Source organism: Salvelinus alpinus, chromosome 11 (assembly GCF_045679555.1).
Source record: "Salvelinus alpinus chromosome 11, SLU_Salpinus.1, whole genome shotgun sequence".
Lineage (NCBI taxonomy): Eukaryota > Metazoa > Chordata > Actinopteri > Salmoniformes > Salmonidae > Salvelinus > Salvelinus alpinus.
The window spans coordinates 67,892,806-67,959,854 of record NC_092096.1 but is presented as its reverse complement, the minus strand read 5'-3'; the positions used below and the strand labels follow the sequence as shown (position 1 = coordinate 67,959,854).

At 41.8% G+C, this 67,049-nt stretch overlaps 4 protein-coding genes across 7 annotated transcripts; 2 read left to right on the top strand and 2 right to left on the bottom strand.

The window, feature by feature from the left end:
* The first annotated feature begins 17,021 nt into the window (after positions 1-17,021).
* Positions 17,022-18,532, top strand: LOC139534689 (bolA-like protein 2). Its single transcript, XM_071334067.1, has 3 exons — positions 17,022-17,416; positions 18,053-18,150; positions 18,274-18,532. Exons 1-3 carry the CDS (start codon positions 17,354-17,356, stop codon positions 18,371-18,373), a joined length of 261 nt encoding a protein of 86 aa, XP_071190168.1. The 5' UTR covers positions 17,022-17,353; the 3' UTR covers positions 18,374-18,532.
* Positions 18,533-25,244: 6,712 nt separating this feature from the next.
* Positions 25,245-28,841, bottom strand: LOC139534688 (protein C-ets-1-like). The gene is made up of 8 exons (XM_071334066.1): positions 28,700-28,841; positions 28,366-28,485; positions 27,978-28,181; positions 27,794-27,868; positions 27,539-27,691; positions 26,838-27,062; positions 26,173-26,291; positions 25,245-26,030 (listed from the first exon to the last, which is right to left on the bottom strand). Exons 1-8 carry the CDS (start codon positions 28,716-28,718, stop codon positions 25,812-25,814), a joined length of 1,134 nt encoding a protein of 377 aa, XP_071190167.1. The 5' UTR covers positions 28,719-28,841; the 3' UTR covers positions 25,245-25,811.
* Positions 28,842-28,849: 8 nt separating this feature from the next.
* LOC139534687 (zinc finger and SCAN domain-containing protein 5B-like) lies at positions 28,850-32,241 on the bottom strand. 2 transcript variants are annotated; one of them, XM_071334064.1, is made up of 3 exons: positions 31,395-32,241; positions 30,913-31,248; positions 28,850-30,672 (listed from the first exon to the last, which is right to left on the bottom strand). In XM_071334064.1, exons 1-3 carry the CDS (start codon positions 31,984-31,986, stop codon positions 30,110-30,112), a joined length of 1,491 nt encoding a protein of 496 aa, XP_071190165.1. In that variant the 5' UTR covers positions 31,987-32,241; the 3' UTR covers positions 28,850-30,109. The 2 variants fall into 2 exon arrangements, with proteins under 2 accessions (XP_071190165.1, XP_071190166.1); XM_071334065.1 differs by having other exon boundaries at positions 29,474-30,672; positions 30,913-31,245; positions 31,395-32,211.
* Positions 32,242-32,941: 700 nt separating this feature from the next.
* On the top strand, positions 32,942-48,325 carry LOC139534686 (caspase activity and apoptosis inhibitor 1). 3 transcript variants are annotated; one of them, XM_071334061.1, is made up of 6 exons: positions 32,942-33,186; positions 40,142-40,333; positions 41,055-41,139; positions 41,395-41,452; positions 41,891-41,955; positions 45,553-46,197. In XM_071334061.1, exons 1-6 carry the CDS (start codon positions 33,082-33,084, stop codon positions 46,050-46,052), a joined length of 1,005 nt encoding a protein of 334 aa, XP_071190162.1. In that variant the 5' UTR covers positions 32,942-33,081; the 3' UTR covers positions 46,053-46,197. The 3 variants fall into 3 exon arrangements, with proteins under 3 accessions (XP_071190162.1, XP_071190164.1, XP_071190163.1); XM_071334062.1 differs by lacking the exon at positions 32,942-33,186 and adding an exon at positions 34,653-34,798; XM_071334063.1 differs by lacking the exon at positions 40,142-40,333 and having other exon boundaries at positions 32,945-33,186; positions 45,553-48,325.
* The last annotated feature ends 18,724 nt before the right edge of the window (positions 48,326-67,049 follow it).

The window sequence follows — 67,049 nt, the reverse complement described above, 5'->3', positions numbered from 1 at the left end:
ACTGTAGGCTATTACACCACTATTACTCATTACCGCATGTCAGAGGCATGAACAAATCGTCCGGTACAGCCTACGCTCCAAAATGCGCTGTGGTTCAACGAGAACATAGCCATTTTGTCAAGATGTGTAGCCCGAGACGAGCAGGGACACCAGTGGATGCATATATTCTGGCATAATGACAATCGACAAATTAGACTTTTGTTTTAACGGATGTCTCTTTCCATTCACCACTGTTTGGAGGCTGGAAACGGGTTGTGAGTGGATGAACGTGTGCGGGTAGCCTAGGAAAGGAGCCCTTTGAAGCGATTGTTTGACAAGCACTTGCACACATAGGTCCCGTACCGGGAATAAATCAATTCTACTTTCCCCCCTGCACGGAACTTCTGGGTTGCTAGATGTCCGAGTTAATAAGTAGTTTGTGAAGTTGCTAATTTGGTAAAATGCTAAAGTTGTCAGTGATGAGATTCGTGTCATACGGCCCAGCCATCCAACCCAACCAACCACCCTCCTTTCATTTTGACGTTAAGTAACCTATTGTCTTATGTAACCATCCTAAACGTAACATATCGTACTAATTTGAGTGTCCCAGATATACATTTACTATGTTATGTCTAGTAATGTTACCTTATGTAAAGTAACACATCATACTAAATGGAGTGGTGTGGATTTGCGGTCAAATATAATACGTTTTGCTCTGAGACCATGCTGTGCAAACGGGTCTTTAGGTATTTCCATGACTAGCGAATCAATCCAGTTGTTTGCAGAAAGATCAGAAGTTGGTCTATTGTATGTTTAGCATTTCTTCATAGAAAATATTTTGTTGGTCAAGGGTTTCTCTTAAGGTAACATAGTCCTCCTCAGATCAATGCTGGGCGACGACATAGTGATGATAGGAATGGAATACACGTTATCTCACTTATGTCGCAATCAAACATACACATAGTAGCCTACCTTTATATACTATCTGGAGAAAAAAGCAACACGGTAGTAAATACTGCGGTAAAGTCTGCAAAATCACAACAGTTTTTTAAGTATAGTAAATACCACAGAATTCAATTTGTATACTTTTTTGTATTTATTTAACCTTTATTTAACTAGTCGGTTAAGAACAAATTCTTATTTACAATGACGGCCTACCCCGGATGACCCTGGACCAATTGTGTGCCGCCCTACGGGACTCCCAATCACGGCTGGATGTGATACAGCCTGGATTCAAACCAGGGACTGTAGTGACGCCGCTTACACTGAGATGCAGTGCCTTAGACCGCTGCGCCACTCGGGAGTATATACCCTGACCATTCCCCTCCCCATATTACAGTAAATACCCTGACCATTCCCCTCCCCATATTACAGTAAATACCCTGACCATTCCCCTCCCCATATTACAGTAAATACCCTGACCATTCCTCTCCCCATATTACAGTAAATACCCTGACCATACCCCTCCCCATATTACAGTAAATACCCTGACCATACCCCTCCCCCATATTACAGTAAATATCCTGACCATTCCCCTCCCCATATTACAGTAAATAGCCTGACTATTCTCCTCCCCCATATTACAGTAAATACCCTGACCATTCCCCTCCCCCTCCCCCATATTACAGTAAATACCCTGACCATTCCCCTCCCCATATTACAGTAAATACCCTGACCATTCCCCTCCCCCATATTACAGTAAATACCCTTACCATTCCCCTCCCCATATTACAGTATATACCCTGACTATTCCCCTCCCCATATTACAGTAAATACCCTTACCATTCCCCTCCCCATATTACAGTATACACCCTGACCATTCCCCTCCCCATATTACAGTAAATACCCTGACCATTCCCCTCCCCATATTACAGTAAATACCCTGACCATTCCCCTCCCCATATTACAGTAAATACCCTGACCATTCCCCTCCCCCATATTACAGTATACACCCTGACCATTCCCCTCCCCATATTACAGTAAATACCCTTACCATCCCCTCCCCATATTACAGTAAATACCCTGACCATTCCCCTCCGATATATTACAGTAAATACCCTGACCATTCCCCTCCCCATATTACAGTAAATACCCTGACCATTCCCCTCCCCATATTACAGTAAATACCCTGACCATTCCCCTCCCCCATATTACAGTAAATACCCTGACCATTCCCCTTCCCCATATTACAGTAAATACCCTGACCATTCCCCTCCCCATATTACAGTAAACTTACTAGTTGATGACTAACTATACCCCCCACACATCAACTAACTATACCCCCCACACATCAACTAACTAACTATACCCCCCACACATCAACTAACTAACTATACCCCCCACACATCAACTAACTAACTATACCCCTCACACCTCAACTAACTAACTATACCCTTCACACCTCAACTAACTAACTGTACCCCTCACACATCAACAAACGAACTATACCCCTCACACCTCAACTAACTAACTATACCCCTCACACATCAACTAACTAACTATACCCTTCACACCTCAACTAACTAACTGTACCCCTCACACCTCAACTAACTAACTATACCCCTCACACATCAACTAACTAACTATACCCCTCACACATCAACAAACTAACTATACCCCTCACACCTCAACTAACTAACTGTACCCCCCACACCTCAACTAACTAACTATACCCCCCACACCTCAACTAACTAACTATACCCCTCACACCTCAACTAACTAACTATACCCCTCACACCTCAACTAACTAACTATACCCCTCACACCTCAACTAACTAACTATACCCCTCACACCTCAACTAACTAACTGTACCCCTCACACCTCAACTAACTAACTATACCCCTCACACATCAACTAACTAACTAACTATACCCCTCACACATCAACTAACTAACTATACCCCTCACACATCAACTAACTAACTGTACACCTCACACCTCAACTAACTAACTGTACCCCCCACACATCAACTAACTAACTATACCCCTCACACCTCAACTAACTAACTGTACCCCTCACACCTCAACTAACTAACTATACCCCTCACACATCAACTAACTAACTATACCCCTCACACCTCAACTAACTAACTATACCCCTCACACATCAACTAACTAACTATACCCCTCACACCTCAACTAACTAACTATACCCCTCACACCTCAACTAACTAACTGTACCCCTCACACCTCAACTAACTAACTATATCCCTCACACATCAACTAACTAACTAACTATACCCCCCACACCTCAACTAACTAACTATACCCCTCACACCTCAACTAACTAACTATACCCCTCACACCTCAACTAACTAACTATACCCCTCACACCTCAACTAACTAACTATACCCCTCACACCTCAACTAACTAACTGTACCCCTCACACCTCAACTAACTAACTATACCCCTCACACATCAACTAACTAACTAACTATACCCCTCACACATCAACTAACTAACTATACCCCTCACACCTCAACTAACTAACTATACCCCTCACACCTCAACTAACTAACTATACCCCCCACACATCAACTAACTAACTGTACCCCTCACACATCAACTAACTAACTAACTATACCCCTCACACATCAACTAACTAACTATACCCCTCACACATCAACTAACTAACTATACCCCTCACACCTCAACTAACTAACTATACCCCTCACACCTCAACTAACTAACTGTACCCCCCACACCTCAACTAACTAACTATACCCCCCACACCTCAACTAACTAACTATACCCCTCACACCTCAACTAACTAACTATACCCCTCACACCTCAACTAACTAACTATACCCCTCACACCTCAACTAACTAACTGTACCCCTCACACCTAAACTAACTAACTGTACCCCTCACACCTAAACTAACTAACTATACCCCTCACACATCAACTAACTAACTATACCCCTCACACATCAACAAACTAAGTATACCCCTCACACCTCAACTAACTAACTATACCCCTCACACCTCAACTAACTAACTGTACCCCTCACACCTCAACTAATTAACTATACCCCTCACACCTCAACTAACTAACTGTACCCCTCACATATCAACTAACTAACTATACCCCTCACACCTCAACTAACTATACCCCTCACACCTCAACTAACTAACTATACCCCTCACACATCAACTAACTAACTGTACCCCTCACACATCAACTAACTAACTATACCCCTCACACCTCAACTAACTAACTATACCCCTCACAAATCAACTAACTAACTGTACCCCTCACACATCAACTAACTAACTATACCCCTCACAAATCAACTAACTAACTATACCCCTCACACCTCAACTAACTAACTGTACCCCTCACACATCAACTAACTAACTATACCCCTCACACCTCAACTAACTAACTATACCCCTCACACATCAACTAACTAACTGTACCCCTCACAAATCAACTAACTAACTATACCCCTCACACCTCAACTAACTAACTGTACCCCTCACACATCAACTAACTAACTATACCCCTCACACCTCAACTAACTAACTATACCCCTCACAAATCAACTAACTACTATACCCTCACACATCAACTAACTAACTATACCCCTCACACCTCAACTAACTAACTGTACCCCTCACACCTCAACTAACTAACTATACCCCTCACACATCAACTAACTAACTGTACCCCTCACAAATCAACTAACTAACTATACCCCTCACACCTCAACTAACTAACTATACCCCCCACACATCAACTAACTAACTGTACCCCTCACACATCAACTAACTAACTAACTATACCCCTCACACATCAACTAACTAACTATACCCCTCACACATCAACTAACTAACTATACCCCTCACACCTCAACTAACTAACTATACCCCTCACACCTCAACTAACTAACTGTACCCCCCACACCTCAACTAACTAACTATACCCCCCACACCTCAACTAACTAACTATACCCCTCACACCTCAACTAACTAACTATACCCCTCACACCTCAACTAACTAACTATACCCCTCACACCTCAACTAACTAACTGTACCCCTCACACCTAAACTAACTAACTGTACCCCTCACACCTAAACTAACTAACTATACCCCTCACACATCAACTAACTAACTATACCCCTCACACATCAACAAACTAAGTATACCCCTCACACCTCAACTAACTAACTATACCCCTCACACCTCAACTAACTAACTGTACCCCTCACACCTCAACTAACTAACTATACCCCTCACACCTCAACTAACTAACTGTACCCCTCACATATCAACTAACTAACTATACCCCTCACACCTCAACTAACTAACTATACCCCTCACACCTCAACTAACTAACTATACCCCTCACACATCAACTAACTAACTGTACCCCTCACACATCAACTAACTAACTATACCCCTCACACCTCAACTAACTAACTATACCCCTCACAAATCAACTAACTAACTGTACCCCTCACACATCAACTAACTAACTATACCCCTCACACATCAACTAACTAACTATACCCCTCACACCTCAACTAACTAACTATACCCCTCACAAATCAACTAACTACTATACCCTCACACATCAACTAACTAACTATACCCCTCACACCTCAACTAACTAACTGTACCCTTCACAGACGATTGACATCTGGAACGCACTGTCTGTGCAGTAGGCCAATGTAATGTAACCATAAGATAAAGTAACATATCATACCAAATGGAGTGTTCTGGATTTGTTGTAAAAAATATAATACGTTTTTCGCTGGGACCAGGTTGCCCTATGATATTGATCTATGTGTTGTGTCATAGGCTACAAGCTGGGATGGGCAACAACAAATCTGAACTCATCATGAGGGGACGCAGTTGATAACAAGTTTAGATAGCTGGCCGCTAAACTAACTTTGCAAATCGGAAAAATGTTAGCTGACATGGGCTAATTGACTGACTATCAGTGACTGACATCGCAAGAGAGAAACTGCTGATGCAAAACTGAATTTCGAAATTGCGTTTTGTGTATTCTACTATTCAAACTCGAAACAATAGGTTGAGACCCTTGCTGAGTTCGTTAAAAAAAAGGGTGGAAATTGATCCGAGGGCCTTCAAAAGGGGGGTAGTGGTCCATCCCTGATCTACATTATGGGAGAATACGATGAACATCAATAACTATATCAGTGTTTATACAATAAGACATTCCCACAATTAATGTATTCCAAATAACTTGTATGCCTGAATTAAAAACTCCTATATCTTTAGTGTTTTGCCAGATTCAATACTCCAAATAAACTCCAAAACCACATTTACAAAGTAAATTAACTTTATTTGGGATGTTTTCATTTGTCAACCTTCAAGATGATACATGGCCCATAACATGTAAACAAATCAAAATAAATGTTTCCTAAATTAAACTTAAAGAATAGTAATATAGGCCATAATCAACATTAGGAACCTGTAACTGTGGCAACATAGAACAGTAACGTTACCTTATGTTCAGATGAGTCAGAACTTGTTCAATGTGCTTTCTGATCCCAAATGTAATCCCTTATAATGCAATTTGCCCAAGAGTCAAATATTTGTATTCTCTTTTTCCTCCTTATGATTGGCAGGTGTAGGTCCTCTGTTTCTACACTACCGTTAAAAAATTTGGGGTCACTTAGAAATGTCCTTGTTTTTGAAAGAAAAGCACATTTGTAGTCCATCTCCATATTTTGGGCCATCTTCGAGATTAATGTCTTTATGTGTGGTTTCCATGACAATTCATCATCAATCAAAACACCAAGAAAGCGGGTCATCCATGTATATCATCAATATGGACCCCTGGCTATATAGTCTGTATTTTATGTACTTTGGACCAAGTAATTAAACATTTTTTTTGTTTTTTGATTCAGTGACAATTTGTTTGATTTTAAACCACTTTGAGAAATGACACAGTTCATCATTAACAACATTAATAAGGTAAATGAGATCTCTGTGTGAGTACAACACACTTGTATCATCAGCAAACCATATCTGCTAGAGTTTGTTTCTGTATGTTTTGAATCTCTCATGGTTATATGGAATGGGTTTTGAGAGATACTTTTTGAATCATTTGTTATCGAAAGAAAGAGATTTAATAATAATACTCTAATGTACTTGATCAGCCTTTCACTTCTTTAGGCTGTGCTTTACTAGTTTTTATTTTTTTCAGGGAAGTCAAGATTGTAGGATCCGGATATTTCACTAAAACACTGGGTGTACAGAGTACTGAGTAAATAGCTGTGCAGCAACGCTCCCCATCCAACCTGAGCTTGAGAGGATCTGCAGAGAAGAACGGGAGAAACTCCCCAAATACAGGTTGTGCCAAGCTTGTAGCGTCATACCCAAGAAGACTCTAGGCTGTAATCACTGTAAAAGGTGCTTCAACAAAGTACTGAGTAAAGGGTCTGAATACTTATGTAAATGTAAATGTGATATTTCTGTTCTTTCTTTTTAAATATAAATTAGCAAACATTTATAAAAACTTGTCATTATGGGGTATTGTGTGTAGATTGATGAGGGGGAAAAAACTATTAAATCAATTTTAGAATAAGGCTGTAACGTAACAAAATGTGGAAAAAGTCAAGGGGTCTGAATACTTTCCGAAAGCTCTGTAGGCTTGCTGAGGATAACCAACTATCTAAAGCTGGGATGGGCAACTTTGAAGGGGTGGGGGCCACAAAGAATCTGACCTCATCAAGAGGGGCCACAGTGGCTCGTGACCCCCCCACCCCACATTGAGAGCAGAACATTTGGTTTTGTTTTCATTTTCTTGAAAGCGAAGACACATTTTTAAGTTTTAGAGTTCATTTCATGCAATTCTACACATTTTGCCATGGGGTGTAGATAAAATGTTGCCATTTTAAAGAAAGTTTGCTTCAATTCCACACATTTTGCCATGGGGTGGAGAGGTAAATGAGCTGTTTTATAGCTAATTTCCTGAAATTCCACACATTTTGCCATGGGGTGGAGAGGTAAATGAGCTGTTTTATAGCTAATTTCCTGAAATTCTACACATTTTGCCATGGGGTGGAGAGGTAAATGAGCTGTTTAATAGCTAATTTCCTGAAATTCTACACATTTTTGCCATGGGGTGGAGAGATAAATGAGCTGTTTAATAGCTAATTTCCTGAAATTCTACACATTTTTGCCATAGGGGGGGAGAGAAATGCTTGCAGTTTTAATATGATATCTGAGTGAGACTGACTAACAAAATCAATGGGGGCCACCCAGCTGGTAATTCGACCATGATAAGAAGTTTAGATAGCTGGCCGCTAAATGAACTTAGCAATCTAAAAATGTTTTGATGACATGGGCTAATTGACTGACTATCAGTGACTGACATAAGATAAAAACAGCTGATGCAAAACCACGTTTCGATAATTGCATCTTTTGTATTCTACTATTCAAACTTGCAACAGTAAGTTGAGACCACAACTTTGGGGGGAAATTGATCCGAGGGCCTTCAAAAGGGGGGCAGGCCCACGGGCAGCCAGTTTTACATCTCTGATCTAAAGTACAGTGGTGGGAAAAGTATCCAATTGTCATACTTGTGTAAAAGTAAAGATACGTTAATAGAAAATGACTCAAGTTAAAGTGAAAGTCACCCAGTAAAATACTACTTGAGTAAAAGTCTAAAAGTATTTGGTTTTAAATATACTTAAGTATCAAAAATAAAAGTATAAATAATTTCAAATTCCTTATATTAAACAAACCAGACAGCCGCATGTTCCTGTTTTTGTGTATTTATGGATAGCCAGGGGCGCACTCCAACAGTCAGACATCATTTACAAACAATGCATTTGTGTTTAGTGAGTCCTCCAGATCAAAGGCAGTAGGGATGACCAGAGATGTTCTCTTGATAAGCTCGTGAATTGGACCGTTTTCCTGTCCTGCTAAGCATTCAAAATGTAACGAGTACTTTTGGGTGTCAGGGAAAATGTATGGAGTAAAAAGTACATTATTTTCTTTAGAAATGTGGTGAAGTAAAAGTAAAAGTTGTCAAAAAATAGTAAAGTACAGATACAATAAAAAAACTACTTAAGTAGTACTTGAAAGTATTTTTACTTAAGTATTTTACACCACCGCTGAAGTATCGTTGCAAATTCTAAAAATGATTGATTGTATGCTGGTTGACTATCCTATAACTTTGTTGACTGATGTCATTGTTACGTTCCCCAGCAAGAAAAGCAAACATGTTGCTTAAACAGAAGGGGGAGGTAACAAAGAGTCACTGACAACAACCAAAACGAGACAGGAGGAGTTCTATGAGGAGTTCTAAAAGACACTCATGGGGGTGTCCACTGAAAGTTGCCTAGCAACAACACCTGGAACCTGAAAGACACCCACCATGAGCGCCCACTAAATTTGCCAAAGAAGAGGCAAACTAAAGAAAACCCCACACCAAACTTAGACGGGAAGCAACCCAAAAGGTGGAACAAAACAGGGAAGATCAGATAAAGGATTGCGTTTTTTGTTTTCGTTTTAACAAATAGGGAGGACCAATTTAAGGTGTTAACCCTCCACATCTCTCAAACTAACTGGAGCACTGGGCCACACTTAAATATCACCTGGACCAACACAGGTGAAATGCCTTCTGACTAACGAGATGACAAACCATCCCAGGTGTTACACATTCTGACTAACGAGATGACAAACCATCCCAGGTGTTACACATTCTGACTAACGAGGTGACAAACCATCCCAGGTGTTACACATTCTGACTAACGAGATGACAAACCATCCCAGGTGTTACACATTCTGACTAACGAGGTGACAAACCATCCCAGGTGTTACACATTCTGACTAACGAGGTGACAAACCATCCCAGGTGTTACACATTCTGACTAACGAGATGACAAACCATCCCAGGTGTTACACATTCTGACTAACGAGGTGACAAACCATCCCAGGTGTTACACATTCTGACTAACGAGATGACAAACCATCCCAGGTGTTACACATTCTGACTAACGAGGTGACAAACCATCCCAGGTGTTACACATTCTGACTAACGAAGTGACACCAATCGGTGGAGGCCAACGTGCTAGCGTGCTAACGTCCAACCTCAAAATATAAATAAAAAAAATAAAAACTTGTAACAGTCATTAAACTCCTCTCTGACATCAATGTCATTAGGAATATGGGAAGAAAATCAGAAATATTGATGCAAAGGATACCAGAAGGTAATTTCTTATGAAAAACGTGTAAATATGTTTATAAATCAAAGTTGCTGAGTTTTCTGTCATTCCAGCTGGTTTGAAAATTACAGGATAAAAACAATGTGAACACACATGATATCCAAAAACACATGAGTAATATTATGATTGGCAGAGTTTATGATATAAATATTGAAGTCTCCCATGATATAACAGTTCTTTCAGCAAGTGTGTCTGCCAAGCGGAGGTTGAATTGTTTTCTGCTATAGTTAGGTCTGTAAATTCACCCAATGATTTTGGTTATCACTGGTTTTACACAAACATAGATTCTCCAGACAACAACAAAAAAAAACAATCTTCAATATCATTCCTTTGAGAGTATTCTTATGTCGTCATCAAAGAGACATCCACCAGTTCGGCCTTCTCTACACCTGCAAACGTGATTATCGTTTTCAATATGGTAGAGCTCTACATTATCTTTATGCAACCATGTCTCTGTAACTCCAAGAATATATATATATTTTTTAAAATGAATTCCAGATAATCCAAGGATAAGATGATCAAACATGTATATATATGCAAGACAGATAAGGCATGTCTACATTTATTTTTCTGGTTGACGTCAGAAATGAAATATTTCTCGAGATAATACTTACAGTTAGACAAAATATTTTGCTTTATACCAGAAAAGCTAATTTATGTCAGGATCACATTTTCCTCTTATCAAATCACTCTCAAATTTGTCAATTGGAATGTGTAGCATTAAGTATTATAGTCCAGCTAGATGTTTCAGACAGTGTTGTACCAAGCTCTTTGTCACTGAGATGATTAAATGGAAAATGGCTCAATACACATAGATTGTATAAAAATGAACGATCAATCATATCATTACTGGGAAGAGATAGGCAGCGATTTGTCAGACGGGATAAATAGTTCATGCTGTGGACATCAGTCATGATGAAATGAAGTGACTGATACATTCACTGAGAATGTAGATAGCCCGTCAGAATACACAGTCATGTTTTAATGATCACTGTTGAGATGGACTCATGATCTCTCCAATCTCTGTGATTCCTCATCATTCCTGGGCCTCACAACAAGTCGATCATAGCTGACGACAGCGTATTCACCCCGTGCCCTAACCTCCGTCATAAGCAAGGAGCAGCTCCGCTCTCTTCTCATGCAGTCTGTCAGAGAAGTCCTTGATGTATAGAGCCCACAGTGGAGGTGTCATAATACCCAGAAAACCTAGCTGTTAAACAGGGAAATGGTTCCAATCGTTTTTACACAATTCAATTTTCCCAAAGGGGATTTTAGAAACACTTAAAATAAGGGCTGTGTTTGATGTAGGCTTACCCTGGCTTGACGTTTTGATAACCATGTAAATCTCTCTAGGACAAGGTGGATTTTATCAATATATTTGGCTGTATTTACTCTCATATTCATATGGTTTGATTTACACAAATACATGTCCCACAATACAGCACTTTGGCAGTTTACAATGAAGACAATTTATATTTATAAGTTATATTTTTCAAGAATATATGGGTATATATAATTTATTTAAAAGTAAAAAAATTGATGTAGCAACTGCAGATTGTCCCTTTAACTTCAAATGCTATTTTAGAGGAAGAGGGTAACCCTGGAGACAGGGGCAGATCGTCTAGCCATACACAGGCCAGAAGGTTCCCTTGTCGCAGTGACATTTTAGAGGAAGAGGGTAACCCTGGAGACAGGGGCAGATCGTCTAGCTACACACAGGCCAGAAGGTTCCCTTGTCGCAGTGACGTTTTACAGGAAGAGGGTAACCCTGGAGACAGGGGCAGATCGTCTAGCCACACACAGGCCAGAAGGTTCCCTTGTCGCAGTGACATTTTAGAGGAAGAGGGTAACCCTGGAGACAGGGGCAGATCGTCTAGCCACACACAGGCCAGAAGGTTTCCTTGTCGCAGTGACATTTTAGAGGAAGAGGGTAACCCTGGAGACAGGGGCAGATCGTCTAGCCACACACAGGCCAGAAGGTTCCCTTGTCGCAGTGACATTTTAGAGGAAGAGGGTAACCCTGGAGACAGGGGCAGATCGTCTAGCCACACACAGGCCAGAAGGTTCCCTTGTCGCAGTGACGTTTCAGAGGAACCCTCACCATAAAAATATGTTTCTGGAGTCTGAACCCTTGGCGTTGGGTGTACACGCGCCTAATCAATAGTTCATTAATCAATACAAAGCATTATTTAAATCAAGAATTTGTACATTATGTGGCCTAGGACTAATACCAGTTGTGCACATGGAAGAAATCCTGAGAAAAGTGTAGGTCTATTCGATAAAATCATTAAATGTTATCTTACATAATGGATTATAATATCTATATGGTCCTCTCTCACCTGATAACTCAGATTGCTCTCAATGTTTTCCACATCAGCTCTCTGTGTCTTTCTCATCAACGGAATCAGGATAGAGTGGGAGTTCCCACACATCCTCTCCTCTCCTCTCCTCTCCTCTCCTCTCCTCTCCTCTCCTCTCCTCTCCTCTCCTCTCCTCTCCCATGCTCTCCGCTCCTCTCCCATTCTCTCCCATTCTCTCCTCTCCTCCTCTCCTTGGTTCTAAATTAATTAACTGACTTGATTTAATAAAGTTTAAAATGAATATTTGTGGATATTTCCTCTCAACATATCACTCAGATCACTCTGGGAGTGTTTGTACTCAACTCTGTTTAAGTCAGTGTCGCATAACTGATTGGACAAGAGAAATGAAGAAAATAACCAGGGCTATAGGCTCCCTGTCTGTGAGTTGGCTACCCTAATATGCATATCCTTGACCTGGAAATAAAAACAACTATTAGTTTTATTCGTATTGTAAATAAATTCATGAGGTTATTGAAAAAGCAAAAATTGCTAAGATTTGTTCTAGTTTAGCCTTGTTGTGTCTTCAACATGGAACGAGTGATTTTCAGCTAACACAGAGTTAACGTTCCCAGCATGCTCACTCCTTCCCGGTGGCCAGCCTCCAGTTCACTGGCATGTGGTGTGCAACATGCTCTGGGTGGACAGCCTCCACTTCACTGGCATGCGGTGTGCAACATGCTCTGGGTGGCCAGCCTCCACTTCACTGGCATGTGGTGTGCAACATGTTCTGGGTGGCCAGCCTCCACTTCACTGGCATGCGGTGTGCAACATGCTCTGAGTGGCCAGCCTCCACTTCACTGGCATGCGGTGTGCAACATGCTCTGGGTGGCCAGCCTCCACTTCACTGGCATGCGGTGTGCAACATGCTCTGAGTGGCCAGCCTCCACTTCACTGGCATGCGGTGTGCAACATGCTCTGGGTGGCCAGCCTCCACTTCACTGGCATGTGGTGTGCAACATGTTGCGGGTGGCGCCGTGTAGCCACATCCCCCACACCGCCCGCTGGCTGAAGCAGAAGTACAATATGGATGGTTGAGCAAGGCCTTCAGCCGCCGCTGTACGTCCCTGTAGACTTTGGCAGCGTCAGGGCCAAGAAACAGAATCAGAAGGAAGTGGAGGAGGAGGGGACAGATAGATGCCTCTTAAATCTAATGTCGGTTTATAGTAAAGCTGTACAGCAGTGGCCACCAACCCTGGGCCTGAATCGCTACAGGGCAAACAAAGAGGAATTAAAATGCGGGGTTTCGTTCCAACCCTGCATCAAAACATCTAATTTATCTAATTGACTGTTCATCAGGACCTTGGTTAATTGAATCCTTGAGTAGATTAGAAGGAGTGTAAGGGCGAATAGAGTTATCACACACATCACATAGTAGGCGTTCCCTAATGGGAAATATGCAAAATACATGCTGGAACGCGCCAATAGGATCTCGCTTACTCGTACTTGGCTCTGCCCCCCTCTTTGCTAGTTCTGCCCACCAGGGTGCAACTTTCACAGGTACGGGAGGGACATATCCCCCTCCCACATTCTGGAATTGCATTTTTTGTCCCACCCAGTTTTATCATTGGAATGTGATACAAAAACAAGGCACTGGGGTGCTTTAGGACCCTGCAGATGTCTCTGATCGGTCGGGTAGGCTGTTTGTAGCGTTTACCCAACTGGATAAAACAAATATAAATATATATATTATGTCCAGCCCACTTCTAAAAACAAAGTTGCTTCCCTGCTGCCCACCATGAATAATGTGTTACCAATGGAAACAACAGGTTGTGGTCTATCTTTGATTAGTTAGAAAAATCTTTGCTATTAGCCTCAATAAGAGAGAGAGATCCAACTCGGCACTGCATCTCAGTGCAAGAGGTGTCACTGCAGTCCCTGGTTTGAATCCAGGCTGTATCACATCCGGACGTGATTGGGAGTCCCATAGGTCAGCGTACAATTGGCCCAGCGTCATCCGGGTTTGGCCGGGGTAGGCCATCATTGTAAATAAGTATTTGTTCTTAACTGACTTGTCTAGTTATATAAAGGTTAAATAAAATAAAAAAATTAACTAGTAACACAAACATAGGCACACAAACATACAGAGGTGGAAAAAGTATTAAATTGTCATACTTGAGTAAAAGTAAAGATAACTTAATATAAAATGACTCAAGTGAAAGTAACCCAGTAAAATACTACTTGAGTAGTAAAAATGTACTTAAGTACAGTGGTGGAAAAAGTACTCAATTGCCATACTTGAGTAAAAGTAAATACTACATGTCAAATTCTTTATACTACACATCAAAAACCAGATGGCACCATTTCCTTTTTTAGTACTTTTTTTGACAGCCAGGGGCAACTCCAACACAATTTAGAAAAAGAAGCATTTGTGTTGAGTGAGTCCACCAGATCAGAGGCAGTAGGGATGACCAGGGATGTTCTCTGTTTAGTGAGTCCACCAGAGCCTCTGTTTAGTGAGTCCACCAGATCAGAGGCAGTAGGGCTGACCAGGGATGTTCTCTTGATAAGTGTGTGAATTGGACCAGTTCTCTGTCCTGCTAAGCATTCAAAATATAACTAGTACATTTGGGTGTCAGGGAAAATGTATGGAGTAAAAAGTACATCATTTTATTTAGGAAGTAGTCAAAAATATAAATAGTGAAGTACAGATACTCCAAAAAAATACTTTAAAAAAACATACTACTTAAGTACTTTACACCACTGCAAACATAGGCTCAGACACATGCATACACACACACGATATCATACGCACTATACACACATACACATGGATTTTGTGTTGTAGATATGTGGTAGTGGAGTATGGGCCTGAGGGCACACAATTAGTCTTGTGAATTCTGTAATGAATGTATTGTAATGTTTTTAAAATTGTATAACTGCCTTAATTCTGCCGGACCATAAGAAGAGTAAATACAAATTACATGAATATGCATAGTCATCTCGTGACAACTCGATACAAAGTAATTTTTCTCCGTTGCCGGGATGTCACGTGTCCTACTTATATAAGTACACTCGTAACAATTTAAGCATGATGAAACTTCCATTCGATCAAATAAACCTCACGTAGGAAACATGCCATTAATTTTTTTGTCGACCAAATTCGACACTCATTGACCCACATACAAAAACTCCATGCTTGGTGGGCGAAACAACGCCACCTGCTGGAGGGATACAGAGTTTCCGCCAAGTTGGGTCTCTCGCTTTCTCTTCCTCTGTTAATCATAAACCACATTTTCTACATTGTTTTTCTGACGTGAAATTGTTTGGTTCAAATCCAATCCTTGTACTGTACATGGAAATAAGGATCTGGCAATTTGTAGGCTAATTAAAAATGTTAAAAATGAAAATAATGTGCCGTGGGGAGCGTTGTAATTCTACATCTCATATTTGCCGAGAATGATTTTAGAATACAGAGAAAAAATCAGAAAAACAATGGCATGGAGGAGGATTGATGGTGTGTAAAGACAGATTTGCACGACAATGTTTGCAAGTCAAAACCACAATTTACTTTGCCCAAAGTACCCATCCATGTGTATGTAGGCCTATGTATTTTACAGGAAGTGAGCTAATCATCAATGTCATGACACCAGTATAATGAAAGAGACATATACTTTAATATGAGAATCATAACGTTAAAATACCATTATCCAATTGGTAACATATTACAATGCGAAATGCATACGTACTGTATCATTTACAATATTGTAATGCATGTTACTGGTGATATATATCCTTTGGTGGGCTAATTTCACAATTGAATTTACTCAACACATTCACAAATGGTGGCTTTGAACAGTTTTGAGGTTTAGGTTGTTTGATGTTCATAGTTAGCTAGCAGCAAATCAAATGGTATTGGGTCACATACACATGGTTAGCGAAATGCAAACATTGTGGTGCACATTTTTCTTCACCCACCATCAACACCAAACATCTCTGCAAACCTCCTCCACGCCTTTGACCTTATGATTTTGTCTCTGTATTCTAGCGATGCAAAATCATATAGTATTGAAAACCAGACAGGGATGATTTGCTTTCGTCCATTTTTTGGGGGGGCTGTGCTTGCCCGGAACTAATGACAGGCGGAACTATGTTTCATGAACTGAAGATTTTCAAGCAAACAACTGCTCCTCACCGATGACCGCTTGCAATTTGCATAAAGTAGAGCGGAGTTGAATTTTTTCTACCGCTCCCCTAGCAGCTCACCTTCCCACAATCCCTTGCGCCCCTTGAAAATGAATGGGGGCGGGCCTTCGTCTGAAGAATTCGGAAGTGGTGGAAAACCCTACATGAGAAAAATATGTTGTAAACTAAACGTTTTATGTGTTTCAAATTAATAGGTGTTTAACCTGGTGCCTAATACACATTTCAAAATGTTCATTTACGAAAAATATCAAAAATCGCCCAATTTTGTATCTAGGTCATGTGGGTCATGTGAGGGGATACATACATTTTTTAAAATATATTTTGTTCAGGCAAAACAATGTAACAGAAGAACCATCCCCACATATCGCATTTGATGTTAACTCTGAGATTGGCCAATTCTAGTGGTCATTGGTGTGAAAATATGAATCCAGTATAATATAAAGTATAATATCATCTAGTATAATATAAAGCAAGCTTCTGGTTGGTTAAAAATTCTGATTCAATAGTTGTGATTGGATACGTTAATATTTCCTGAGTATCTAATCCCGCCTCTCAATACATTCACCAGTAGTAGACCCGCTTTCGTTATCTGTAGAATAAAATAACCCACCGTAACGTTTTGGATCATAAAGGGACAACAGTGGGCGCCTTGTTTCCAAAAGTATGGATGTAACAACAGATCACATTCGTGACAAACTAATCAAGGAGATCGGAGCGATACATGTGGTATGTATCGTGTTTCCCCCATTCTCCAATGAATGCGCACACGTATGCTACACCCCATAACGTTAGTGGGCTACGTTAGCCACATCTATTTAGGCCAATTTTGTATTTAACATTTACACTGCTCCTGAAGAGCTACTGTGTGAACAAGCTTTTGCACACTCTCAGCGGTGAGCAACACCAATCACTGAGGGCCTGATTGGTGTCACACTTTTTTATCCATCTCTAACAGTAGCCTGATTCTACTAATCAATTGCTCATGATCAGTGTAGTGTATTAGCGACACCTAGTGGTGTAACACCAGCGGGACACTAGGAGTCTAGTCGATACATTTACAATCAGAACCTTCAAGTTTTATTGTCACATACACAGGATACAGCAGGTGTAAAACAGTACAGTGAAGTGCTTAACTTGCGAGCTCTTTGCCAACAATGCACAATACAGGTAATAATGTAGAGAGGAAGAAAAACTGGATATATGAGAGAAGATGAAAATAAGACAAGCACTAGAATGCAGTTGAATCGTGTGTTAGTGCAGGACTGGAGCAAAAACATGCACCCCCCCTCCAGTGGTTTTGGCCACTCCTGGGCTGATGTATGACCTCACCAATGACCTGTTCTACCGGCTTTCTCTCGACAGGAAGTTGAAGACACATCCTCTAACCGATGCGCTGCCAGCTTCAAGGTTCTAGTGGTGTCGCCCCAGTTCGAGGGGAAACCACTGCTGGCGAGACACAGGTAGGCTAAAGTGAAGTACACGGTGGGCAGGCAGGGCTGATATGGATTATGAGCCAACTTTGAATGGGTAAGAAGTAGACCCGTCGTTGACATACTCTCGTTTCTGATTTTTGGTTTTGTCAGGATGGTGAACACCTGCTTGGCTGATGAGCTGAAAGAGATCCACGCATTTGAACAGAAGACGCTGACTCCGGAACAGTGGGAGAAACAGAAAGCACAGTGATGAACACACACTTTGACTTCCAAATTCTGTTACTTCACCCCACTATTATTTGTAAATAAGAAACATATGCTCACAACAGTTTGACCTACACACCTGACATATTTCATTGAAGTCAATGATACAAATTGAAATGAAATAGTAAACATGATGACAATAAAACAATCCTGGTCAGACTTCCTTATTGGTTGAATGAGTGCACAAATGAATGAACTTTCAGTTTTGGTTGTGGAGGTACGTGACTACCAACATTACAGTCGTCATTATGAATGGGACAATGCATAGCATGGAGCAGACTGAAAAACTGTCACATGAAATGTCAAGGGTTGTAATCAGAGTAAATGGTAAATAATGTCTAACAAGCAAGGGACCAACACTAAGCCTACTTCTCTGGATACCAGGGTTGACCAAATCATTCTGCCTGGGGTGGCAGGTAGCCTAGTGGTTAGAGAGTTGGACTAGTAACCGCAAGGTTGCAAGATCAAATCCCTGAGCTGATGAGGTTAAAATCTATCATTCTGCCCCTGAACAAGGCAGTTAACCCACTGTTCCTAGGCTGTCATTGAAAATAATAATTTGTTCTTAACAGACTTGCCTAGTGAAATAAATTCAAGATCTTCCTGGAAAAATACAAGCAAGTGAGCAGGTCAAAAATCTAATTGTTGCAAGACTCAAGGAAATTGCTTTTCAGACTGGAAAGCCCAAATGAAAATGCTTTCCGATAAGTGTGAGATCAAGTGTAACTGAATAAAATGGACTGGCACAGCTTTGAATATTAATAATATGGCTCTTCGTGTGTAGTGAGTGAGCAGCAATTGATTTTTCACACCGAATTAACAACCTATAGTTCTGCTCTGATCTGGAACATTAGTCAGACTCGCCAAAAGGGAATATAATAAATATTACCAGGTCCCCCCCCCAATTGAAATAGTATCTGCCAACTCTGTTCCTCCAGTATCCCCAATAGTACATATTGTTGTTGTGGTCCCAGACAAGCAAACCTGATTCTACTTGTCAGCTAATCATCAAGCCCATGGCAAGTGGAATCAGGTGTTCGCTACAACAACAATGTGTGCTGTTGGGAGTACTGGAGGACCGGATTTGGGGAAACACTGGTCTAGGCAGTCCTATGACTTTTTAAGGTCTGTATTCAAAATGTGTATCTGACCATAAACGTAACCAACTGGAAAGGATCACAGTTTGCATTTCAAAATGCTCACAAGGCAGACCCGTTATTAATTATAATTAAAAGAAAATGTAACTAGGCAAGTCAGTTATGAACAAATTCTTATTTACAATGACAGCCTAACAGGGAACAGTGGGTTAACTGCCTTGTTCAGGGGCAGAACGACAGATTTTTACCTCATCAGCTCGGGGATTCAATCCAGCAATCTTTCGGTTACTGGCCCAACGCTCTAACCACTAGGCTATTAAGCATGAGGCATTGCATTATCAGTGGGTGTTTGCTCATCAAGTGGATGTAGTGAATAGTGTATATTGTAGCAACCTTAACACAACACCTAGCGACCTATTCAAAGGGGTTCAGACCTCTTGGCGTAACGGTTAAGGCATTGGCTTGACAGTCATTGGACCTGGGTTTGAGTCCCAGTTGGGGCTACCCCATGAATTTGCCACAATATATTAATAAATTACTATGTCATTATTTGTAAACATCTCCCTCCCTGTTCTAGTGCCCAGCCTGCTCCCACATTGTTAGGCGTCTGCTGGCCAGCCACGTCGCCCCCAGATCTCACTGCTTGTGATGTTTCTGCCTTTTCCCCTGGTTAATCTCAGAGGCCAGTACCAGATCCTGTGGGCTGGTAGCCACCCTGCTGACCTGTGGGACAGTGACCGACCCTGTTCTGGGCTGCCAGGTCTTCATGCCTGTTCCTAGCCTGTTCCCTAGTGCTTCTGTCTCATCAAACACACAGCAGAAGGGTGCAAGTATCCTTTTTTTAATGCATCTTGTGTGTCCACTCTGCGATCATTAATTCTGCTACATTCTTAGAAACAAAGGCGCTATCTAGAACACCAATCACGCTCCCTGAGGACTGGAATTGCCCAGGCCTGTGACCTATTGGGACAGCCGAAGAACCCCTTTGGAACCCTTTTTTCCTAAGAGTGTACGTCTGTTTGAGGAAGGGTGAGGAATTAACCAATGGGTAAACATCTGGAGTATATACTCTATCTGGGGTCTGGTAAGGAGCAAGGATGTCTAACAGGCTGAGGTTTGTAGCATAACCTAGTTGAGGTTTGCCCTGACTGTGTGAGATTAGTCACGCCCTGGGTATCTTGGTTCAATCATAGTAATTATAGGCACCTTGGCTACGTTTACACATGCAGACAAATGATGATATTTTGCCTAATTATTGCTCTTTTGACTAATCAGATCAGATCTTTTGCCAATAAGTGGAAAACAGATCAGAATTGGGATCCGTGTGTAAATACAGCCCCTGTGTTTCCCAAATGTGCAATGTGACATTTATTTATTTATTTTACTCGTGATTAAATTAACAGCTTTATTCTGCCGTCCTGCTTTGCATTTGTGACTCACCTGCACAGTCATTGACTGAGAGCAGAGTGGGTCAGAAAGCAAAAGCAGTCGGAGACAAAGACATGAGCCCGTCTCTCTGAGGATGTGAGGATTACTTCCGCCACTTTTCTCCTCACGCCCAGGCTCCCATGCGGTCAACGGAAGGAACAGCATGGGAGAAGGAGAGATGGAGGAGACAGGGGGGGGAAACGGTGCTCACGTTGTATCCATTTCACTGACTACCACTCTCTTCTTCTGAGGGGGTTGAGATGTTTTGAGCCCTACACTTAGTGGCTCAAAATGGAATATGATGTTCATGATCAGGGTTGGGTAGGTTACTTCCTAAATGTAATCCGTTACAGTTACCTGTCCGAAATTGTAATCAGTAATGTAACTTTTGGAATACCTAAACTCAATAACGTAATCTGATTACATTCAGTTACTTTTAGATTACTTTCCCCTTAAGAGGCATTAGAAGAAGACAAAAATGTATGTTACCAATTGAACGACATCTATTGCAGGATGAATCAATGTTAAAGTTTACATAGCTGGCCATATATGGATGATAAATGTTACTTTATGGGTTGGTTATGTAGGCTTCCTCTAACCCATTGCTTTCTACTGCATATAAGAATATGATTAAATTATATCTTTACATTAATATGCAGTATATCATTTATAAGTCCAAAAATGTATGTATCAACTACAGAATTACCCTTTAAGTCTATCAAATGTGTGCAAGTTTGAGCATGTGTCCATTAGGACTATGGATTTTCTTTTTATATCAGCATGAATTAGATTGAGCAATAAAAGCCCCACTTTTATTCTATAGGCTGGGATCCGCACTATGCAGCTGTTGCAAGAGTGCATTTTTCACTGGCTGTCCACTGGTTTCAAAAACAATGATTTGATAGGCAGCTTAAACTTCTTGAATTCAACCATTATTGGGTTGAAATACACATTTAGATTTGTGAACAGCCATCCACAACAACCACAATCCGTAAGGCGCAAATAGCTAAATGAGAGAGCAGCAGTGTGGTTCACATCAATGCGCTATGTAGATATCAATAATAAGTGATATCCGTATCGCTGTAGACTACACCACTGCTCTCATCTTTACCTCCAAGCGTTTATTTTAGTTGAATAATCTTTGGATGTCGACAGCAGTCGCACCATTGGAAGACATAGCTTGGACTGTAGCCTACAAAAGCCGATTCCTGCTCTTTTCCCTCAATCCATCAAACACATTTGGTGTGTCATCATAGTGGTCTCTGACTTGTGGTCAGACTCCCTCAGGTGGATTAAATGTAAACTTGCGCCTTTTTTCAATGCTGATTTGAATGTCATTGTGAAAACAGAGAAGGGTCAAAGATTTAAAAAAATCTCGCAAACATCCTTTCTGAATTTAAAAGTAATCATCGGAAGTAATCATCTAGTTTCTCAAAAGTATCTGTAGTCTGATTACAATAATTTAGCTGGTAATTTAATTTAATTTCAAATTATATAAAAACACGTATTTGGCGTTAAAATTGGTAGCATGGATAGACTACATTTACAGATGATTGAAAAGCTCTCTGGTGCTAAGAGGAACACCGTAAAGTCATGATTTTAACATTTTGAAATGTTTTATGATGGATATTTTTTTAATATAGTTAACCGTTAATCTTTTACAAAAGCCAACCCTGCTCATGATACTCATTGTGGAAGGTGGACAAGATGACTTGAAAAGCCTCGTTTCCCATTTGGTTATACGGTATGTAACACAAGTGGTCAGCTGCACTGGGCTTGGTTTGTTTTGAGGAAGTCTGGCTTTAGGGGCGCATCATAACAATAAGAACTAAATTTAAGTAACTTTGTTTGCTTTGACGTGTTGGATTTACACCAATAGGAGAAGAGTCCACTCACACTGTCACCCAGGTCTAATATCTGCAATTCAGTTCCTGACAGAAAATGAAGTAGGCTAAAATAAACAGATACTATTTGGCTAAAAGAACTGGAAATAAGTACTCCAGCTGTTAGTGGGCTCAGGCAGCCAATTAATAAGGAGGTGGAGCATTAGAGATGAAAATAGAACAGAGCTAGAGGGCCAGTGTTATTAGCACTGCTTGAGTCATTTCTCCACAGGGTCCAGCTATTACACACACACACACACACACACCTGCTACCCTTGACTTGGTGAGCAAGAGTGCACCTCTCATTTAGGTTCCATTAGTGCAACTTGTGTCTGTGTCAACCCCCCCCAATCATTTCTCAAAACACAGCATAGATAATTTTATAAACAGAGAGATCATATGATTTTTAACCACTTTTTATTTGCTAAAACCTGTAAAACTGACAAACGGTTGACCAATAAGATTCATGTTGCTAAAGATGGTTGATAAAAGACATCTGAGATATACAGCACCTATATGCCTTCAGAAAGGTTTCACTCCCCTTGACTTCCTACACATTTTATTGTTACAGCCTGAACTTAAAATGGATTCAATTAGGATTTTTTTGTAACTGGTCTACACACAATAACACGTAATGTCAAAGTGTAACGATGTTTTTTAATTAATTTTTACAAATTAATAAAAAAATTAAAAGCTGAAATGTCAACCCCTTTGTTATGACAAGCATTAATTAGTTCAGGAGTAAAAATCTACGTAAGTCACATAATAAAGTGCATGAACTTACTCTGTGTGCAATAATAGTGTTTAATATTATTTATGAATGACTACCTCATCTCTGTAACCCACACATACAATTATCTGTAAGGTCCCTCAGTCGAGCAGTGAATTTCAAACACAGGTTCAACCCCAAAGACTCGCAAAGGGCACCTATTGGTAGATGGGTACAAGTAAAAAAGCAGTCATTGAATATCCCTTTGAGCATAGTGAAGCTATTAATTACACTTTTGATGGTGTACCAATACACCCAGTCACTACAAAGATACAGGCGTCCTTCCTAACTCAGTTGCTGGAGAGGAAGGAAACCACTCAGGGATTTCACCATGAAGCCAATGGTGACTTTAAAACAGTTACAGAGTTTAATGGCTATGACAGGAGAAAACTGAGGATGGATCAACAACATTGTAGTTACTCCACAATACTAACCTAAATGACAGAGTGAAAAAAAAGGAAGCCTGTACAGAATACAAATATTCCAAAACATGCATCCTGTTTGCAACAAGGCACTTAAGTAAAATTGCAAAAAAATGTGTCAAATAAGTGAACTTTATGTCCTGAATACAAAGCGTTATGTTTGGAGCAAATCCAACACAACACATCACTGAGTACCACTCTTCATATTTTCAAGCATGATGGTGGCTGCATCATCTTATCAGTATGATTGTCATCAGCAATGTTTTTTTTAGGATAAAAATAAATGGAATAGAGTTAAGCACAGGCAAAATCCTAGAGGGAAACCTGGTTCAGTCTGCTTTCCAACAGACACTGGGAGACCAATTCAACTTTCAGCAGGACAATAACCTAAAACACAAGGCTAAATCTACACTGTAGTTGCTTACCAAGACGACATTGAATGTTCCCGAGTGGCCTAGTTACAGTTTTGACCTAAATTGTCTTGAAAATCTATGGCAAGACTTGAAATCGGCTGTCTTATCAATGATCAACAACCAACTTGACAGAGCTTGAAGAATTTTTAAAAGAATGTGCAAATGTTGTCATCCAGATGCGCAAAGCTCTTAGAGACTTACCCAGAAAGACTCACAGCTCTGCGACTTACCCAGAAAGACTCACAGCTCTGCGACTTACCCAGAAAGACTCACAGCTCTGCGACTTACCCAGAAAGACTCACAGCTCTGCGACTTACCCAGAAAGACTCACAGCTCTGCGACTTACCCAGAAAGACTCACAGCTCTGAGACTTACCCAGAAAGACTCACAGCTCTGAGACTTACCCAGAAAGACTTACAGCTCTCAGAGACTCACAGCTCTCAGAGACTTACCCAGAAAGACTCACAGCTCTCAGAGACTTACCCAGAAAGACTCACAGCTCTCAGAGACTTACCCAGAAAGACTCACAGCTCTCAGAGACTTACCCAGAAAGACTCACAGCTCTCAGAGACTTACCCAGAAAGACTCACAGCTCTCAGAGACTTACCCAGAAAGACTCACAGCTCTCAGAGACTTACCCAGAAAGACTCACAGCTCTCAGAGACTTACCCAGAAAGACTCACAGCTCTCAGAGACTAACCCAGAAAGACTCACAGCTCTCAGAGACTAACCCAGAAAGACTCACAGCTCTTAGAGACTTACCCAGAAAGACTCACAGCTCATAGAGACTTACAGCTGTAATCTCTGCCAAAGGTGATTCTAACTTAAGGGGTTGAATAGTTAAGTAATCAAGATATGGGTTTTATTTTTCATATTTTTTTTGTACAAATGTTAGAACATTTCTTCTACTTTGACATTACAGAGTAATTTAGTGTAGATTATTGACCAAAATGTTTTTAACCCACCTTGTAAACCAACAAAATGTGGGAAAAGTCAAGGGGACGAATACTTCCTGAAGGCACTGTATAAACAACAATTTAAACAAAAATGTTTCTCTTCTCATATCTTCAATAATTATATTGAATATATACATACCACATAAACATACAAGCCCCACAGCTTACCCCCAATCATGATTCAGTTGACCATGATCAAAGAAATGATTGCCATATGGCCAAATGATAAGGTTGAGTTTTTGTAAACACAGTCTCTGTCTCTTGACCCATCGCCGTCTGCACCATAGGGTGAATCTCAAAAGTCTTTCCTTGATTCTTCAACCTCCTCAAAACTCACCGAAGGAGAAGATCTGAGGCTCCTCCCATTCCTCTCTACGGTTCCTCCCCTCGGACCTTCTCCTCCAATGCGTTTTTAGAAGTGGTCGAGGAATAAAGGAAACGCCCAATTCCTCGCTTTCACTCATGTCCGTCTTTGGCCGTGATATCCAACATGGCGTGCAGTTCCCAGGGTTCGTATCCCAGCAGTCCTTGCAGGTCACAGACGAAGCGGTAGACGTAGCGCTTGCCAGCGTTCTTGTGGATGATGTTCTTGTCGTAGTAGTAGCGCAGGCCTCGACTCAGCTTCTCGTAGTTCATCTTAGGCTTGTTCTTCCTCCGGCCCCATAGCTGGGCCACCTGGGATAACAAACCATTAAACTAGTATTATCATCAACATATTATACAGTATATAGGCCTCTCTAAAGTTGGCTAATTGACCTTACTTCAGAATAAGAACACTGTAACAACATGTTTTCATATAATAGGCTACACCTCTTGCCTCATCAGGATCTGTCAGTTTAAACTCCCATCCATCCCCTGTCCAAATGATGAATGATTGACAGCTGCGGTCAATGAGGAGCTCCAATAGAAACTGCCACAGCTGAATGGGACCGCTGCCTGTTGAGACATATAGGGAGGGATTAAACTGTTAGGCAAGTCAGTTAAGAACAAATTCTTATTTACAATGACAGCCTACACCGACCAAACCCGGACGACGCTGGGCCAATTGTGCGCCGCCCTTTGGGACTCCCAATCACGGCTGGTTGTGATACAGCCTGAAATCGAACCAGGGTCAGTAGTGACGCCTCTAGCACCGAGATGCAGTGCCTTAGACCGCTGCACCACTCAGGAAACCCCAAGACTAAGGAGATCAAGATTCAGACTAAGGAGATCAAGATCCAGGCTAAGGAGATCAAGATCCAGACTAAGGAGATCAAGATCCAGGCTAAGGAGATCAAGATCCAGGCTAAGGAGATCAAGATCCAGGCTAAGGAGATCAAGATCCAGGCTAAGGAGATCAAGATCCAGGCTAAGGAGATCAAGATTCAGACTAAGGAGATCAAGATCCAGGCTAAGGAGTTGGCTAAAGCAGATAAACCTAGATTGTAGATCAACAGGTAATCAAAGAGAGTGGTCACTTTCTTCATAAAGAACATCACTCACCAGTATAAGCAGACAGAATTCCTGCCGGAACCACAGCTCTACCCAGATCAGTCTTGTCCCTTATAAACTCTTTGAAGCTCCTGTGTAGGGGTGGCAAATTGAAGGGGTCCTCAGAGATGGACTCTTCCACACCCTTGTCTAAATCCGGCATTGGCCTAGTCAAGGACAGGGAAGCGGTGATGTCCGTGTCCTCATAATGCAGGGTCCCAAACTCAGAATCACAATCTGAAGTTAAGAGATTGAGAAAAATGGTTGTTGATAGGAAACTATTCCATGAATCTCTCTAACAGAAGGAGAGACATCTCCAAAGCCCTGCTCTAAAGCAATAATACATTTCCAAAGGCTTATCAATTAGAAATACATTCTGAATGTTAACCTTTTACCCTTCAATCAAATATTAATCCAACACAAAGGAGAAGTGTTTCTTCACATAATTAAATAGAACATAAAAAACACAAAGCATATCTATATGGTTTCCTATCAAGGTCTCATTGGTTTCCTACCAAGGTCTCTATGCTTTCCTACCGAGGTCTCTATGGTTTCCTACCGAGGTCTCTATGGTTTCCTACCGAGGTCTCCATGGTTTCCTACCGAGGTCTCCATGGTTTCCTACCGAGGTCTCCATGGTTTCCTACCGAGGTCTCCATGGTTTCCTACCAAGGTCTCCATGGTTTCCTATCAAGGTCTCATTGGTTTCCTACCGTTTCTGTACGGTCCTTCCTGTTTGACCCGGTGGTAGTCCTGATATCGCACAGTGTCAAGGGTCAGAAGCTGTGGGGGTTCTGTTGGGAGATGGGAGAACTGACCATGGTGATTCTGCTTGTCCATGAGCTGCACATGGTCCACGTAACTGTCTGAGGAAGACAAGAGCATAGCTGATATAGATTATATGTGACTGACATAAGAGACATACAGACAATATACCGCTGACAGGTGAAGGGAAGTGTTTTTAATACCTCGGTTCGTTTGCGACTGGCAGAGAGAATTCAACGTGCAAAGGACTGGAGAGGAACCATGATCATATTCACAATCTGAAACACATATAGATATACACACATGTAATAGGAATCTCTACTAACTGTTATTGTTTCATGAAAAAATACATACGTTGGTATGATACAGCATCACACCCCCCTTTACCTCTGCGCATAGTTTCCAGATGTTCCCAGAGGATCTCTCCCGCTGTGTAGTCAGAGCTCAGGTCCAGGAAGGCCTCTCTGTCCAGGGTACAGAGCTCACTCCCAGGCAGCCCTCTCCAATCCGAGCCCAGGCTTTGGAGGCCGAACTCAGCCTGGCACCAGTCTAACCAGTGGTTCACCTCCCAATCTGACCACAGTTTAGGGTCTGGACACAAAAGAGGAAATAGAAGATTAGTCAAAACACAATTTGTATCTCTCTTTACATCTTGATTTCCATAGACACTGTGCAGGTTAGGCTGAAACAGAGAGAGCAATTACAGGTAGGCTATACAACAAAACTACAATTTATATAATACCAGATGTCATTGTATGTATACACCACATGGTACCTTGTGGGAAGTGCATACGGCTGCTCTCCTGGGCGAAGCCAGCGAAGGTGGCCCTTATCCCCTGGCTCAGGACCTCCTTACTGGTGGGGGTGAGAGGAGGTACATCCAGGGGGTCTACCTCTACACCGGAGCCAGATCACAGAGTCATCCCAGAGACATAACGAATCAAGAGGAAAAACAGACAGAGGTGAGAGCTCAATAGCAGAGGTGAGCGCACACAAATTAACAGACTACTAAAGATGACATCATAAATGACAGTATGAAGTTGTAGATAAAAGTAGTGAAAAGAATAAAACACAGGATTATGGGTGAATGACAAAATGGAGGTAAATACCGTAAGCGCTCCAGTCCATCCTTAGGTCTTTGGAACGAGGGATCAGGTGGACGAAAGTGATCCAGAGGAGGGATGAGAGGACTTTTAATAAGACCAAATGGGACAAGGAAGGAGGAGAAGGGTTTTAATAAGACCAATGGGACGAGGAGGGAGGAGAAGGGTTTTAATAAGACCAATGGGACGAGGAGGGAGGGGACAGGCGGTGACGGATATGTGTCAATCAGGCAGTGATGGAGGGGCGGGTATTGGGGACACTACCAAATAGGAGAAGAGAACTCCCAATTAGGCAACATGGAAAAGATACTGCAAAAAGACATACAGGGAGGTTATCTAGAGAGACGATGCCACAAAAAGAGCCATCACAACTGAGATGGGTAGTTGTGATAGAGATAAGGAACTACTCTTTGTGTTTTTAAGTTGATAGCGTTTAACTAAGGCAATACACCAGTATATCATCAGGAACCACTGAGATCATGGCAATTCAATTGGAAATATTAACACCAGCAGCAGCGAATCAGGTCTTTCTATTTCAGCAGGGCATGTGGTGAAGTGACCACCCAATGAGGGGCTGTAAGTGCATATCTGTCCAGGGGGTTTCTTCAACCCCATTCATATAACAGAAACACTGGGATTATATCAGGTAGTGTATCGTAAGTAAGTTAACATCGTTGTGTGTGTGTGTGTGTGTGTGTGTGTTCCCCAGCCCAGCAAGGAGAGCCATACACTCATTACCGGACCACTGTGGCTGCCTTACTGCGATGAGGTTCTTCCATGAAGTGGGGTGAGGGAGCCATGACAGTGAGCAATTTAGTCACAAAATGAGTCACACATTGTATAAGACATTTGTAGAAAACAACAAGAGGGGCAAAAAATGACAGACCTGGTTGGTGTTAAAGCAGCAATCAGCAGTTAAAACAATAACAAAGCGAACTCCCCGCCACTGTTTCGTTAAGAGCTGAGGGATGGAGCTGGAGAAATGTAACCACTCTCAAATTCATAGAGCTATGGATGCAAGGACTGATGGTCCATTATATCAAAACTAAAAGGTTTAACCATGTTTCAATGGTATTCACTGTTTGTTTACATGAACTTTGTTTACAAACATCGGAGTAAAACAAGATTATATTTTGAGGTGTACGAAAATGTAACTATGTTCAAAAAGTTATATTCTTCAAGAATCAATGGGTACATATTCTTAATTGATAAAACAAGAAACATTTGTGGTGACGGCAGATTTCCCCTTTAAGGCCTGGCCAAGTTTAATATGTTTTAATCTTGAAATCTGGGAGGGTTTGGTAAAGACCGTCAGCCTGTGCCAAGGGTTCTGGACCATTATGGCAAAGGAGGTAGTGACTGAGCTTGCCCTGCTGTATCCACAAAGCTGTTCCCCCCCCCTTAAAAATCGCTACACTAGCACTGTCCCTGTCTACTATGGGAGCGCTGGTGGAACCGGAGTCCACCACAGTTCCGGAATGTCTTTCCACACTGACCGCAGACGTACGGCTTCTCCCCAGTGTGTATGCGGAAATGCCTGGTGAGCGCGCCCGAGTGGCGAAAGCGCATGGAGCACACTGAGCAGGTATAGGGTCTCTCTCCAGTGTGGATTCTCAGGTGAGTCTTCAGGTTCTCCAGACGGTTGAAATCCCGGTCACACTCGCTGCAGTGGTAAGGGCTCTGGCCTGGGGGGAAGACCTGACGCTTGGGGTGGGTCTGGGTGTGGTGTCTACGGAGCTCACTGGGCTGGTGGAAGCCCTGGCCACAGAGTTTGCAGATGTGACTGGGGTGTGGGATGGTGGGATTAGGGTTGGTCCTGATCTGGACTCCATAGATCTGAGGTGGGGCAGCAGGGATGATGGGAGCTGCCTCCCCTGGTTGGAAGAGGTTGTTGGGGAACTGGGTGGAGAAGGCTGGAAGGGCACTGGCTGTTGGGGCAGTCAGTTGTGGAACCTCTGTGTTGCCCATATGAGGGTGAGCTGTGGAGAGAGAGAATACATAAAACAATTATTTCATGTTTTATTACACAGGTTCCATATGCATACATTCTGCATGCAGGCAAAGGTGTTACTCATTCTAATAAAATCATTTTGAGAGATACTGACACATAATGGTTAGTATTACTCAGTAAGTGGTCAATCTTATGAAGTCTAGTGGCATCTTGTGGGTGGTATAGTTAGTGGCTATTTGGAAGCTCTCTGCTATTATCTGGTACTTACACAGACTATGGCTGGTTCCAGGAAGCAGAGAGTCAGAGAACTGTAAGTCCAAAGGGTCTGGTTTCCACTCCTCTAACATCTTGGACTGAACCAGAGACAGACTATCAGGACCAAAGTCTTCTTTTACCACCGAGTCAAAACTGGAACCAGAGCTGGAACCAGAGCCAGAACCGTTCTCCTCCTTCACTCTGACCTGTTCCATCTCAAGGCTCTGGGCCACTATGTGAAGTGGTGATGGGTCATTATCTCCAAATGTTGTTTCTATGCCACTATGACTGATGCTTTCTACACTTGCCTTGTGGTCCATACACAAACTGGAGGTCTCTTCCCTGACTTCTGAAAAGAAAAAGACATTCAGAACAATTGTTTTTATCTTGTCAGGCTTACTGTATTTCTTGTTCTTATCTAGCTAGTCAAGTGAACAGTGTATTTCTCTAATATTGTATGTATGACATATCATTTGGCTTGATAAATAGGCCTACCTTTAAGCAGGTCATGATGAGGGATAGACTGGCCTCTTGAAGCTGGATGTAAGTCTTGGGAACACACCCGACCATCCTCGCTGATTTCACTGAAAGATCCATGGTCTTTCTGTCGTTCACTACTGATCTCCGCCTCCACAATTTCATATCCATATTCGTCCAATGAATATGAGGACTTTATATTTAATTCGTTGTCCTTTGACTGCTTTTGAGTCTTTGCTAAGTTGTTGTTGTGGAGAGGACTCGTCGACAACTGTCTCTGCGGACTTACACCTCTCGTTGTTTCCACACATTGACGCGCAACATTCAACTCTTGCTCGGTTGTTTGCAAGCGTTGTTTAAGAGACTTGTTTTCCCGTAGGGTTTCGTGCATCTGATCGCGGACATCCCCGAGCGCTTGACCTACCAGTTTAGTGACTTCTAATACGGCAATTTCCACAGCCACTTCGAACGCACCGTGGATCGTCGCCGCCAGTTCGTCCTGGAAAGAGAGCGATACCTCACCCTCTCCAGCGGTTTTCGAGGGGCGAGCTTGGGCTGACATTGAAGTCTCCCTTTTGATCCCTGTGTTAGTTTTTGACTGAGGCTTCATGTTGCTACAATAACCTTACTGCTAGTCTGATTACAATATTACTGGCTACAATATAGCAGGAAGGGAGTAACTCCGTCTGAATCTTCCTCGTTTACCCAGCATCTGGATATATCAGCTGGACATGATATATTATAGAAAACCTTCTAAATGTCTATTGGCGAATGTTTTACATTTGCGCTATGAAATTTGTATCGCGCTCTTCTTCCCCAACGTCTTACAAACAATGACTGTAAGGCAAAGAGGATCAATTATATTGACAAGATGGTTGACTGACCGCTCTAACGATGGAAATACATGTCCGCAAAGGCTAAAAGCAGGCGGGAGGATGCGCGATCAGGTGGGAACATTCTAGCCAATGAGAGGGCAGATACGCCTGTGAACGACAACTCCCATATAAAAATGTTTTGCACAAAGTTGCCGGAATGTTACTTAGGCTATATCAATACACTCGTAGCAACCTAATCATTATGAAACTTATATTTGATTAAATTATAAGCTTCTCATATCAAAATAGTATTGACCAAATTCGCCACTCTCTCATTGCCGCCCATATAAAAACTCCGCCCTCTGCTTAACGCTATTCGCCAAGACAGATTTTTGGTGGAGTCGACCATCTCACTTCACCGCTTCCTCTCGGCTGTATATGCAAACAACATTAACAAGTCACGTCCGGGTCACGGATTTTTGGAAGATTTCTAAAGTAAAAGTCCTCCATGTAATAGAAGACACGTTTTAATAACCTGTATTTATTCATGATATATGACGCTAATTTGTGTTATTTATTTGACCTTGGAAGTTGAAAATGCCACTTAAATACAAACAAATATTAATCACTGAATGTTTTGACAATTATTGTATAACATCATGAATACATTTAGGTTATTGACACTTTTCTACTATTACGAGGAGGGGCTTTTATTTAGAAAAATATATAAAACTCCGTGACCCGGAAAAGCTTTCATATTGGTTGCCGTCGAGACAGTGAGCAGCACTAAGCTCGGACACTGCGCAGAGTGTCAACCCGTTTACTAGAGTAGCAAGTTGTGGAAGAACACGTAGCTATATTGTTTGCTCATAATTGTAACCAGTAAAAAAATGCTGAGGAAAAAATCCACTAGCAGAGAAAAGAAAAGGAAAAGTTCACATACGGAAGAGCAGCATGTCGACAGAAGACGCAGGTGTACAGAATCTAGCGTGGAGGTGAGAACATTGAACACTCATCCACGGCAAAGCTAGCTAGCTAGCTACGTTGGCTGCTTTGCTCATTTATAGAAAAACCTAATATTCCAAGTGTCTGTATCGCAATCACTTAATTTTATTTTATTTTTTTATTCATTTAGTCTTTTTGGTCTCCTCACCTTCTCTCCTTGTGTTCTATGTGCACCTTCCCATTACACACACACCAAGCCCCCCCTTCCACTCACAACAACAAAGTTGAGATCACTTCCTCCTCTCTGTCCAGCAGAATCGGACCAAGGTAATGTTGGTTTTATATTCACACATTCAGACGTTCAAAAGACATTCTCCAAAAGCCATTTAAAATGGTAAAAACCAATAACTAATTAATTGTTTGTCACAGAATCATCAAACTAATATATAATCTATTATATTAATGTCTAGTATACTTTTACAAATTGATGGAAATACATCATCTTTAAAATACAAATTTAAAGCTGTATAAATCAATAACTAATTCACTGTTTGTCACAGAATCATCAAACTAGATATGATGTATTCTATAAATGTCTAGTATACTTTTACAATCTTTGGTTTGAGTATAAATTCCATTTCGGATTTGATAGAAATACAAATTGAATAGACTTCATGCCCTGATTTATACAGTTTTAAATGGCATTTCATAGATTTTATGTATTTCTAGCAAGTCAAAACTGGATTTTTTCCCCTCAAAACAAACGTTGTAAAAGCATGCTAGACATTTATAGAATACATTTTTATTTTATTTTATTTATTTCACCTTTATTTAACCAGGTAGGCTAGTTGAGAACAAGTTCTAATTTGCAACTGCGACCTGGCCAAGATAAAGCATAGCAGTGTGAACAGACAACACAGAGTTACACATGGGATAAACAATAAACAAGTCAATAACATGGTAGAAAAAAAAGAGAATCTATATACAATGTGTGCAAAAGGCATGAGGCAGGCAATAAATCGAATAATTACAATTTAGCAGATTAACACTGGAGTGATAAATCATCAGATGATCATGTGCAAGAAGAGATACTGGTGTGCAAAAGAGCAGAAAAGTAAATAAATAAAAGCAGTATGGGGGGTGAGGTAGGTAAATTGGGTGGGTAGTTTACAGATGGACTATGTACAGCTGCAGCGATCGGTTAGCTGCTCGGATAGCAGATTTTTAAAGTTGTTGAGGGAGATAAAAGTCTCCAACTTCAGAGATTTTTGCAATTCGTTCCAGTCGCAGGCAGCAGAGAACTGGAAGGAAAGGCGTCCTAATGAGGTTTTGGCTTTAGGGATGATCAGTGAGATACACCTGCTGGAGCGCGTGCTGCGGGTGGGTGTAGCCATCGTGACCAGTGAACTGAGATAAGGCGGCACTTTACCTAGCATAGCCTTGTAGATGACCTGGAGCCAGTGGGTCTGACGACGAACATGTAGCGAGGGCCAGCCGACTAGGGCATACAGGTCGCAGTGGTGGGTCGTATAAGGTGCTTTAGTAACAAAACGAATGGCACTGTGATAAACTGCATCCAGTTTGCTGAGTAGAGTATTGGAAGCTATTTTGTAGATGACATCGCCGAAGTCGAGGATCGGTAGGATAGTCAGTTTTACTAGGGTAAGTTTGGCGGCGTGAGTGAAGGAGGCTTTGTTGCGGAATAGAAAGCCGATTCTTGATTTGATTTTGGATTGGAGATGTTTGATATGAGTCTGGAAGGAGAGTTTGCCGTCTAGCCAGACACCTAGGTACTTATAGATGTCCACATATTCTAGGTCGGAACCGTCCAGGGTGGTGATGCTAGTCGGGCGTGCGGGTGCAGGCAGCGAACGGTTGAAAAGCATGCATTTGGTTTTACTAGCGTTTAAGAGCAGTTGGAGGCCACGGAAGGAGTGTTGTATGGCATTGAAGCTCGTTTGGAGGTTAGATAGCACAGTGTCCAAGGAAGGGCCGGAAGTATATAGAATGGTGTCGTCTGCGTAGAGGTGGATCAGGGAATCGCCCGCAGCAAGAGCAACATCATTGATGTATATAATAATATACAATGTATAATGTATAATTTCTAGTTAGATTTTTCTGTGACAAACGATGAATTAGTTATTGATTTTTTAAAACAATTTTAAATGGCTTTTGGCGAATGTCTGAATGTGCGAATATAAAACCAACTTTACCTTGGTCAGAATTAAAAATATATATTTTACCTTTATTTAACTAGGCAAGTCCGTTAAGAACAGATTCTTATTTTCAGTGACAGGCTAGGAACAGTGGGTTAACTGCCTTGTTCGGGGGCAGAACGGCAGAGTTTTACCTTGCCACCCTGAGGGTTTTCGATCTTGCAACCTTTCGGTTACTAGTCCAACGCTCTAACCACTAGGCTACCCTGCCGCCCCAGAATCCACCGAAACATTAAGACATTTATTTTACTGTAATGGATAAGTTAACTTTTCTAACGATACCCTTTTTATGTCTCCTCAAATTGCACGCAGAACAGACTACTAAAACAGGAATATCAGTAATCATTGATTGTGGTAAACTAATGCTCACTTTGTCACATGCGGCATTGTGGTACCGCTAGCAGCATTTAGCCAAGGACTGTTATACTAGCAGTCTAGTCTGTGTTTTATAATTTGTGCAATAAACATAACTCATTTTATATAAGGAGTTGGCAACTTGTTCTCAATCTGTGACATAAGGTGGGCCACTTGATTTCAACATCTGAACAAAGTGGACAGGCTAACATGCTGTTCAAAACAGGTGGAGATGGACAGATGGCTGTGTTCATAGCAATTCAACTGTTCTACCTCGTTAGCTAGCAAATAGATCCAGGTTGGATAAACTGGAAATATACAGATTAGCTGGCTACGCACGTGGGCTTGTGCTTGAGATTGTTTATGAGACCTGTTTTAATACTTTATTTTATTTTATAGAATGCCTATTACAATAAATAAATATCAGCGCATGTTCATTATACATGGTTCTGGTTAAATTTGTAACAAAAAGGGTATTTTCATAGACTTGAAAGCCTGATCAGGGGTTATTGCAACAACAAAAAGTAGGTTAAACTATTTAGATACATTTAAAATAATTATTACTGTCTTATTGTGGAAGGCTTATATTTAGCCTAAGTGTAATTTCACAAACCTTGAATTCATTAGATTATTGCTGACTGTTTGAAATGCAGTATTTTTGACCTTATAATTGTATAACAACGCATATTTGGAGAACATAAAATAATCTATATATATATATATAGTACCAGTCAAAAGTTTGGACACCTACTCATTCAAGGTTTTTGAAATATATATTTTTTACGATTTTCTTCATTGTAGAATAGTAGTAAAGACATCACGACTATGAAATTACTTTTATGGAATCATGTAGCAACCAAAAAAGTGTTAAACAAATCAGAATATATATTTTAGAATTTTCAAATTAGCCACCCTTTGCCTTGATGACAACTTTGCACACTCTTGGCACTCTCTCAACCAGTTTCACCTGGAATGTTTTTCCATCAGTCTTGAAGTAGTTTCCACATTTTAATTTCACCTTTATTTAACCAGGTAGGCTAGTTGAGAACAAGTTCTCATTTACAACTGCGACCTGGCCAAGATAAAGCAAAGCAGTTCGACACATACAACAACACAGAGTTACACATGGAATAAACAAACATACAGTCAATAATACAGTAGAAAAAGTCTATATACATTGTGTGCAAGTGAGGTGAGGTAAGGCAATAAATAGGCCATGGTGGCGAAGTAATTACAATATAGCAATTAAACACTGGAATGGTAGTTGTGCAGAAGATGAATGTGCAAGTAGAGATACTGTGGTGCAAAGGAGCAAGATAAATAAATACAGTATGGGGATGTGGTAGTTGGATGTGCTATTTACAGGTGGGCTATGTACAGGTGCAGTGATCTGTGAGCTGCTCTGACAGCTGAGCACTTGGTTACTTTTCCTTTACTCTGCGGTCCAAGTCATCCCAAACTATCTCAATTAGGTTGAGGTTGGTGATTGTGGAGGCCAGGTCATCTGATGCAGCACTCCATCACTCTCCTTTTTGGTCAAACTAAGCGCTAACCAAATGGCATTGCGTATCACTGCAGAATGCGTTGGTAGCCATGCTGGTTAAGTATGCTTTGAATTGTAAATAAATCATTGCTCGTGCTTCTTGGCCCAAGCAAGTCTCTTCTTCTTGGAGTCCTTTAGTAGTGGTTTCTTTGCAGGAATTCGACCACGAAGGCCTGATTCACGCAGTCTCCTTTGAACAGTTGATGTTGAGATGTCTGTTACTTGAGCTCTGAAGTATTTATTTGGGCTGCAATTTCTGAGGTTAACTCTAATGAACTGATCCTCTGCAGCAGAGAACTCAAGGTCTTCCTTTCCTGTGGCGGTCCTCATGAGAGCCAGTTTCATCATAGCACTTCATGGTTTTTGCGACTGCACATGAAGAATCATTCAAAGTTCTTGACATTTTCCGTATTGACTGACCTTCATGTTTTTAAGTAATGATGGACTGTCATTTCTCAAAGACCAAATACGCTATCTTCTGTATACCACCTCTACCTTGTCACAACACAACTGATTGGCTCAAACGCATTAAGAAGGAAAGAAGTTCCACATTTCAATGAACACCTGCATTCCAACTGACTACCTCATGAAGCTGGTTGATTACTTTTTTTTGTGGTTACTACATGATTTATATATATTATATTACATATATTATTTCATAGTGTTGTCTTCACTTCTAGAATGTAGAAAATACAAAAAATAAAGAAACCCTTGAATGATTAGGTACAGTTGAAGGTTACATACACCTTAGCCAACTACATTTAAGATCAGTTTCTCAATTCCTGACATTTAATCCAAGTAAAAATTACCTGTCTAGGTCAGTTAGGATCACCACTTTATTTTAAGAATGTTAAATGTCCGAATAGTTTTAAAGAGTGATTTATTTCAGCTTTTTATTTATTTCATCACATTCCCAGTGGGTCAGAAGTTTACATTCACACTCAATTAGAATTCATATACATTCATACAATCAATTAGAATTTGGTAGCATTGCCTTTAAATTGTTTAACTTGGGTCAAATGTTTAGGGTAGCCTTCCACAAGCTTCCCACAATAAGGTAGGTGAATTTTGGCCCATTCCTCCTGACAGAGCTGGTGTAACTGTGTCAGGATTGTAGGCCTCCTTGCTCGCATACGCTTTTTCAGTTCTGCCCACCAATTTTCTATAGGATTGAGGTCAGGGCTTTGTGATGGCCACTCCAATAGCTTGACTTTGTTGTCCTTAAGCCATTTTTCCACAACTTTGGAAGTATGCTTGGGGTCATTGTCCATTTGGAAGACCCATTTGTGACCAAGCTTTAACTTCCTGACTGATGTCTTGGGATGTTGCTTCAATATATCCACATAATATTCCTGCCTCATTATGCCATCTATTTTGTGAAGTGCACCAGTCCCTCCTGCGGCAAAGCTCCCCCACAACATGATGCTGCCACCCCCGTGCTTCACGGTTGGGATGGTGTTGTTCGGCTTGCAAGCATCCCCCCCTTTTCCTCCAAACATAATGATGGTCATTATGGCCAAACAGTTCTATTTTTGTTTCAACAGACCAGAGGACATTTCTCGAAAAAGTACAATCTTTGTCCCCATGTGCAGTTGCAAACCGTTGCCTGGCTTTTTTTATGGCGGTTTTGGAGCAGTGGCTTCTTCATTGCTGAGCGGCCTTTCAGGTAATGTTGATATAGGACTCGTTTTACTGTGGATGTAGATACTTTTGTACCTGTTTCCTCCAGCATCTTCACAAGGTCCTTTGCTGTTGTTCTGCGATTGATTTGCACTTTTCGCACCAAAGTACGTTCCTCTCTAGGAGACAGAACGCGTCTCCTTCCTGAGCGGTATGATGGCTGCGTGGTCCCATGGTGTTTATACTTGCATACTATTGTTTGTACAGATGAATGTGGTACCTTCAGGTGTTTGGTTCATCCTCAGGAGCAATTTCCAGACTTGTGGAGGTCTACAATTTATTTTCTGAGGTCTTGGCTGATTTCTTTTGATTTTCCCATGATGTCAAGCAAAGAGGCACTGAGTTTGAAGGTAGGCCTTGAAATACATCCACAGGTACACCTCCAATTGACTCAAATGATGTCAGTTAGCTTATCAGAAGCTTCTAAAGCCAAGATATAATTTTCTGAAATTTTCCAAGCGGTTTAACGGCACAGTCAACCTAGTGTATGTGAACTTCTGAAGCACTGGAATTGTGATACACTGAAATAATCTCTGTAAACAATTGTTGGAGAAATTACTTGTCATGCACAAAGTAGATATCCTAACCAACTTGCCAAAACTAGTTTGTTAACAATAAATGTGTGGAGTGGTTGAAAAACTAGTTTTAATGACACCAACCTAAGTGTATGTAAACTTCCGACTTCAACTATATGTCCAACTTTTGACTGGTACTGTGTGTGTGTATATCTCTTGAATTTCCCATAAGTTTGGAAAAAAAATATAGATATGATTTGTAGGCAATATTGCTCAGCCCTACACACAGGTTAAATATCAAAACCAACTGAATCAATTATATTAGTTTGGGGGAATGTCAAAACACATGAAGCAGTCATGTATATTTAACATTAGATGGCTAGTTTGTCTTGGGAGATGAACAGTGGGTTATTTTTTTTAACCTGAAAATCATGGTCTTTTTTTTTTTTTGGTTCTTCGTAGAATTTTCATACAAAATCTTGTCTTTCTGTACTCTGGCGATTTTAATCCACTGGAAACAAAGTTAATTTCCAACGTGGTCAGTCTGTTCAGGGTGTGAGAGTTTTTAGGGAAACAGACCAATGCATTTTGCACTTCAGTGATTACTTGCATTCTACCTTTGACACAATGTTGGCTCTCATTCACTCGGTTACTCCTGGTGAAAAACAACATACTGCTGTATGACTCCTTGAAACAGGAGTCCAAGGACGAGCAGGCAGATCTGGAGCTGATTGAGCCTGGCAGCGACGTCGAGGAGGGAGGACTGGACCTGAGTGTGCCGTTTAAACCCATCAGTGCCTATGTCGCAGACAGACATGAGATGCTAGATCAGTGCTTTCACGTGCTGGGAGAGAGTAAGCTGCAGAAGATGCTGCCTGATGAACTCAAGGTGATTTGTGTAGTGAAATTCAGGGGTAGCCTGAAACGGACTGGAACCAGGGTCCCTGCATCAGGGGTGTTGGCTGTGCAAAGGGGCTAGACCTAAGTACTAATTCCTAACCCATTTGTGTGTTTGGTCAGCACATCTGTTCCATGCTACATAATGTAAAGATTGGATGTGTGTTTGATGTATTGTGGACAGTCAGTTAATAGTATAGTCAGATGGTGCCACTAGTCACATTTGAGTAATTTCTCTGTTTTTAATTTGATTTGGTGCTGTGGACATTTGCCCGTTTTATTAATTTGTACCACATTGATAGGTTGAAAGTAGACAGTTATGGTATCTTCTCTCCCTCCTCCCCTCTCTCTCTTGTTTCCAGATTTGTTCTCTTGTTTTGTTTTTACAGAGCTGTAGTCTGGATTACATCTTGTTATTTTTACAGAGCTGTAGTCTGGATTACATCTTGTTATTTTTACAGAGCTGTAGTCTGGATTACATCTTGTTATTTTTACAGAGCTGTAGTCTGGATTACATCTTGTTATTTTTACAGAGCTGTAGTCTGGATTACATCTTGTTATTTTTACAGAGCTGTAGTCTGGATTACATCTTGTTATTTTTACAGAGCTGTAGTCTGGATTACATCTTGTTGTTTTTACAGAGCTGTAGTCTGGATTACATCTTGTTCTTTTTACAGAGCTGTAGTCTGGATTACATTTTGTTCTTTTTACAGAGCTGTAGTCTGGATGAAATCAAGACATTGTGCAGGGAGCAGCTGGAGCAGCTGTCTCAAAGCCACCTCCTTCACATACTGGAGGGTAAGCCCATGGGTCCATTCAGCATCACACGGTAGTGGTCTACTGTTAACCCTGCTGTCTTGTCGGTTCTCTTGGTCTGTTATAGGCTGGGTGGTGTTCAGAAGACACAAAACCAGGAAGTAGGCTATTACCTGAACTTTTCCCAACAAGAACCCTTTTTTATATTTTTAATTTTTTTGCTACGTTGTGTCGTTCTGAACAAGATCCATTTTCACCTCATTAATCTGATGGTGTGTTTGATTGATGTTCTCAAAGGTGAAGAGCTGACTGGTTCATCTGAAGGGGATAGGGAAAATGGCGCCACCGATAGCCAGTGAGTAGAACTGCATTTAATTGGAGCGTAGTACTACTGCTTCTTACCTTATATGTTGCAAGGACGTGAAAAGGTCTTGTTATCGCTGATGTTTTTGCTGTTGTCAACCTGTGTAGCGAGAACCAATTGTAAGACATGGCGTTGTGTACACACAATAGGCCAAACTGCTTATTTGCTGTAAAAAGCTAATTTTGCGTTCTACAAAGAATGTTTTACTCTTATGGATTTCTATTGCTTTGCTACTACTGGTGTGTAGACTAGTTGACATTTTGGCGCTAGTTGCAGGTAGAAATGTAAACATTTGTCATAAGTGCTCTACAGTAATACATCATATCCTGATAAAAAAAATAAAAAAAAGTATTTTATTAATTGTATCTGATTGGTCAATGTTAGTCTGGATGTGATTCAACTGAAAGTGTTTTCTTTCTTTCTGTAAAGGCAGGATAATAATGTGGATTCTACGTCGTCCCTCAAAGAGAGTGTTGAAGTGGAGACCAAACAAGGTACTGGTAGCTGATATTGGTCTAGACCAGTGGTTCCCAAACTTTCTATAGTCCCGTAACCCTTTCAAACATTCAACCTCCAGCTGTACCCCCTCTAGCACCAGGGTCAGCTCACTCTCAAATGTTGTTTTTTTGCCATCATTGTAAGCCTGCCACACACACACACTATACGATACATTTATTAAACATAAGAATGAGTGAGTTTTTGTTACAACCCGGCTCCTGGGATGTGACCGAGCTCTTATAGGACCAGGGCACAAATAATAATAAATAATTTTGCTCTTTTATTTAACCATCTTATATATAAAACCTTATTTGTTCATCAAATTGTGAATAACTTACCACAGGTTAATGAGAAGGGTGTGCTTGAAAGGATGCACATAACGCTGCAATGTTGTCTTTTATTGGAGTCTCAGTATTAAATCATGCTAGTGTGGACCGAGAATCCACTCTCACATAGGTACGTGGTTGCAAAGGGCATCAGTGTCTTAACAGCGCAATTTTCCAAGGCAGGATAATCTTGAGCGCAGCCCAATCCAGAAATCTGGCAGTGGCTTCTGGTTAAATTAAATTTTCACAGAACCGCTTGTTGCAATTTCGAGGCTCTCTTGTTCAGATATCGTTAAGTGGACTGGAAGCAGGGCATGAAAGGGATAACGAATCCAGTTGTTTGTGTCGTCCATTTTGGGAAAGTAATTGCGCACCCTGCTCACTCGGGTGCCTCGCTATATCACATTTGACATTGTCTGTACGCTTGAGTTCATTTGCACACAAAAAAATCATACGATGATGGAAAGACCTGTACTTTGTCCTTGTTAATGCAGACAGAAAAGAGCTCCAACTTCTTAATCATAGCCTCAATTTTGTCCCGCACATTGAATATAGTTGCGCAGAGTCCCTGTAATCCAAGATTCAGGCGAGAAGAAACCACTCAGATAGGCCAAGTCGTGTGAGAAACTCGTCATTAGTCAAGCGGTCAGACAAGTGAAAATGATGGTCAATAAAGAACTTTAAGCTCGTCTCTCAATTCAAAAAAACGTGTTAATACTTTGCCCCTTGATAACCAGCACTCTTCTGTATGTTGTAGAAGCATTACATGGTCGCTGCCCATATCATTGCATAATGCAGAAAATACACGAGAGTTCAGGGGCCTTGCTTTAACAAAGCCTCTCGGTGGATGCTGCATAGAATTCAATGGCTTGTACGCGGTAATTGTTTCAAAACATCTCCTGCCATGTCACTGATGCGTCGTGAAACAGGGTTGTTTGATGAAGACATTGTGTATATTTCTTGGGGCCTTTTCCCCCAGCATTGTCCCAGCCATATCCGCGGCAGCAGGGTGAATGAAGTCCTCCACAATAGTATTGGGCTTGTCTGTCCTAGCCACTAGCTCACCATATAAGACACTTCTAGCCCCTTCTTATTAATGGTACCTTTTACTTTTATACGTCTTACTACTCAAAAGTCGTCTTAATTCTCGCACAAAAACTCTCGTGGCTTATTTTTCGAATTGGTATGTTTCTACATGTCTGTGCGAGAGTGACAGTTTTAATGGACTGTTTGAAAATGTGAATCACATTTTGGGAAATAGCCGGTCTAGATTTTAAGGCATATTGGCCACACTCTTCTCTAGTGTCAGATGAAAGGAAAGTGCATGCACTTACGATGCATCAAGGAACATTTTTTGCTCAACTTATAAAGTGCATTTTCTTGACCGCTGATGTGCTTCATTTTGGGGGGATAACATGAACCATTTACACACATGTGGGAATTGGCCTGTATGGAAATGTTTCTTACAGAAGAAATTATGGAAAGCAAATGCATAACCATGGTAGCAATTAAAAGGAAACAGTTTGGAGATTATGTCAAAATTATTCAACTAAAAGTGAGGACACCACAGTTCACCTGACAAGACTGAATCCTGACAATACACTGATTGTATGTGCATTTTACAATTACTGTATTTCTCGCTGCATTTGTTGATAAGGAGATCTAAAAATACTCTGGATACATTCAGTAACATGATAAGACTTCCTGGTATGTGGTGTAGGTGCAACATAAGACACACACAAAAAAAAAGACAAGTGTTTGTGTGAGTTCTAACTGGTGTTTCCAAGTGGCCACACATCTCTCAAGTGTGCACAGTCATTTCAATGCACTTAAAAAAAAAAAAAAAATGGACGACTCGGCGTCTTCAACTATAAGGTACTTTTTTTGTTGCGTTCTCCTGTCTGAGGAACTAGCGCAAACACACTTGTAGTTTAATTTAAAACACAACCCTGGATCCCTGACGTCACACAATTACTGTTTGCGCAATCCAAAAATTGTCTTTTTTTTTTTAAAGCACAATCTAGATTAGGTGGGCATGATTTGAAATCTTGTTCTATTGCCAACGTGACTACCGAAGTTATAAAATACAATCTTAATAGTGTTAGGCTTTCACGAGACAATTCAGGGAAACGGATTGTAATTCTGGTGAGCGTAGAAAGAGGTCATGAGTGCATTCAGGTGCTTTTGCCACAGCGAATTTTCTTCACAATAAACCAAACCGGCTCATTGTGTTCAGAACAACCCAGGGTATACCGCCGTGTCACCTTGTAACTGTACATTAAACATCATTTTCATAAATGTTGACACTGTGACATGAGTTTTATCATTCGTAAATGTGAAGTGCATGTTTGGCTTCACGGGTGGTTTGGCTTGCTTGTATGACATCAAAGCAGTATTTTACTATAATCAAGGACTCATCTTTCTAAATACATTGAGTCCTCTTTAATTTACAGCAATTCTCTCTCTGACAAAACATTTGCCCAATTAGCAGGAGGGGGGGGGAGACTTTTTGTAACGTGGTGCTCAAATTCAGAACAGCTGTCAATCAAAACCCCATACAGAGCTGTGAAGCAGAGACCCTGAGGTCTGACGTCTTGTATAGCATGTTACTGTACAGCCACTGTGTTCCAATTTAGGCGATTATCAGTGTCCAAATCTGCCATTTCCAACCTGTATACGGGTACGAGTGTAAACAGTGGATTTAAATCACAAAATACTTAAAGGTTACTTTTGTGGTGTAGTATTACTTTAAGTGTTGTCACTCAGCAATGTTTTTATGACAATTGACCGAGTTTTCTGACCCCTGATGTCTGCAGTAGTGCTGCACGGGTCAGCTGTTTGTTCATCCGCATCTGCCCAACTATTGTATGACAATTTGAGGCCCGACCCTAACCCGCAAATATAGAAAATGTGCTTTAGGCTACACTCAGATGGTGGACCGATTTTTTTTTTTCTTTTTACGGGGGTGAAGGATTTTATTTTATTTTTTGCGTAAATTTAGATATGTTTCTGCTTAGAATTTCCAGGATTTTGGTAAGCTATTTGTAAGTCAACTTGTCTATAATTAGATACATGCAGCTTCTCTTCTGTCGTTTGTTGCCCTACAAGACTAAATAAGCCTTTGCCTACCGGAATGTCATACGTGATAGAATGAATGCTGCAATCTAGTTGACATGGGTAAAGTTTTCTGTCATGTCTGCTGAGATGGTTGAGTATGACGAACAGATTCCTTTTGACCCAAACTGATTCCTGTCACTTTATCTGCAGAAGGTGGTGGCTCGGAGGAGAGCGACGTCCTTAGCATCAACGCCGACACCTACGACAGTGACATCGAGGGACACAAAGACGAGCCGTCCGAAAAAACTGAGGAAGCCGCCAGGACACTGGAAGTAGTTGCTGGAGAAACATCTAACCCCGGCACCTCCGCGACCCCAGCACCTGCCGACGGGAAACCCTTTGCGGACAAACCCCCCGAACCGAAGAAAGAACTCCAGAAGGACATAGACAAAAGCGTTAGCGAGATCCTAGCTTTAGCATCGACACCTGACCAGGAAGACGCAAAAAAACTGATGGCGCCACCACTAGCCGCTGCTCTAGAGGCCCCCTTGTTGATTACGAGGGTACCTGCTCAGAGTGCACCCGTCCCTGGCCCAGCTCCAGCTCCAAGCCAGCCCTCAGCCCAGCAGCTGGAGCTCCTGGAGTTAGAGATGAGAGCTAGGGCCATTAAGGCCCTAATGAAAGCCAACGATGTGAAGAAACAGACGTAAACAAGACAAAGGCTCTCAGACTTGTCGTTTTTTTTTCTTCTGATGTTTCTAAAATAATTTCATTTTCATAAAAGGAGTCATATGATTCAGTTCTTTTGAATTTTAAGGATTGTAATCGAGTAAAGTTTTTTTCCCTTCTACTTAACATGCTTTGTACATATTTATTTGAGAAAAGGTGTTCAGTGGATTCTCTATCACCATGAGCATATGGAGCAGCTGCACCCCCACTTTCAAAATAGGAGTGCAAATGTACACTGACTGTACAAAATCTTAGGAACACCTTCCTAAAATTGAGTTGCACCCACTTTTGCCTTCAGAACAGCCTAAATTCGTTGGGGCATGGGACTCTACAAGGTGTCGAAAGCATTCCACAGGGATGCTGGCTCATGTTGACTCCAATGCTTCCCACAGTTGTCAAGTTGGCTGGATGTCCTTTGGGTGGTGGACCATTCTTTATACACAGGGGAAACTGTTGAGCGTGGAAAAACCCAGCAGCGTTGCAGTTCTTGACACAAACCGGTGCGCCTGGCACTAACTACCATACGCCGTTCACACTTAAATATTTTGTCTTACCCGTTCACCTTCTGAATGGCACACATACACAATCCATGTCTCAATCGTCTCAAGGTTTACAAATCCTAATTTAACCTGTCTCCTCCCCTTCATCTACACTGATTTAACAACTGACATCAATAAGGGATCATAGCTTTCACCTGGGGCCTCATTTCTTACCATTGAATCTGTGTCACACTAAATATCTGCTTGGGCCATTTCTGAACGTACAAAAATATTGAGTTATCATCTTGGGCTCACGCCATACATACCCATGTTTCTGTTATAAATCAGACCCGTCCTGAAACTCAAGCGTGCATTAAAACTCCGCCTGAAAAAAGATGAATAAAGTCCATTTATGGTGAGAATATCACCGTATGTGCTATATACTGTAACGACCCTGGTTTTTCCGAATTGTGCTGAGGCAGTTATTCTAAAGTGAAGAGCAGTAAGCGAACTTGATCAAATGTCTTTGGTGATGGCAGAATGCAGTGACATTTGCTGTAGGCCTAGGCTGCAAGACAACGTTTTATGAAAGACAACAACTGCAAAATTACTGTGGACCTGTAAACAGACCGTTAGATTTGAATAGGGGATTATGTTTTGCATGAACTTTTTCTTTAAATTATGCTACTGCACTGCTTAAATTCATAAATAATTGTCTACTTACAGTGGTAGGCAAACAGACTTCAATGCAAAATATCAACTGTTCGCCTGTTAAATTCTACTGTAAACTACAGAACATGTTTTCCTTTCTGACGCATAGAGCAAAAATAATCACAACAATAGCTTATTAACAATAACAATAGCTTATACGCTCAATTAAATGAGAAATGCGCATGGTGATTTATAGGCTATGGCTACTTCGGGAATATGAACCCATCATGTCCAGAAAAGGTGAAGTGTGTTCATCAATGTTTATGAGAAGATGGATTGTGTATAAATGCAATATTGTTTACTCAAAATTATAGTATTCAGACGTAACCTAAAACGGTCTGTTCCACCGTTTAAAAAACAACAACTGAGCTCCGGATTGGATGGCATAGAGCAAAATACTAAATGTTTTATCTGTCTAGAGTTGAGTAAGTGGGTTCTATGTCATCAACCTGGTTTTGGAGCATTCCGTATTATTCTGTACGTAAATCTGTAATTGCATTTAGTTTGTTACGTTTCTTGTGTTACGTATTCATTTGTGAATGTCCATCACCCATTTTGTATGATATGTTACGAATTAGCAAAATGTATAAAATTGCTATGAATTCTAGCTACATGGCTAATGTTAGCTAGCTGTCTTACATTTGGTGTTTAGGGTTAAATGTAGGAGTTAGGGGAAGGGTTAGCTAAAATGCTAAGTAGCTAAAAAGTAGTTGGAAAAATATCTAATTAGCTAAAATACTAAAGTTGTCAGTGATGAGTTTTGAACTAACATCCTTTTGAGTTGCTGGACGTTCACGTTATTCACCCACCCACCAAAACCAACCACCCTTTTGTTTTTGAATTAAGCAACCATCTGTTTTTTATGTAACCATGCCAACCGTAACGTATCATACTAATTTCAGTGTCCTGGATTTATATTTCTTATGTTACGTCTGGATTATAAAACCTTGCTTTAGTGTCAAGGCGGGGCAGTCAATTGTGGAGATGGACTAAAAGCCCTCAAATTAACTTTTTTGTGATGTTTTTAATTTCTTTAATTTCAACTCATAAAACATGGGACCAAGGCTACATGTTACGTTTCTTATATTTTTGTTGAATGTATATAGTTCAAGTTCAAAGGCCGAGACCATTCTCTCACATTTTGTGCACAAATTTGTTAACCTCCCTGTTCGTGAGCATTTCTCCTTATGCCAAGATAATCCATCCACCTGACAGGTGTGGCATATCAAGAAGCAGATTAAACAGCATGATCATTACAGAGGTGCACCTTGTGCCGGGGACAATAAAAGGCTTCTCTAAAATGTGCATTTTTGTCAACGCCACAGATGTCTGAAGTTTTGAGGGAATGTGCAATTAGCATGCTGACTGCAGGAATGTCCACCAGAGCTGTTGCCAGAGAAGTTAATGTTAATTTCTCTACCATAAGCCGCCTCCAATGTAGTTTTAGAGAATTTGGCAGTACATCCGACTGGCCTCACAGCCGCAGACCACGTGTAACCACGCCAGCCCAAGACCTCCACATCCAGCTGTTTTACTTGTGGAATCGTCTCAGACCAGCCATCCGGACATCTGATGAAGCTGGAGTATTTCTGTCTGTAATAAAGCCCTTTTGTGGGGGAAAATGAATTCTGATTGGCTTGGCCTGGTTCCCCAATGGGTGAGCAAATGCCCATCCATGGCTGTGCCCCTGCACAGTCATGTAAAATACATAGATTAGTGTCTAATGCATTCATTTCAATTGAGTGATTTCCTTATATGAAGGGCTCCCGGTCTGTCTGCTTGGCAAGTAATTTTAAACATTTTCATGGTGACCTCTTCAAACAATGGCGCCAATAAAAGTCAAGACCCCTGCTCCCAAGCTTTTGCAACCCCATTTTCAGACAGTCAGGTGATCATGCCCGTGAGCCCATTAGATCCGGCCCGCAGGAGGCCCATCTCCAGCAAATTATTTCTTTATTTAACCTTTATTTAACTGGGCAAGTCAGTTAAGAACAAATTCTTATTTTACAATGATGGCCAAATCCTCCCCTAACCCAGACAACGCTGGGCAAATTGTGCGCCGCCTTATGGGAACTCCCATTCACACTGAGATGCAGTGCCTTAGACCGCTGCGTCACTCGGGAGCCCCAAATACAGTGCCTAGTGAAACTCTTCACACCCCTTGCACAGTTGTCACATTTTGCTTCCTTAATGTAAAAAATCTCCCTCGCGATCTACATAAATACAGAACTGCGGAAGTTGGAAGTTTACATACACCTTAACCAAATACATTTAAACTCAGTTTTTCACAATTCCTGACATTTAATCCTAGTAAAAATTCCCTGTTTTAGGTCAGTTAGGATCACTACTTTATTTTAAGAATGTGAAATGTCAGAATAATAGAGAATGATTTATTTATTTCATCACATTCCCAGTGGGTCAGAAGTTTACATACACTCAGTTAGTATTTGGTAGCATTGCCTTTAAATTGTTTAACTTTGGTCAAATATTTTGGGTAGCCTTCCACAAGCTTCCCACAATAAGTTGGGTGAATGTTGGCCCATTCCTCCTGACAGAGCTGGTGTAACTGAGTCAGGTTTGTAAGCCTCCTTGCTCGCACACGCTTTTTCCGTTCTGCCCACACATTTTCTATAGGATTGAGGTCAGGGCTTTGTGATGGCCACTCCAATACCTTGACTTTGTTGTCCTTAAGCCATTTTGCCACAACTTTGGAAGTATGCTTGGGGTCACTGTCCATTTGGAAGGCCCATTTGCGACCAAGCTTTAACTTCCTGACTGATGTCTTGAGATGTTGCTTCAATATATCCACATAATTCCCTCCCTCATGAAGCCATCTATTTTTTGAAGTGCACCAATCCCTCCTACAGTAAAGCACCCCCACGACATGATGCTGCCACCCCTGTGCTTCACATTTGGGATGGTGTTCTTTGGCTTGCAAGCATCCCCCTTTTTCCTCCAAACATAACGATGATCATTATGACCAAACAGTTCTATTTTTGTTTCATCAGACCAGAGGACATTTCTCAAAAAAGTATGATCTTTGTCCCCATGTGCAGTTGCAAACCGTGGCGTCTTCCTTGCTGAGCGGCCTTTCAGGTTATGTCGATATAGGACTTGCTTTACTGTGGATATACAGTGGGGAGAACAAGTATTTGATACACTGCCGATTTTGAAGGTTTTCCTACTTACAAAGCATGTAGAGGTCTGTAATTTTTATCATAGGTACACTTCAACTGTGAGAGACGGAATCTAAAACAAAAATCCAGAAAATCACATTGTATGATTTTTAAGTAATTAAATTGCATTTTATTGCGTGACATAAGTATTTGATCACCTACCAACCAGTAAGAATTCCGGCTCTCACATACCTGTTAGTTTTTCTTTTAGAAGCCCTCCTGTTCTCCACTCATTACCTGTATTAACTGCACCTGTTTGAACTTGTTACCTGTATAAAAGACACCTGTACACACACTCAATCAAACAGACTCCAATCTCTCCACAATGGCCAAGACCAGAGAGCTGTGTAAGGACATCAGGGATAAAATTGTAGACCTGCACAAGGCTGGGATGGGCTACAGGACAATAGGCAAGCAGCTTGGTGAGAAGGCAACAACTGTTGGCGCAATTATTAGAAAATGGAAGATGTTCAAGATGACGGTCAATCACCCTCGGTCTGGGGCTCCATGCAAGATCTCACCTCGTGGGGCATCAATGATCATAAGGAAGGTGAGGGATCAGCCCAGAACTACACGGCAGGACCTGGTCAATGACCTGAAGAGAGCTGGGACCACAGTCTCAAAGAAAACCATTAGTAACACACTAAGCTGTCATGGATTGAAATCCTGCAGCGCACGCAAGGTCCCCCTGCTCAAGCCAGCGCATGTCCAGGCCCGTCTGAAGTTTGCCAATGACCATCTGGATGATCCAGAGGAGGAATGGGAGAAGGTCATGTGGTCTGATGAGACAAAAATAGAGCTTTTTGGTCTAAACTCCACTCGCCGTGTTTGGAGGAAGAAGAAGGTTGAGTACAACCCCAAGAACACCCTCCCAACCGTGAAGCATGGAGGTGGTATTTGTATTTGATACACTGCTGATTTTGCAGGTTTTCCTACTTACAAAGCATGTAGAGGTCTGTAATTTGTATCATAGGTACACTTCAACTGTGAGAGACAGAATCTAAAACAGAAATCCAGAAAATCACATTGTATGATTTGTAAGTAATTAATTTGCATTTTATTGCATGACATAAGTATTTGATACATCAGAAAAGCAGAACTTAATATTTGGTACAGAAACCTTTGTTTGCAATTACAGAGATCATACGTTTCCTGTAGTTCTTGACCAGGTTTGCACGCACTGCAGCAGGGATTTTGGCCCACTCCTCCATACAGACCTTCTCCAGATCCTTCAGGTTTCGGGGCTGTCGCTGGGCAATACGGACTTTCAGCTCCCTCCAAAGATTTTCTATTGGGTTCAGGTCTGGAGACTGGCTAGGCCACTCCAGGACCTTGAGATGCTTCTTACGGAGCCACTCCTTAGTTGCCCCGGCTGTGTCTTTCAGGTCGTTGTCATGCTGGAAGACCCAGCCACGACCCATCTTCAATGCTCTTACTGAGGGAAGGAGGTTGTTGGCCAAGATCTCGTGATACATGGCCCCATCCATCCTCCCCTCAATACGGTGCAGTCATCCTGTCCCCTTTGCAGAAAAGCATCCCCAAAAAATGATGTTTACACCTCCATGCTTCACGGTTGGGATGGTGTTCTTGGGGTTGTACTCATCCTTCTTCTTCCTCCAAACATGGCGAGTGGAGTTTAGACCAAAAAGCTCTATATTTGTCTCATCAGACCACATGACCTTCTCCCATTCCTCCTCTGGATCATCCAGATGGTCATTGGCAAACTTCAGACGGGCCTGGACATGCGCTGGCTTGAGCAGGGGGACCTTGCGTGCGCTGCAGGATTTTAATCCATGACGGCGTAGTGTGTTACTAATGGTTTTCTTTGAGACTGTGGTCCCAGCTCTCTTCAGGTCATTGACCAGGTACTGCCGTGTAGTTCTGGGCTGATCCCTCACCTTCCTCATGATCATTGATGCCCCATGAGGTGAGATCTTGCATGGAGCCCCAGGCCGAGGGTGATTGACCGTCATCTTGAACTTCTTCCATTTTCTAATAATTGCGCCAACAGTTGTTGCCTTCTCACCAAGCTGCTTGCCTATTGTCCTGTAGCCCATCCCAGCCTTGTGCAGGTCTACAATTGTATCCCTGATGTCCTTACACAGCTCTCTGGTCTTGGCCATTGTGGAGAGGTTGGAGTCTGTTTGATTGAGTGTGTGGACAGGTGTCTTTTATACAGGTAACGAGTTCAAACAGGTGCAGTTAATACAGGTAATGAGTGGAGAACAGGAGGGCTTCTTAAAGAAAACCTAACAGGTCTGTGAGAGCCGGAATTCTTACTGGTTGGTAGGTGATCAAATACTTATGTCATGCAATAAAATGCAAATTAATTACTTAAAAATCATACAATGTAATTTTCTGGATTTTTGTTTTAGATTCAGTCTCTCACTGTTGAAGTGTACCTATGATAAAAATTACAGACCTCTACATGCTTTGTAAGTAGGAAAACCTGCAAAATCGGCAGTGTATCAAATACTTGTTCTCCCCACTGTACATCCACAGGTACACCTCTAATTGACTCAAATTATGTCAATTAGCCTAACAGAAGCTTCTAAAGCCATGATATCATTTTTCAAGCTGTTTAAAGGCACAGTCAACCTAGTGCATGTACATTTCTGACCCACTGGAATTGTGAGAGTGAAATAATCTCTGTAAACAATTGTTGGAAAAATTACTTGTCATGCACAAAGTACAGTCGTGGCCAAAAGTTTTGAGAATGACACAAGTATTCATTTTCACAAAGTTTGCTGCTTCAGTGTCTTTAGATATTTTTGTCAGATGTTACTATGGAATACTGATGTATAGTTACAAGCATTTCATAAGTGTCAAAGGCTGTTATTGACAATTACATGAAGTTGATGCAAAGAGTCAATATTTGCAGTGTTGACGCTTCTTTTTCAAGACCTCTGCAATCCGCCCTGGCATGCTGTCAATTAACTTCTGGGCCACATCCTGACTGATGGCAGCCCATTCTTGCATAATGAATGCTTGGAGTTTGTCAGAATTTGTGGGTTTTTGTTTGTCCACCCGCCTCTTGAGGATTGACCACAAGTTCTCAATGGGATTAAGGTCTGGGGAGTTTCCTGGCCATGGACCCAAAATATTGATGTTTTGTTCCCCGAGCCACTTAGTTATCACTTTTGCCTTATGGCAAGGTGCTCCATCATGCTGGAAAAGGCATTGTTCATCACCAAACTGTTCCTGGATGTTTGGGAGAAGTTGCTCTCGGAGGATGTGTTGGTACCATTCTTTATTCATGGCTGTGTTCTTAGTCAAAATTGTGAGTGAGCCCACTCCCTTGGCTGAGAAGCAACCCCACACATGAATGGTCTCAGGATGCTTAACTGTTGGCATGACACAGGACTGATGGTAGCGCTCACCTTGTCTTCTCCGGACAAGCTTTTTTCCGGATGACCCAAACAATCGGAAAGGGGATTCATCAGAGAAAATGACTTTACCCCAGTCCTCAGCAGTCCAATCCCTGTACCGTTTGCAGAATATCAGTCTGTCCCTGATGTTTTTCCTGGAAAGAAGTGGCTTCTTTGCTGCCCTTCTTGACACCAGGCCATCCTCTAAAAGTCTTCGCCTCACTGTGCGTGCAGATGCACTCACACCTGCCTGCTGCCATTCCTGAGCAAGCTCTGTACTGGTGGTGCCCCGATCCCGCAGCTGAATCAACTTTAGGAGACGGTCCTGGCGCTTGCTGGACTTTCTTGGGCGCCCTGAAGCCGCCTTCACAACAATTGAACTGCTCTCCTTGAAGTTCTTGATGATCCGATAAATGGTTGATTTAGGTGCAATCTTACTGACAGCAATATCCTTGCCTGTGAAGCCCTTTTTGTGCAAAGCAATGATGACGGCATGTGTTTCCTTGCAGGTAACCATGATTGACAGAGGAAGAACAATGATTCCAAGCACCACCCTCCTTTTGAAGCTTCCAGTCTGTTATTCGAACTCAATCAGCATGACAGAGTGATCTCCAGCCTTGTCCTCGTCAACACTCACACCTGTGTTAACGAGAGAATCACTGACATGATGTCAGCTGGTCCTTTTGTGGCAGGGCTGAAATGCAGTGGATTTTTGGGGGGGGGATTCAGCTCATTTGCATGGCAAAGAGGGACTTTGCAATTAATTGCAATTCATCTGATCACTCTTCATAACATTCTGGAGTATATGCAAATTGCCATCAGACAAACTGAGGCAGCAGACTTTGAAAATTAATATTTGTGTCATTCTCAAAACTTTTGGCCACGACTGTTGATGTCCTAACCGACTTGCCAAAACTATAGTTTGTTAACAAGAAATTTGCGGAGTGGTTGAAAAACGAGTTTTAACCTAAGTATATGTGAACTTATGACTTCAACTGTAAATACAGAACTGTATAAACTGTAGAAGTGTAAGAAAGAAAAAAAAATAAATAGAAATTTGCTTTAATTAATAAAATGAGAAATAATATCTTGATAGCGTAAGTCTTCACGCCCCTTGCTGGGGCACATCCAAACAGATTCAGTAGCAACCTTGTCATAAAAAAAATATATTTATTGAATGGGTGTTCAAGCATGTTTTTGTCTAATTTAGCTTTTTAATTTTGTATTAATTTGTGTAAATTCCACTGACATTATGGTGTATTGTGTGTAGCCCAGTGACACAAAAAAATCTAAATTTAATCCATTTTAAATTCAGACTAAAACAAAATGTGGAAAAAAAGGCCAGGGGAGTGAATATTTTCTGAAAGCATTGTAATTCCAAGCTGCTTAATATCCTTTTTGAGTATGATAATTTTTTCTGTGGATGTTGTGTCATATCACCCAGACACCGAAGAGCTGTCCGTCCTTCCTAACTGAGCTGCAGGATAGAATGGAAACTGATCAGAGATATCACTGTGAAGACAAAGATGAGAGAACTGTACGCATCATTTACTGGCCTCTATGACATAGTGAAAAGAATGAAACCTGTTCTAAGAAATCCATTCCAACTCATCCCTCCTGTTTGTAACTAGGCCTGTAATACTTCAAGGCAACATGGTAAAGAATTGACCTTTTTCTATGGCCTAAATGAACAACTTTAGTTTGTGGGGGCAAACACGACATCCACATCTACCAGCGATATATCATCATGTTATAATTCTTCTTTGTTATTGCATAAAACACCAGTATACACGCAGGAAGTATTTAAACAAGAACAGCATGCACACAATCAAGACATATTTTGTATTTTATTTTGAAATCTTTTTTTGAAAATGGGATTAATTGTTATTTCACTTTGAAAATGTGGAAATGGTTGTTTTGATCTGTAGGAAAACAATCCAATTGAATCCCCTTTTTCACATGTAAAAATACAAGGCAGTTAAATGTGCCATCTGTGCAAGGGGTGTGAAGACTCATTAGGTACTGTAATGGACAAATGCCAAATGCAATGTTTCAAACTTGAAGATAAAGCAAACTTATTTTATTATATATTCTGTGCTCAGATATGACACTGCAGTAGAGACTGGAGTAGAATATGTTTATTTTGAGAGGGTACAAAAGGTTTCCAAAGAGAGAATTAAGACATTTACATTTGTGATGGATACAGCTGCACAAAGGAGAGGTTTACTATGAAAGTTAAGTATTTTAGTTGTGTTTTTGGGACCCTTTGAAACCAGAAAGGCAGTGTTGTTGACAATTCTCCATGTGTTTCCCTTTTATAACACTAGATGGTAGACTTACTCTATCATACGTGGTCATTTCCTTAGAGCCAACATGTAGCCTATCTCAGTTGCTGTTATCTGTCCTCCTACCCTTTATCTGCACTGATTGGACAATGCTTGATATATTAAAAGGCTCATTGTCAGGCTGGCTTTCCCCTGGTCGTTTCTCATTATCAGGCTGGCTTTCCTCTGCTCAGTTCTCATTATCAGGCTGGCTTTCCTCTGCTCAGTTCTCATTGTCAGGCTGGCTTTCCCCTGGTCGGTTCTCATTATCAGGCTGGCTTTCCCCTGGTCGTTTCTCATTATCAGGCTGGCTTTCCTCTGCTCAGTTCTCATTGTCAGGCTGGCTTTCCCCTGATCGTTTCTCATTATCAGGCTGGCTTTCCCCTGGTCGTTTCTCATTATCAGGCTGGCTTTCCCCTGGTCGTTTCTCATTATCAGGCTGGCTTTCCTCTGCTCAGTTCTCATTATCAGGCTGGCTTTCCCCTGGTCGTTTCTCATTGTCAGGCTGGCTTTCTGGTCGTTTCTCATTATCAGGCTGGCTTTCCCCTGGTCAGTTCTCATTATCAGGCTGGCTTTCCCCTGGTTGTTTCTCATTGTCAGGCTGGCTTTCCTCTGGTCGTTTCTCATTGTCAGGCTGGCTTTCCTCTGGTCGTTTCTCATTGTCAGGCTGGCTTTCCCCTGCTCAGTTCTCATGATAATTTTTGCTTTCCCCTGGTCAGTTCTATCAGTTCAGTGCAATGAAGGACAGGATGTGATTGTGTGTGTGTGTGTGTGTGTGTGTGTGTGTGTGTGTGTGTGTGTGTGTGTGTGTGTGTGTGTGTATATTTTTGGACTTAAATGAGAAACAGCCACTCCTGTTCAAATGTGTAAAACTTCCTTACTTCCTCCCCTTCTTGAGCCTTGAGAATGTTATTGGGTAGGTGAAAGCCTGGTTTCAAACCTATTTCTGTCATGTACATAACCTTGTCAACAAAATTATTATTCAGAGGGAGGTCAAGGTGTCATCACATGTTTCAGTATTAGAAGGTCTCAACATTGGCACATTGTCCAGGCAGATTATAGAGCCAAGCCAGCAGCATTTACTTTAAAATACCATTTATTTATCATGAATACAAACTTGTATATATTCAGCGATCACGTTTTAAGTTGCCAACTATGTCAATATAAGTGAATTGAGCACATCAAAGGTAAATGATAAAGAGGGAAACGAGGCTGTTTTAATACAATAGGGATCGTAATAGGGATCGTATTAGGGCTCACGAGTGGCACAGCGGTCTAAGGCACTACATCTCAGTGCTTGAGGCGTCACTACAGACACCCTGGTTCGGTTCCAGGCTGTATCACAACCGGCCGTGATTGGGAGTCCCATTGGGCGGTGCAATTGGCCCAGCATCTTCTGGGTTTGGCCGGTGTAAGCCGTCATTGTAGATAAGAATTTGTTCTTAACTGACTTGCCTGGTTAAGTTAAATGAAATATTTCAAAACATAACATTCCCAGTTCAATAAGCAATTCATGACCAGAGCTGTAGGTGGCACAATTACACTAGTTCATAGAGAACTATTAGTATGTAATGTGTGAACAGAAATTTGGATTTTGATTAGCGGTCTCTCCTTAATTCCATGTGTCCTCTCTACTTGATTCCTTAAAACTTTTTGGAGGGGAAGGCAAGGTACCACCAGATCTTCTCCTCCGATGAATTATGAGAAGGAAGCGAGAAGAAATGAATCGAGGAAAGACTAGTTGAGAAAGAAAGTTAATGCTGTGTCAGTCTGTTAAGTTACCCTATTCCCTGACCACTGATTTCTGTCAACTATCCATTAAAGTAGCATGGCCGAGACTGATACAGCATTATCAGCACCTGATCTATGTAGGATCCACCACACTACTTTCACCTATCCAGTCTGATTTCAGGTACGGTAAGAAAGGGAAAAGAGGCGATTTTTAATATTTTGCCACCGAAACAACTACCTGTGGAGAAAAAATTGTGCGTAGGCCAAGTGACTCATGATGACATTGATACCATCAGTCCCTTTAAGCTGCCTTTTGATGCCTTAACCCTCTGTTGTTTTCAGATCTGCAAGGTGAAAGCTCAACCCCTACGCTGCTTATACCTATCCAGACCCTTCAAATGGGCAAACGTGGAAGGGTTAGGACTAAAGGGAAGGGGTAGGGGGCGAATTGGAACCGGCAGATACTACAGGGTACAGGGAAAACAGGGCTTATAGGACAACATATTAACGATTGGCCATTCTTCTTATGACGTCAACTCTCAACATTAGTGTAGTGGACTAGAAGATAGATACTTTTGTATATATAGTGTATGTGGACACCCCTTCAAATGAGTGGATTCAGCTATTTCAGCCACATCCGTTGCTGACAGGTGTATAAAAATCGAGCACACAGCTATGCAATCTCCATAGATGAACATTGGCAGTAGAATGGCCTTACTCAGTGACTTTCAACTTGGCAACGTCATATTTCTACAAGTCAGTTTGTCAAAATTCTTGCCATGCTTGAGCTGCCCCGGTCAATTGTAAGTGCTGTTATTGTAAAGTGGAAACGTCTGGGAGCAACAACGTCTCAGCCGCGAAATGGTAGGCCACACAAGCTCACAGAACATTACCGCCAAGTGCTGAAGCACATAGCATGTAAAAATGGTCTTTCCTCGGTTGCAACACTCACTACCGAGTTCCAAACTGCCTCCGGAAACAACCTCAGCACAAGAACTGTTTGTCGGCAGCTTCATGAAGTGGGATTCCGTGGCCTAGCAGCGGCACACAAACCTAAGATCACCATGCGCAATGCCAAGTGTCAGCTGGAGTGGTGTAAAGATCGGACTCTGGAGCAGTTGAAATGCGTTCTCTGGAGTGATGAATCACGCTTCACCATCTGGCTGTCCGATTGACGAATATGGTTTTAGTGGATCCCAGGAGAAGGCTACCTACCCCAATGCATAGTGGCAACTGTAAAGTTAGGTGGAGGAAGAATAATGTTTCATGGTTCGGGCTACGCCCCTTAGTTCCAGTGAACGGAAATCTTAAGTCTACAGCATACAATGACATTCAAGACGATTCTGTGCTTCCAAATTTGCGGCAAAAGTTTGGGGAAGGACCTTTCCTGTTTCAGCATGACAATACCCGCAGCAATGTTCCAACATCTAGTAGAAACCCTTCTCAGAAGAGCGGAGGCTGTTATAGCAGCAAAAAGACGGGCCGACTCCATATTAACGCCCGTCATTTTGAAGTGAGATGTTGGGACGATACTTTTTGGTCATGCAGTGTATTGGACTTGTAGGTAGATGCTGCTGTCCAGTGTCCAGCTCTATAAAGCATGATACACTGTGCTATCTATCTTCAGGTCCTATCTCCATGTACAGGAGGAGTAAGTCAAAACCTTTTAATAACTGCAATCCGTGTGAAGACAGGGGGTTTATCTGTTGATTTTATATTCACAGTAACCCTAGGAGCCACTATAAGTCACCCTGCGTATACGTTAACCATTGGTAAAGGTCTGCACTGTTGTTGAACTTGGCCTGCACACCCATAAGCAAAGATGAAAATAAAAAACCCACCCACAATGGACTTTAAATCAGATAATTGGCCATGGTTTCATTAATGACAGAAATCAAGTAAAGTAGGCACCCATTTGATCAATTAAAACAGCTTTTGAATTAATTTCTACTGCTTTTTCCTCTTCGACGGGGAAATAGAGTACATAGCATGCTCTCACCTTACATGTTTTTTGCGCTTTGCTGTAATTTAGTCTGAAGCCGCTTTGTTCTGGTAAACTGTAAGGTTAGGGGGCTCAATTACATGCAGATTTAGACCCAAACAGCCCCCCCCCCCCCCCCCCTCACGGGAACAAATGAAATGCAGAATAAACATTGAAGTGCCTCTTGGGTATTTGCATTTTAAATATTTTTTTTATTTTCTAAATGCAGATCGCTATTCTCCACACCGACGTTTATCAACGGGTATCTCTCGTAATTCATTTCTGATTTCAATGGGGGAAATGTCCGCTTTAAAAAATATATATATAAAGACTGAAGTGTTCATAGTGTCTATGATCGATTACTGTTTTATTTTAAAACCGGTGTCATTTTAACTGCGTTAGGATGTGAATTATGATCTGGGATGAGCTGATAAACTGCTCTGACTATCACTGTGTAGACCTAGAAAGACTGGATAGGTGTGAGCGCTATGCTAATGACTCCAACCGAGGTGGAGTGTACATCACAGCGACGTCTGAAATGGCACCCTAGTATTGTCTAGTATAGTGCACTACTTTTGAGATGCACACCGTACGCTAAAACCCATCCAGTTCTATGATCTACAGTCATACATATCATGAAGGTAGGGGGGGCTTTCTTACTAAAGTCATACCTGTCATGATGGTAGGGGGGGCTTTCTTACTACAGTCATACATGTCATGATGGTAGGGGGGGGGCTTTCTTACTACAGTCATACATGTCATGATGGTAGGGGGGGGGGGTTCTTACTACAGTCATACATGTCATGATGGTAGGGGGGCTTTCTTACTACAGTCATACATGTCATGATGGTAGGGGGGCTTTCTTACTACAGTCATACATGTCATGATGGTAGGGGGGCTTTCTTACTACAGTCATACATGTCATGATGGTAGGGGGGGGGGGGGGGTTCTTACTACAGTCATACATGTCATGATGGTAGGGGGGCTTTCTTACTACAGTCATACATGTCATGATGGTAGGGGGGGTTCTTACTACAGTCATACATGTCATGATGGTAGGGGGGGTTCTTACTACAGTCATACATGTCATGATGGTAGGGGGGCTTTCTTACTACAGTCATACATGTCATGATGGTAGGGGGGCTTTCTTACTACAGTCATACATGTCATGATGGTAGGGGGGGGGGGGGGGGTTCTTACTACAGTCATACATGTCATGATGGTAGGGGGGCTTTCTTACTACAGTCATACATGTCATGGTGGTAGGGGGGGCTTTCTTACTACAGTCATACATGTCATGATGGTAGGGGGGGTTCTTACTACAGTCATACATGTCATGATGGTAGGGGGGGGGGGTTCTTACTACAGTCATACATGTCATGATGGTAGGGGGGCTTTCTTACTACAGTCATACATGTCATGATGGTAGGGGGGGGGGTTCTTACTACAGTCATACATGTCATGATGGTAGGGGGGGGCTTTCTTACTACAGTCATACATGTCATGATGGTAGGGGGGGCTTTCTTACTACAGTCATACATGTCATGATGGTAGGGGGGGTTCTTACTACAGTCATACATGTCATGATGGTAGGGGGGGGCTTTCTTACTACAGTCATACATGTCATGATGGTAGGGGGGGCTTTCTTACTACAGTCATACATGTCATGATGGTAGGGGGGTTCTTACTACAGTCATACATGTCATGATGGTAGGGGGGGGGGGGTTCTTACTACAGTCATACATGTCATGATGGTAGGGGGGCTTTCTTACTACAGTCATACATGTCATGGTGGTAGGGGGGGCTTTCTTACTACAGTCATACATGTCATGATGGTAGGGGGGGGGGGTTCTTACTACAGTCATACATGTCATGATGGTAGGGGGGGCTTTCTTACTACAGTCATACATGTCATGATGGTAGGGGGGGGGCTTTCTTACTACAGTCATATCATGATGGTAGGGGGGGTGGTTCTTACTACAGTCATACATGTCATGATGGTAGGGGGGGGGGCTTTCTTACTACAGTCATACATGTCATGGTGGTAGGGGGGGGGGGGGCTTTCTTACTACAGTCATACATGTCATGATGGTAGGGGGGGCTTTCTTACTACAGTCATACATGTCATGATGGTAGGGGGGCTTTCTTACTACAGTCATATCATAATGGTAGGGGGGGGGGTTCTTACTACAGTCATACATATCATGATGGTAGGGGGGCTTTCTTACTACAGTCATATCATAATGGTAGGGGGGGGGGCTTTCTTACTACAGTCATACATGTCATGAGAGTAGGGGGGCTTTCTTACTACAGTCATACATGTCATGATGGTAGGGGGGCTTTCTTACTACAGTCATACATGTCATGATGGTAGGGGGGCTTTCATACTACAGTCATACATGTCATGATGGTAGGGGGGGGGCTTTCTTACTACAGTCATATCATAATGGTAGGGGGGGGGCTTTCTTACTACAGTCATATCATGATGGTAGGGGGGGGCTTTCTTACTACAGTCATACATGTCATGAGAGTAGGGGGGGGGCTTTCTTACTACAGTCATACATGTCATGATGGTAGGGGGGCTTTCTTACTACAGTCATACATGTCATGATGGTAGGGGGGCTTTCTTACTACAGTCATACATGTCATGATGGTAGGGGGGGGCTTTCTTACTACAGTCATACATGTCATGATGGTAGGGGGGCTTTCTTACTACAGTCATACATGTCATGATGGTAGGGGGGGCTTTCTTACTACAGTCATACATGTCATGATGGTAGGGGGGCTTTCTTACTACAGTCATACATGTCATGATGGTAGGGGGGCTTTCTTACTACAGTCATACATGTCATGAAGGTAGGGGGGGCTTTCTTACTACAGTCATACATGTCATGATGGTAGGGGGGGGCTTTCTTACTACAGTCATACATGTCATGACGGTAGGGGGGCTTTCTTACTACAGTCATACATGTCATGACGGTAGGGGGGCTTTCTTACTACAGTCATACATGTCATGACGGTAGGCGGGCTTTCTTACTACAGTCATACATGTCATGATGATAGGGGGGCTTTCTTACTACAGTCATACATGTCATGAGAGTAGGGGGGGCTTTCTTACTACAGTCATACATGTCATGAGAGTAGGGGGGCTTTCTTACTACAGTCATACATGTCATGATGGTAGGGGGGGCTTTCTTACTACAGTCATACATGTCATGGTGGTAGGGGGGGCTTTCTTACTACAGTCATACATGTCATGAGAGTAGGGGGGGGGGGCTTTCTTACTACAGTCATACATGTCATGAAGGTAGGGGGGGCTTTCTTACTACAGTCATACATGTCATGATGGTGGGGGGGGCTTTCTTACTACAGTCATACATGTCATGACGGTAGGGGGGCTTTCTTACTACAGTCATACATGTCATGAGAGTAGGGGGGGGCTTTCTTACTACAGTCATACATGTCATGACGGTAGGGGGGGCTTTCTTACTACAGTCATACATGTCATGATGGTAGGGGGGGCTTTCTTACTACAGTCATACATGTCATGAGAGTAGGGGGGGGCTTTCTTATTACAGTCATACATGTCATGATGGTAGGGGGGCTTTCTTACTACAGTCATACATGTCATGAGAGTAGGGGGGGCTGTCTTACTACAGTCATACATGTCATGACGGTAGGGGGGCTTTCTTACTACAGTCATACATGTCATGAGAGTAGGAGGGGGCTTTCTTACTACAGTCATACATGTCATGATGGTAGGGGGGGCTTTCTTACTACAGTCATACATGTCATGATGGTGGGGGGGGCTTTCTTACTACAGTCATACATGTCATGACGGTAGGGGGGCTTTCTTACTACAGTCATACATGTCATGAGAGTAGGAGGGGGCTTTCTTACTACAGTCATACATGTCATGATGGTAGGGGGGGCTTTCTTACTACAGTCATACATGTCATGATGGTGGGGGGGGCTTTCTTACTACAGTCATACATGTCATGATGGTAGGGGGGGCTTTCTTACTACAGTCGTTTTTTTTTTACTCATGAAGGGAATTAGACAGGTGCTAGTCAAGAGGTATGGATGGGAGGATGCCAGGTACAGTTGGACTGGACCCTGTAACAGGATGTTGCAAAGTTTTTTGAAAATAGAAACAAATTATTTGAATAGTTTCCCCCCTATAGCCTGCCATGGGGACGACAGCCAGAAGGATACATCAACTGTGACTGGTAAATGATTGTACTCTGTGGTCCAGACCAATTTGCATACATCAAAGTTGTTGTTACATCTCACATAAACATGTTTTACGTAAGCGATGGTTCTGTATTTTCTCATGACAGCAGACATGTTTTGAATCCTTTTCCCATGTAGGCTGTGTATGTATGTGTGTGTATATACAGTGGGGAGAACAAGTATTTGATACACTGCCGATTTTGCAGGTTTTCCTACTTACAAAGCATGTAGAGGTCTGTCATTTTTATCATAGGTACACTTCAACTGTGAGAGACGGAATCTAAAACAAAAATCCTGAAAATCACATTGTATGATTTTTAAGTAATTAATTAGCATTTTATTGCATGACATAAGTATTTGATACATCAGAAAAGCAGAACTTAATATTTAGTACAGAAACTTTTGTTTGCAATTACAGAGATCATACATTTCCTGTAGTTCTTGACCAGGTTTGCACGCACTGCAGCAGGGATTTTGGCCCACTCCTCCATACAGACCTTCTCCAGATCCTTCACGTTTCGGGGCTGTCGCTGGGCAATACGGACTTTCAGCTCCCTTCAAAAATGTTCTATTGGGTTCAGGTCTGGAGACTGGCTAGGCCACTCCAGGACCTTGAGATGCTTCTTACGGAGCCACTCCTTAGTTACCATGGCTGTGTGTTTCAGGTCGTTGTCATGCTGGAAGACCCAGCCACGACCCATCTTCAATGCTCTTACTGAGGGAAGGAGGTTGTTGGCCAAGATCTCACGATACATGGCCCCATCCATCCTCCCCTCAATACGGTGCAGTCGTCCTGTCCCCTTTGCAGAAAAGCATCCCCAAAGAATGATGTTTCCACCTCCGTGCTTCACGGTTGGGATGGTGTTCTTGGGGTTGTACTCATCCTTCTTCTTCCTCCAAACACGGCGAGTGGAGTTTAGACCAAAAAGCTCTATTTTTGTCTCATCAGACCACATGACCTCCTCCCATTCCTCCTCTGGATCATCCAGATGGTCATTGGCAAACTTCAGACGGGCCTGGACATGCGCTGGCTTGAGCAGGGGGACCTTATGTGCGCTGCAGGATTTTAATCCATGACGGCGTAGTGTGTTACTAATGGTTTTCTTTGAGACTGTGGTCCCAGCTCTCTTCAGGTCATTGACCAGGTCCTGCCATGTAGTTCTGGGCTGATCCCTCACCTTCCTCATGATCATTGATGCCCCACGAGGTGAGATCTTGCATGGAGCCCCAGACCGAGGGTGATTGACCGTCATCTTGAACTTCTTCCATTTTCTAATAATTGCGCCAACAGTTGTTGCCTTCTCACCAAGCTGCTTGCCTATTATCCTGTAGCACATCCCAGCCTTGTGCAGGTCTACAATTTTATCCCTGATGTCCTTACACAGCTCTCTGGTCTTGGCCATTGTGGAGAGGTTGGAGTCTGTTTGATTGAGTGTGTGGACAGGTGTCTTTTATACAGGTAACAAGTTCAAACAGGTGCAGTTAATACAGGTAATGAGTGGAGAACAGGAGGGCGTCTTAAAGAAAAACTAACAGGTCTGTGAGAGCCGGAATTCTTACTGGTTGGTAGGTGATCAAATACTTATGTCATGCAATAAAATGCTAATTAATTACTTAAAAATCATACAATGTGATAATCAGGATTTTTGTTTTAGATTCCGTCTCTCACAGTTTAAGTGTACCTATGATAAAAATGACAGACCTCTACATGCTTTGTAAGTAGGAAAACCTGCAAAATCGGCAGTGTATCAAATACTTGTTCTCCCCACTGTATGTGTGTGTATACATACATACATACATAAGCAATAAGGCCCGGGGAGGTGTGGTATATGGCCAATATACCCCCGCTAAGGGCTGTTCTTAAGCACGATGCAACATGGAGTGCCTGAATACAGACCTTCGCTGTGGTATATTGGCCATATACCACAAACCCCCGAGGTGCCTTATTGCTATTATAAACTGGTTATCAACGTAATTAGAGCAGTAAAAATACATGTTTTGTCATACCTGTGGTATACGGTCTGATATACCATGGCTGTCAGCCAATCAGCATTCAGGGCTCAAAATACCCAGTTTATAAATATATATAAATATTGTATATTAAGTGTCAAAATGCAACTTTTCACATTTCTCTACATTGCCTGGATCCCATCATAAAGTCTAATTCACAAAAAAAAGTGTGCTATCTAACTAAGTAAGACATTTGATTAAAATGAAAATTGGTTAAATGGCAGAGGGGTCCTATATTTCTTCCAAAGTGTTTATACTTTGATGCCAGCGATTCTTTTTTTTTCTCCCCCTCAATATGTGAGCGAGTCAAATGTCACATCAATCTCTCAGCTCAACATCCAAAATGGCGGCGTGCCCATTGTGATCCATCAATCAAAAAAAGTTCTGAAGTGAAAGAGAGAAAAAAAGTTTACTCAAGATTCTCCACAGGGGACAGGACTCTAGTCTACAGCACAGGACTCTAGTCTACAGCACAGGACTCTAGTCTACAGCTCAGGATTCTAGTCTACAGCTCAGGACTCTAGTCTACAGTGCAGGACTCTAGTCTACAGCTCAGGATTCTAGTCTACAGCGCAGGACTCTAGTCTACAGCTCAGGATTCTAGTCTACAGCTCAGGATTCTAGTCTACAGCTCAGGATTCTAGTCTACAGCGCAGGACTCTAGTCTACAGCGCAGGACTCTAGTCTACAGCGCAGGACTCTAGTCTACAGCGCAGGATTCTAGTCTACAGAGCAGGACTCTAGTCTACAGCGCAGGACTCTAGTCTACAGCGCAGGACTCTAGTCTACAGCGCAGGATTCTAGTCTACAGCGCAGGACTCTAGTCTACAGCGCAGGATTCTAGTCTACAGCGCAGGATTCTAGTCTACAGCGCAGGACTCTAGTCTACAGCGCAGGACTCTAGTCTACAGCGCAGGACTCTAGTCTACAGTGTGTATTTGTTATTGCATAATATGTTTAAATAG

What these genes read in the sequence shown, in the direction of transcription:
- LOC139534689 (XM_071334067.1), top strand. Translation starts at nt 17,354, where the DNA reads ATGGATGTAACAACAGATCACATTCGTGACAAACTAATCAAGGAGATC. An exon ending in AGATCGGAGCGATACATGTG is followed by an intron (nt 17,417 to 18,052) that starts GTATGTATCGTG and finishes TTCTCTCGACAG; the next exon opens with GAAGTTGAAGACACATCCTC. An exon ending in CCACTGCTGGCGAGACACAG is followed by an intron (nt 18,151 to 18,273) that starts GTAGGCTAAAGT and finishes TGGTTTTGTCAG; the next exon opens with GATGGTGAACACCTGCTTGG.
- LOC139534688 (XM_071334066.1), bottom strand. An exon ending in TCTGGAAACTATGCGCAGAG is followed by an intron (nt 27,869 to 27,977) that starts GTAAAGGGGGGT and finishes TATGTGTTTCAG; the next exon opens with ATTGTGAATATGATCATGGT. An exon ending in CCAGTCGCAAACGAACCGAG is followed by an intron (nt 27,692 to 27,793) that starts GTATTAAAAACA and finishes TGTCTTCCTCAG; the next exon opens with ACAGTTACGTGGACCATGTG.
- LOC139534687 (XM_071334064.1), bottom strand. Translation starts at nt 31,986, where the DNA reads ATGAAGCCTCAGTCAAAAACTAACACAGGGATCAAAAGGGAGACTTCA. An exon ending in TCATCATGACCTGCTTAAAG is followed by an intron (nt 31,249 to 31,394) that starts GTAGGCCTATTT and finishes TTTTCTTTTCAG; the next exon opens with AAGTCAGGGAAGAGACCTCC. An exon ending in TGGAACCAGCCATAGTCTGT is followed by an intron (nt 30,673 to 30,912) that starts GTAAGTACCAGA and finishes CTCTCTCCACAG; the next exon opens with CTCACCCTCATATGGGCAAC.
- LOC139534686 (XM_071334061.1), top strand. Translation starts at nt 33,082, where the DNA reads ATGCTGAGGAAAAAATCCACTAGCAGAGAAAAGAAAAGGAAAAGTTCA. An exon ending in GTACAGAATCTAGCGTGGAG is followed by an intron (nt 33,187 to 40,141) that starts GTGAGAACATTG and finishes TCCTTGAAACAG; the next exon opens with GAGTCCAAGGACGAGCAGGC. An exon ending in CCTCCTTCACATACTGGAGG is followed by an intron (nt 41,140 to 41,394) that starts GTAAGCCCATGG and finishes ATGTTCTCAAAG; the next exon opens with GTGAAGAGCTGACTGGTTCA.